Source organism: Pelodiscus sinensis, chromosome 6 (genome assembly GCF_049634645.1).
Source record: "Pelodiscus sinensis isolate JC-2024 chromosome 6, ASM4963464v1, whole genome shotgun sequence".
Lineage (NCBI taxonomy): Eukaryota > Metazoa > Chordata > Testudines > Trionychidae > Pelodiscus > Pelodiscus sinensis.
In genome coordinates this window covers 88,055,630-88,127,718 of record NC_134716.1, presented here as the reverse complement: position 1 = coordinate 88,127,718, position 72,089 = coordinate 88,055,630, and the positions used below count along the sequence as shown (strand labels likewise).

The 72,089-nt window shown below is 43.1% G+C and overlaps 1 protein-coding gene and 1 long non-coding RNA gene across 2 annotated transcripts; one reads left to right on the top strand and one right to left on the bottom strand.

The window, feature by feature from the left end:
* Positions 1–19,802: 19,802 nt before the first annotated feature.
* On the bottom strand, positions 19,803–32,700 carry LOC142829934 (uncharacterized). Its single transcript, XR_012904876.1, has 3 exons — positions 32,590–32,700; positions 32,000–32,084; positions 19,803–20,366 (listed from the first exon to the last, which is right to left on the bottom strand). It is a non-coding gene; the product is annotated as an uncharacterized LOC142829934 (long non-coding RNA).
* Positions 31,246–66,540, top strand: SLC30A5 (solute carrier family 30 member 5). The gene is made up of 16 exons (XM_006119161.4): positions 31,246–31,542; positions 31,787–31,909; positions 37,550–37,616; positions 40,956–41,041; positions 45,002–45,089; positions 45,955–46,042; positions 50,684–50,760; positions 52,402–52,572; positions 53,245–53,533; positions 54,946–55,154; positions 56,586–56,743; positions 57,656–57,785; positions 59,405–59,636; positions 61,161–61,387; positions 63,187–63,315; positions 64,833–66,540. Exons 1-16 carry the CDS (start codon positions 31,469–31,471, stop codon positions 65,001–65,003), a joined length of 2,319 nt encoding a protein of 772 aa, XP_006119223.2. The 5' UTR covers positions 31,246–31,468; the 3' UTR covers positions 65,004–66,540.
* The last annotated feature ends 5,549 nt before the right edge of the window (positions 66,541–72,089 follow it).

The following is a 72,089-nucleotide window of genomic DNA, read 5'->3' as shown; positions in this document are numbered from 1 at the left end:
GACAGGGAGGCTGGAGTTATTTCGAAATAAGGAGAGGAGAGAACTCTTTTGGAACACTTCACATGTATCTCAAGAGATTGATTTTTTTTTTTCATTCCCTGCATGCAAAATGTAATGGTTTGCTTTTCTCTCTTTCGCACAGAAGAAAGCATCTTGATTCAAAGCAGTACTGAAGTACAAGGCACTGCCAGATGTTACATAAACAGTGATGTAATGCTAAAGTATTTCATTACACATGCAGCTCTGCTCTTCAGCCCAGGAATGATTTATTACATTTTGTCAATTCCATTTTATGTGATTATGTCATTTTTTTTAATTCCTGACAATCTTTACATTTTCACAGGAGCACATAAGATAACATCATAAGAGCAGGCAAGGAAGTTAGCATTTTAAAATAACATTACTAATAAATAAGTATACCATTGAGGGGGGAGGGCTGGCCATTCTGAGCTAGTGAAAAGCAAATTTGCTTCTGATCAGACTTGGAGGGAGAAGCCCAGAGTCCCAATGATAAACCTGAGTTTGTAATCACTCAGAACTTATTTTCCTTCACATAGCAGGAGGAAAATGCAGTTCTTGGCTCAAGAGTGTTGTGTCCAGTTCTGGAAATACCATTTAACATACAGAGTAAAAGAAATTAATAAGCTGAAAAGAAAGGAAAGTCCTATAAAATAAACCTGTAGTAAATTGATAAAATGCATTCATTCAGAAAATCCAATAAAGTAAATGCCTGCTTCTAATGAATAGAATACCAAGAATCTTGTTAAACAAACCCAAGTAGAAAAATATTCTAAGGACAGGCAGGAAACTTTATTGTCTTTATTATAAAAGATGTTGCACTGAGTTGATGGCAAAATAAAATTTCCCTTTTCCAAGAAATATAGAGATAAATTCTGCTCTGATTGTGCTACTGTAAATTCAGAGTAACTTGCCTTTGGTGGATTCACTCCACTTTTATACAGCTGTAACTGGGAGTAGAATTCCTGCACCAGGAATCAGTTCTGGATCTGGTTCTGTTCAGGTCTTCATCAATAATTTCCATAATGTACTAAAGAGTTCGTATATAATGTTTGTGGTTGATACCAATACGGGGGGGGGGAGGGGTTTCGGGTTGCAAGTGCTTTGGAGGATCTGAAGTAAAGAGGATGACATTCAATAAAGACAACTACAGAGTACTCCGCTTAGGGAGAAATAAACAGTTGCACACATACAAAATGGGAAATGATTACCTAAGTAGTAGTATTGCAGAAAAGGAGATCTGGAGATAATGATGGATTGTAAACTAAATAGGAGTCTCATGGCACATAGAAGGGGTGGAACAGAGTCATGCCTCCACCCATTTGTCATCACTTGCTGTAGGGCTGGGGAAGTACCAGAGGAGCAGTACAGCCCTTGAACTCACACCTGAACTCAGGGCTGCAATGCAGGTAGTCATAAAGCAGCCCTTATTCCAAGACAAAGATGCATTAGGGCTAGCTACAGTCTATCACTTAAGAAGGAAAATGAAGTAAGTGCCCTGCCAACCTTACCTGCAGGAGGGGATGAGGAAACCTGAACTTAGTGAAAATAGAGATGAGCTCTTTTTAAGACACTGGTGCACATGGGGACCCAAACTTTCAGTCAGTGGGTATAGGCTGCTTTTCTTTTCTCTTTGGAGTCCCAAAAAAGCTATTATCTAGCCATTCATGGGATTTAAACTAAAGCAAATAGGAGTTTGATTTCTTTTCAGATAAAAGAAATGATGCAAATGAGAATTTTGTCCTGCACAGAGACATCACAAAGTGTGAGGCAGAATTCTGCTTGATTACAATCTTCCATCATTTTGATTTTATAATTACTGAATGGAATCAATCAGCTTTAAATTGTTACGTTGGTGAATGATTAAAACATAATTACTTGTCATACATAGTTTACACTTTAGCAAATTTTAATAAACCGAATGCATGAGAAATGGTTATATTTTCTTTCATGGCACTGGGATGCTAATGACATTCCTATTGATTTTAATTCATATTTGTTGGTCAAAATTACTCACATTCAGGCAAGGCATGAAGTCCCATAATCAACTCTAACAAATGAAGACTGCTCAACACTATAATGGGTAAAATAAAACCATTAATCAGAAATATCATAAAATAATTGCCAACAAGCTAGGGAGGTCTTATCTTCTCAATGATAATCTTTTATGGTATATTGATCTGTTTATAACTTGTACATGTTGATGACTCCTCTATCAGAATATTAAACAAGAGGGGAAAATACCATTACAAAATAGGCAAGACTGGAAGGTGCTAAGTGATTGAATTGTTCTGGCAGTTCCAGATTGTGCGCATAAGCGTATGAGAGACTGGCAGGTTTCAGAGCTACTTAGCCACATTACCTGCTTCCATCATGTTGGTAGTCAGATGATCAGGCGGAAAAAACTACCAGGGATAGTAGCCTTTAAAAAAACAACTTTTGTTTCTTTGATGATGCTAAATCCTTTCTCTCACAGTATTCATCCCACTGGCCACATCAAGTGGAATTTCATAGCCTGGGATCCAGCAAATGGCTGAGAGTAAACCACAAATGCTTGTGTTCTGCAACAAGCTTTAGTGGAGGCCCAGACTAATGTTGACAATCATGTTAGTTAACTTGAGTTAATTGGCACTCGATTGACTCGGTTAAAACAAGACCACAATAAAAAAGGGACCAGAACAGGGGAACATAATCTGGTCCACATACTTTTTTTAACAATATATAGTATATTTAAAACAAGTGTTAAGAGAATAGTAAGCTTGTGATGTCAAGCTCTAAAAAGATAGGAAGTGCCAGAATTAAGATTGCCTTTGCAACCTTCATTTGCCACTCTTATGAAATGAATTTTGATACAGTCTTACCCATTAGATCAGAAGTGTGTTTGTGAGCTATGACCTCTCTCCTGAGTCCTAAGGTAGTCCCTTAGCTGGGTGAGAACATGCACACTCTTTCTATTATGCTCCACTCAGTCACTGCAAATCAGGGGTGGGGAACCTTTTTTCTAAAAGGGCCACTAATCCACATTAAAAATCAACATGGGCCACACACAACTTTATGGCAGGGTGGAGGGGGAACCTCAGGGCTGCTCCCTGAAGCAGGGCAAACCAGCACTTGTGGCTCCAGCCCTGCAAGGAGGTTCAGAGGCTCAGGGTGGGGCCAGGAATTATGTTTTCAGGGTGCAGAAGGGGATTCTAGGCTGGGGCACAGGGTTGGGGTGCAGAAAGGGGTGAGGACTCTGGATGGGGGTATAACCCCTGAGGTGAGGTTGGGGATGAGGGGTCTGGGGTGTAGGAGGGGACTCTAGGCTGGAGCCAATGAGTGGGGAGTGCAGGAATGGGCTCAGGGTTGGGACAGGGTGTTGGGATGTGGGTGTGGTGTCAGGGGCCATGTCTAGACTACAGGGTTTTTCTGGGATACCGGAGGTATCTTGGAAAAACTCTGCCGCATCCAGGGAATGCATCTGCTCTTCCGCTTTTTTTTTTGCGGAAGAGCGGATGCGCTGTTTCGGAAGCTTTGGTTCTTCCAAAAGAGGAGGATTTTCCAAAATTTGGCCCAGTGTAGATGGGTCAAATTTCGGAAAAGCCTCTTCCAACAAAATTATCAGAAAAGGATATGCAAATTGTGAAGCACATTTTGTGTACCTTTTTCCAGTAGATCATTGTAGTCTAAACATAGCCTCGGAGAGAGGTAGGGTTGGGGAAGGGTTCAAACTTGGGGAAGAGAGTTTAGGATGGCAGTGCAGAGTTTGGGAGGGAGTTGAGGTGTGAGTGAGGAGAGAGTTCTGATCTGGAGGAAGGGGTTCAGATTGCAGGCTCTGGCCCAGAAGTGCTTACCTGTGAAGGCTCCTAATCAGCAGCACAATGGGGCTAAAACAAGTTCCCTACGTGCCCTGGCACCTCACAACTCCCAAAAGCAGTCATCATATCCCCCTCCTAGGCAAAGGGCCCAGGCACCTCTGCAATATGCAATCTGTCCACTCCCACAGGTGCTGACCCTGCAGCTCCCATTGGCCATGGTTCAAGACCAATGGGAGCTGTGGAGCTGGCCTTGGAAGTGTGGGAAGCATGAGTGCTTCTCTGATCTCCCCTGAATCTAAGGACCTGACAGACATGCTGGAGCTTCTGGACCACAGTGTGAAGAGTTTCCCCACCCCTGTTTCAAATCTTGGCATTTCTTAGCTATTGTATGCTTGACTTTGCAACTTTAATATTCTTTTAACATAGTTTTTTTCCTTGTTTTATGTCATTTCCTCATTTTTTGTGAAGAAGGCAGAAATTCCATGTGGAACATATTGCTACCCTCTGCAAGGGTCAGCACCAGGATATGAACCAAGGCCTTTTGTTGTCCTCTATCACTTGAGCTAGATTAAGTGTTAGACGTAGTAGGCTGTTATCCCTGTGTACCAACCACTAAAGGGGGTCACAAAAGACACTTCTTTAGAGGCTTGCACAACCAGAAGTGACCTTGTGTAACCTCTCAATTACCTAGCTAGGGCACATCTGCCATTCTTCTAAGGCAGAGGTATGAGGCTATGCTCAATAAGAAGCTCTGTAAATAACTCTACATTATTAACACCAGCCAGCAAGAAAGATGAGATTAGAACTCCTAATCTATGTCTAGACAGCAGAGCTATTTTGGGATGCCAGAAGTATCCCAAAATAGCTATTCCACATCTTTAAACATACCCGTTATTTTGAAATAGATTTTGAAATAATGGGTGCACTATTCTGGCATCCCTGTAAGCCTTGTTCCATGAAGGTTAAGGAATGATTTAGAATAGTACATTATTTCAAAATTTGGCACTGTGTAGACAATATCAAATTTTGAAATAAGCTATTTCGAAATTAGCTCAAAATAAGATATACAATTTGCCTTACATATCTTATTTTGACCTACAGTTGAAGTATAGATGCACCCCTAGTGGCATTCTACTTCAAAAATCTTCTCCTAATCTAAAGGGACTGCATGAGTGTCCTATCTGGAATTTTCAGTCTATGAGAATGGAGGAGCATTGTCAGTGCACATGGAAGATCGGCCAGGGTCATGGAACAGGCAGTCTTGTGGTTACAGCCCAGGTGTTGCCTGTTAAGTAGACCTGGGTTCTAGTCTGAAGTCTTCTATTGATTTCCTGGATGATGTGTCCAAGTAATTTGGGACTAAAATTTCAAAGTTGTCCACTCATTTTAGATGCCTCAGTTTTGGGGTACCCTGTTTGAGACACATAGAGCATGACTGAAGAGGCAATTAAAACCCCCTGATCCTTCTGATTTCAATAGATATTGTAGAAAGTGAGTCCCTCTGAAACTTTGGGACCAAGATTAGGCACCCAAAGTTACTAAATCTAAAAAAAAGTAGGCCTTAACTTCTCATGCTTCTGTTTTTCCATCTGTAAAATGGAAATAATAATATTTATTTCCAAATATGGAAATAACAAATAATAAGGATTCTAGGGCTGTACAGGCACTAGATTTTTTTTGCTCTGGAGCAGTTTCACAATTTCAAAATGTCTTCAATTCTGGAATGGAATGAAACAAAACAAATCAAAATTTCCCACAAACAAATTGCATTTCACCCCTTTATAACCTACTAGTTGCAAACTGTTTTGTGTCATTCTCTCTTACCATGCATAACAAGTTTTTGCAATTTCAGGTAGGCCACAGTAGATGTTGCTATATGTTCAAGTCACTGTCTCTTGTCTGGGCTTGTTCCAAATTCAGTGCTAAAAGGATTTTTTATTCTTTCAGTCACAACTTTTATCATACCTCCTGGAGCTATGCACTTGGCTGTAGCTTCTTTGTGGAGAGATGTTGCTGAAGGCAGAGTTCCACACATTTTGTCATAGCTGATACAGCTGCCTTAATGTGTGAAGGGAAGTAATACTTGCTCAGAGCCTTATCTTTTGTGCAAAGGTGCTGTTGCTTCTCATGGTCTTTGATGAGAGATTGCTTGATGACCATACTGAGGTATACACCATAGAAGGGCATGGTCCTCTGATTCACTGCTCCCTAACTACTTTCTAGGGCCTGAAATATATTTGGCTTCTCCTCTTGGAGAAGTCTGGCTTCTGCTACATTTACACAACCCCATCTAGCACAATTTACATGACCACCACCCAGAAGTCTAAGAAAATCATTGTTACAAATGTCTCAAGCTCCACAGACTTGTTATTGTCTCTCTTTGCCACTCTATGGCTATTTCTACACTGCAGAGCTTTTCCAAGATACTGGAGATATCCCGGAAAAGCTATGCCATGTCCAAGGAACACGTCCGCTTTTTTGGAACAATTTCCGATAAAGCAACCCATTCTTTCATCATCCCTGTAATCCTCATTGTATGAGGAAAAGGGATGTGTTGAAAGAGGTTTTTCCAAAATGTGGCCCTGTGTAGATGGTCCAAATTTCAAAAAAGCCTCTTCCAAAAGAAAAGCAGAAAAAGATATGCAAATTGCAGTCTAGACATAGCCTATGAGCCAGGAGTAGTTGGGAAAAAGCTATTCCATTTCTGTTCTGGGAAAACTATGTATCTGAAGCACTTTTTCTTTGGGAAACATAAATGACTATGAGCTAGTGAAATGATTGGGTGCTAAAGAGCACTTTTTTTTGTATAATTACTAGAAGATTTACCCATTGTTGTCCTTAACTCAATTAATATTTGTTTTTTGGAAAATAAAATGAAAATGTACATGCTTCATTGCTCTGGGGTGGGACTGTGGATGAAGGGTTCAGGATGCAGGCTGCCCCAGAAAGAGGACTACCCCAGGGCTCTCTCTCACCACAGCAGCTTGGGGCCAAGTAAGAAGTGTCTCTCATGATTTACTGTGTATCCACTTCCATATTTGCAATTAGGACACATTATCACTAATTATAATGCTTTAGTAATCTGAAATATGAGCAAGCCTTTATACCAAAAGTGAGCCAATAGAGGAATATTCATATTATCCCATTTTCCATTCACCATATGGGCTATGTCTAGACTGCAAGCCTCTTTCAAAAGAGGCTCTTTTGAAAGATACTTTCGAAAGAGCCTCTTTCGAAAGAGAGCGTCTAGCCTGCACGCGGAACTTTCGAAAGAGCAAGCCGCTTTTTCGAAAGAAAGCACCCAGTGAGTCTGGATGCTCTCTTTCGAAGAAGCCCTATTTACATTCAAGAACGCCTTCTTTCGAAAGAAGCACTTTCGAAAGAAGGCGTTCTTCCTCGTGAAATGAGGTTTACCGCCGTCGAAAGAAAAGCCGCGTTCTTTCGATTTAATTTCGAAAGAACGCGGCTGCAGTCTAGACGCAGGTGAAGTTTTTTCGGAAAAAGGCTACTTTTCCCGAAAAAATCCCTGAGTCTGGACACAGCCCATGGTGCTGAACATATATTAAGTTTCAGCAAGCTTTGTAACACTGCTTGCAGCATCACAGCCTAGACTGAAACACTGGTGTCTGATACACAAAATAAACAGAATATATAAAACTTTACTTTCTCTAGTTTTAGCCTTTAGTGGCCTTTAATGGTCCTACTGTTTAAAAAAACAATAATATTATGATGGTGACACAAAACCAATACATGCAAATAAATTCAGAGTTGAAAAATCACTGCCACAAAGCATCAACGCTGAATAGACTAAACTGTGTTGCTAAACTAAAGCCTCAGTAAGCTGACATGTACTTTTTCTGTTTTGTTTCCCAGACATTGATCATCAGGCTGTCTACTGTCTAATCAGCTCCTTCTCACTGTCTTTTTGTGCTGAGGGAGTTCTTGGCCATGTTGAAGTCAAAGGGAGTTTTGCCATTGACTTCAGGGGGGATAGGATTTCCCTGTCAGAGTTGCATTTTGCCTTGGAGACACAGCTCTCCATGAAGTGTGTTGCGCTGCCCACTCTGCATCGCCACAGAGTTATATTGTTAAAACCACAATGTGCTAACATCTTTGTACATATATGCAATATGATGCAAAAATGTCAACTCTGTCACTGCTGTATATTATTACAGAAGCTATAACTGCCTTATGACTCAAAGATCTCCAGGCAGAAGAGAAGAGCTTTTAAAAAATGCAACAAAATTGCCATCTATAATTTAAATGGGCAGCATTCCCATTGAAAAATGCATTTCAATTTAAACTCTATTAACAGGAAATTAGGAAATCTCCCATCACAGTGTTATTGTTTATTTTATAATGAAAACTAAGAACATAAAAATACTATCAACACAAATGTTTGGTAGACCCAGAAATAAATTAAACCATTCTTATTATGCTGTTTACCTCCACCCCCTTCCTCCTCCCACTCCTTCCCTCCTCTCCCCCATGCTTACCTTATGATCTCTGGTAATTTAAACGTCTGCAAGAGGCAAAACTATTAAAGATGCAGTACATAATGAGATTGAAAGCCAAATCCTTGTTGCCCTGAAGTAAATTACAGAACTAACTTTGACTTCCATGTAACAGCTTGAACCTGAATTTACAATATAGAGATCAGAAAAGAAGAGCCTGATCCTGCATTCTTTGCACACCCAAAACTTCCATTGACTTCACTAGGAAATTAAAAATGTATATATTGATTGTCATTTATAAAATAGAAATGCTGCATTTATCACGCTGTTCTATATGTAATAATGTTTAGCCCTTATATAAATGTAATTTACTCCCACTTTTAGGAACCTGCTTATGCTTCCAGAGGTATGTAAAGGGGGCATGTGTGTAAATGAGAAGCTGACCATAGGATTTTAGTCACTTCTGATTAGATACTCATGTAATATAGCAACATTCATTAAGCGTGTTAACACAATAGTCTAGTATAGAAGATTCACAGTTTGCATTCATAAAGCTGCCATTAACCTGGGAAAAATTTAAAACATTGCTGAACTTATCCAAACCTCTTTGGTCTAGAAATAATACTGAGACCCTTGCATGATCAAATTTTCTCAGTTTTCCAACACTCCTGTTTCAGCTATGCTGGAAATATAATCACAGTCTTTCTTAGAGGGTACGTCTACACCAGCCCCCTAGATCGATCTAGGGAGGCTAACGAGGGCAATCGAAATTGCAAATCAAGCCCACGATTTAAATATCCCGTGCTTGATTTGCATGTTCCCAGCCGGTCGCCATTTTAGAAATTGACTATCCCGAAGTAACTGCCCGCGTCTACATGCAGCAGTGAAACGGGATTCTGATTTAAAGCCCTAACTCGAATTAGCTGGTATTCTTCCTGCAATGAGGTTTACCTGCTAATTCAATTTAGGGGCTTTAAATCGGAATCCCGTTTCACTGCCGCGTGTAGACGCAGGCAGTTACTTCAGGCTAGTTAATTTCTAAAATGGTGACCGGCTGGGAAAATGCAAATCAAGTGTGGGATATTTAAATCCCGGGCTTGATTTGTAATTTCAGTTGCCCTCATTAGCTTCCCTAGATTGATCTAGGGGGTTAGTGTAGACGTACCCAGAGAGCTTTTTTTCCACTATGGTAATACCTGAAATCTGGCAGTGCAAACTCATACAAAAATGAAAAATATGCTAACTAATAATTTTTCACAGTTCTAGAAAATAGGAAAATATAATTGTCTTGCAATGTGCCTGATCCCTGCAATACAGCCAAGAAAGCTTGGGTGTGGTTGAGAGAGTATGGTTTGAAGATTCAGCATAACTATTCTTTTATCTGCAGTGGATCAGCCATCCTTGAGTCCTGGTTTTATCAAAGTTTGCTTTTACCATATTGTGTTGCTAGCAAAGAATTTTTGTGTTTACAGTAAAGAAACGTGACTTGCACTGCGATCCTGCTTGTTTTTCTAGCTCATATTCCTTCCCTATGCCCTGAAACCTTAGACTCTGTAACACAATAAAACTCTGAATAGTGTAAATAAAAAATGATATTATATAACAATGTCAACATAAATGGGACAGTGCCCTTCAGTGAACTGTGTTTTATAGGACAGTCCCTGAAGGATGAAGCCTGTCAATAGTATGATTCCATGTCTGGGGAGATCTTTTTTCAGAAAGCAAAACCTACTTCACCTTTAGAACATCTGACCTTTGTCCAGTGCATGGAAGAGAAGATGACTCTCATGGTTCTGTTTATATAGTTCTCTGGTTCTGCATTGGCCTAGTACCAGCATGATGTAAAGCCATCATGGATCTGCTCTGAGTTATATCAGTGAGGAATTAGCAGAGCTGAGCTCAACTATGATCCCTCTCTCCAGTCTCCAAATCTACCCACCCTTGTCCCTATGCAAAAAGGGAGATGAGACAGCAGGCATAGGAGGTCGTTGTGCGGGCTTTATGCCAACAAGGAATTCCTCTTTCTAGAGGAGTGTTCTGCTGCTTTTTACTGCCAGAATCCATCTCCTTTGTGATGTCTATGCTAACAGGGTCATAACAGAACAGAGACTCTGACCCTATGTTTTAGAGCAATGGTTGCCAAATATCAGTATCCAGGAGCCCAAGTCTCTAGTGATTCCTTGGCTGCTGAATCTGCTGCTTGCCACAGAATTATGCTCCGGAATCTGTGCTATAATTTAAAAAAATATATGGTCTCTAGTCAATGTTGTGGTTGAGCTAACCTTCCCAGCATTGCTGTCTTCCTGGTTCTGCAAATCTAATAATACTTGTAAGAGAGGTCTGACTTGCTTCAGATATAGCCCTGGGATTTTAACTTGGAAGCCTAACTATGTTCATTTAAAAGTAATCATTTCACTTCTGATCCTTTTAGCTGAAACATCTAGCTAAAGGGTTTATCTGTGAGAGTAAGATGCAGTAGCAAGCACTTGGCCAATGTGCCATCAAAGCTTTTGGGATGGGTATGAGAAGAACAAGACTTTCTCAATTTCCAGGGTGCTATTCACCTAGTCAGGTGCAACTGAATTTAAGAATAGCAGAACGCAGTCCATAGTACTCCCCTTTATTAAGCACACATGCCTTTCCATGCTCCTCCCTGCAATATAACACACCCGTCTTCGTGGAATGCCTAAGACTCTCTAATTGCCTTCATAGCTGAAATAGTCTCTGCCTTTGCAGTACAACCAGTTATGCTGACTTAGTGTGCTTCACTGTCTAACTTTGCCTATTTCATCCAGCGATTGGGTATGCCAAGCTTATGTTTGATTTGGACGGAGGCCAGCACAAAGCCCACTTAACAGACATGAAAATCAAACTTTTTATGGAATGTTAAAATGTGGCTTTGTGGATTTGGATGTGTATCCAAAAGTTAGAGATGTGAGAAAATAAGACTCATGATAGGCTCAACCAGAACTATTGAGACAAAATGGATAAAGGCTGGCTAATAGATAAATCTCAATGTATGAGTCAATGGCCAAAAGAGCCAGTGCAATCCTGGATGCAAAAACAGGGAAATCTCAGGAGGAGTAGAGAGATTATTTTGCTTCTTGTGACAGGGTAGACCCAGCCCTGAGGCCCCTGGCTGATGGCCTCATCCCACCCCAAAAATGTAATAGAGATCTTTCCACATCCCACCCCAAAATGTAATAGAGAAGTCCTCCAACCAGTGGCTCAAGAGAAGTGGCCAAACAGGGGCCAGGAAGATCTATAAAAGGAACTGCAGGACCTGACTGCAGTCAGTGCCTCTGGAGATCTCAAGTTGGCTGAGGAAGCAGCAGCACTGTGGACAACGCCATGTGGTGTGCTTAGTGAGCCTGATGGACTCTGATGGGACTCTGAGGCCATGTTTTCACTAAGTGGAAGAGTGATACTGCTGCGATTGATCTTCCAGAGTTTGATTTAGCGGGTCTAGATAAGACCCACTAAACTGAATGCAGAGAGCACCCTCATCAGCAGTTAGTACTCTTGTGAGGAGTAAGGGAAGCCAACAGAAGAATTTGCTCCTGGGGATCTCCCACTGTAGGTATGGCGGGGAAACTCAAATCAAGGCGTGCCAACTCCAGCTATGTAATTAACATGCCTGGAGTTGTGTACCTTGATTTAACCTTCCCCTTTAGAGTAGACCTAGCCTGAAATAAAGCCCTGAGAAGAGGGCGAGGAAGCTGTCTCCAGCTGGGGAAGTCCTGGGGGCACCACTCTTTTCTGAAGTGCAGAACAGACTGAGGGAGTGGACTCAGAGACACTATACAGAGGGCACTGAGATCGGGCCCCTGATAGATGTGTACCACAGAAGGGGTTTGTGTTGATTCCCACCCAGTGTGTGTGACTCAGCCAGAGGACTGAGTTGCTGAAAAGGCTTTTGGAACTAAGGCTTTTGGAACTAAGAGAGTGCAGATCTGGCTGAGTGCAGAGCACTCAGCCAGAAGAGGGTGCTTGTGAAAGGGGAGTGTCACTCCATTACACCTCTATATTTATATTTACCTCTATATACACTGGTACAACTGCTGTTAGAATACTGTGTTCAGTTCTGGTACCCACAGTTCAAGAAGGTTCTTAATAAATTGGAGAGGGTTCAGAGAAGAATGATTTCAAAAGAATGATTAAAGGATTAGGAAGTATGCCTTAGAGTGATAGGCACAAAAAACGCATTCTATTTAGCTTCACACAGAGAAGATTAAGGGTTGACTTAATTACAGCCTATAAATATCTATATGGGGAACAAATGGGCTCTTCAATATATCAGACTAAGGTATAACATGATGCAATGGCTAAAAGTGGAAGCTAAACAAATTGAGACTGGAAATAAGATGTAATTTTTAACAGTGAGAATAATTAGCCATTGGAACAATTTAACAAGGGTTTTAGTGGATTTTTCATCACTGACAGTTTCTAAATCAAGATTGGATTTTTCTTCTAAAAGATCTGCTCCAGGTGTTATATTGGAGAAGTCCTATGGCCTGTGTTATACACAGGGTCAGACTAAAGAATCAACAATGGTCCCTTCTGGCCTGAGACTCTGACACACAACACATCTCTCTATAAAAATAACTCTGAAACCAGCAGGGGTGGCTGCTGAAAAGGGACACAGGGCAGGGGAGAAGCACCAGCCACTTGATCACACACCTCCTATGTGACTCCCCCTTGCACCACCCCTACCCTGGAGGAGGACTAGGACAACTCCCTCTCCCTGCCCCACCTCTTCCCCCAAATGCCCTTCCCTAAGCAATACGGTCCCAGGGACTAGCAGGGATCTGGTACCCGCAATAGGGGCACTCATCAGCAGTTGGCAGGAGGAAGAAGAGCAACCCAACCCCAACCCAGTCCGCTTCCAGCCACATAGCTCTGCTTCCACCAGTGAGTGTGGGGGTGGTCTCACTCCTTCTCCCAGACAATGAAACTGGGAGCTTCAGGAGCAGAGCAGGCTAGAGCTGCATCACCCTGCTTCTCCCTGTTATGCTTATCATAAGCACAAGGGATCTTTTTAGGGGAAAAGGCAATACGCAGTATTTATTGAGAATACTAAGTAAAAAACATATGCATTCACTGAAACAAATACACACAGGTTGGCTGTGTGTTAGGTGAATAAGTACTTCCTGAGTTTGTTTTAAACTTCCTGACTATTAATATAATTGAGTGACTCCTGGTTTCGTATTATGCATTTTCTCCATATTATTCATGATTTTATAGACCTCTATCCTATTTGTCTCTTTTCTAAGATGAACAGTCTGTCTTTTTAATCTCTCCTAATATGAGTGCTGTTCCATATCACAATTCAGTTTTGTTGCCCTTCCCTATACTTTTTCATTTTACAACATATCTTTTTGAAATGGGATGACCAGAATTGCATGTAATATCGAGGTGTGACTTTGCTTTTTCCTGATTTATCTCTTTCTTACTGGTTCCTATCATTTGGGTATGTCTAGACTGCATTCCTCTGTCAGCAGAGGGATTCAGATTAGGCAGGTCGACACTGCAAATGAGGCAGGGATTTAAATACCCCACACCTAATTTGCATAAAAATGGCCACCGCATTTTGCCAACTCAGCACTTTGTAGGCAAAAAGCGGCAGTCTAGAGGGGGATCTGTCGAGAAAGAAAGCCTTTTTCAACAGATCCCTTATGCCTCCTGCAAGGAGGTTTACAGGCTCTGTCGAAAAAGGCTTTCTTTCTCGACCGATCCCCCTCTAGACTGCTGCTTTTTGCCTACAAAGTGCTGAGTTGGCAAAATGCAGTGGCCATTTTTATGCAAATTAGGTGCGGGATTTTAAATCCCTGCCTCATTTGCAATGTCAACCTGCCTAATCTGCATCCCTCTGACGACAGAGGGATGCAGTCTAGGCATACTCATTCTGTTGGCTTTTTGCTACTGCACATTCAGAAAATGGTTTCAGAGAACAATACATAATGATGCTAAGATCTCTTTCTTGAATGTTAATAGCTCATTTAGCCCCCATTCTTTTGTATGTATATAGTTGGGACTAATACAATGTTTTCTAATGTGCATTATTTTGCACTTATCTACATTGAATTTTGTCTTCCATTTTGTTGCCCACACACCTACTTTGGTGAGCTCCCTTTGCAATTCTTAAGTCTGTTTTGTGCTTAACTAATCTGAGTAATTTTGAAGAGTCTGCAGATTTGCCATCTCATTGTTTATCCCTTTTTCCAAATCATTTATGTTTATGTTCTAGTACAGCTCCTTGGAGGACCCAGCTACTTACTTCATTATTCCTACCTTTTGTTTCCTATCTTTTAACCGGTTAGGGTACATCTATACAGCAGGGCTAAAATCGAATTAAGCTATGTAACTTCAGCAACATCAATTGCATAGCTTAAGTCAAAATAGCTTAACTCGACTTTTGGTGCTATCTACACTGCAGGAAATTGAAGTAAGAACACTCTTCCTTTGACTTCCCTTACTCCTTGTGAAATGAGAGTTACCATGAGTTGGAGTAAGAAGTCCTCCAGCTCCACATTATTTCAAAATAAAGACTTGTAGTATGCATACTATGTTATTTCAGAATAACATCAGTTATTCCGAAATAATGCTGCTGTGTAGATGTACCCGTACTGATCCATGAAAGGACCTTCCTTTTTATTCCATGACTTCTAATTTTCCTTAAAAGTCTTTGGCATGGTGTCTTGTCCAAGGCTTTCTGAAAGTTCAATTATTCTATATCAATTGGATCACGCTTGTCCACTTATCAGAGGGGTGGCCATGTTAGTCTGGATCTGCAAAAGCGACAAGGAGTCCTGTGGCACCTTATAAACTAACAGATGTATTGGAGCATAAGCTTCGTGGGCAAAGACCACATGCCAGACATGCATCTAACAAAGGGGGTCTTTGCCCACAAAAGGTTATGCTCCAATATACCTGTTAGTCTATAAGGTGCCACAGGACTCCTTGTCACTTATCCACTTGTTTGTCAAAACCCTCAAAGAATTTCAATAGATTCAGGAGACATGATCTCCCTTTACAGGAGCATTGTTGACTCTTCCCAACAAATTTATTTTATTTACATATTAAATTAATGTATTCATTTGTTCTCTTCTCTACTATAGTTTCAGCCAATTTTCCTGATACTGAAATTAGGCTTACTTGTTTGCAGTTGCCAGAATCACCTCTAGTCTAGAGCCCTTTTTTCAAAATGGCATTACATTTTCTATCCTCCAGCCATCTGATACAAAGGCTAATTTAAGTTGTAGGTTGCATACCACAGTTAGTAGTTCTGCAATTTTGTATCTGAATTCCTACAGAACTCTAGTGAATAGCACTTGGTCTTATTGTTTAATTTATCAGTTTGTTCCAAAATCTCTTGTATTGACATCTCAGTCTAGGATAGTTCCTCAGATTTGCCAGCTCAGATATGGGAATCTCCCACTCATCCATTGCAGTGAAGACTGATGCAAAGGATTCATTCAGCTTCTCTGCAATGACCTTGTTTGTATTCCTTGGATACTTCTTTAGAACCTTGATCATCTAGTGGCCACACTGATTGTTTGGCAGGCTTCCTGCTTCTGATGTATAGTACTTTAAAAATGTGCAGTTAGTTTTTGTCTTTTGCTACTTTCTCTTCAAATTTTTTTTTATTATTTTTAGTCTGCCTGATTATACTTGTTTACCTGACAGCCAGAGTTTATGTGTCTTTCTGTTTTCCCCAGAAAGATTTGAGTACCAATATTTAAAGGCTTCTGTTTTGTCTCTAATTGCCTCTTTTGCTCTGTTAACCACCAAGTCATCTAACCATGCTCAGAACAGGTCTAAAGAAGGAGGTGTATACAATGCCAGTGGCTGTCTGACACCAGTGTTCCCATCATTGCTATAGCCAGTGATACTGGAAGCATGAGATAGTTGAAATAAAAGGCTAATGTAGTGCAGACAGGCCCATGATGCTCAATTCCTAGACAGCATGTTTTCTCCATTATTTCAGAATTATAAATATCAGAATGGAGAAATGGTATAAGATACATCTAAATCAAAGCAACAGTCTTAATACTCAGAGTTAATGCCATTCATTTTTATTTGACACTGACGTTGCTTCATCAGTTTCTTATAGCAGAACTCAGCTCTCTCAGCAAAAAAGGGTATGTGACAGTGTGTGTCTACCACACAGTGGACAAGAGAGGGTTAACCCCATTCTATGAATGGTGAAAATCCTACCCCTCAAACAGGGAATGCTCCAGCTGCTGCCTCAATATAGAAAGAAGCAGCCAATCTTATTCTAGGTTGTGACTACTGGAGAGGAAAGATCTTTGGAGGAGGCTCAAGTTAAAAAGTCATCACAGACCTAGTCTGTGGAAGCTGGAGATTTTGAGAGTTGAATTGGAGGTCTGTAGCTAATGGAGCCACAGGGAATCATCTGCACTAAGGAGCCCAGACTCTGAGACCCCAATATCCCAGGAATTGGAATTGTGGTAGGAAATGACTCAGGGAGGGTCAGCATATTTTGGTGAGATTCCCAGAGCTGACCCAGTGGTGACCACTGCCACTGGTAGGGACTTGGGTGGGGGCTGGGTGGAGTCGGGTGGTCCTGGGCCCCATAGACACATCATTGCCTCCTGGTGGCAACCCCTCTGCCTGGGTATTGGCTGTTAGGCCATAGTTCCAGTGTTAGGGAGGGGGACTGATAGACTTGCTGGGCCCCTGGGCAAGATGGGGGAGGGACCTGACCCTTTACTCTCAGAAGGGTTGGGCCCTCAGATAGAAGAGGTAAGGCTGGAGTTTCGCATGCTGCCCCCTCCCCCTAATCAGCCCTCAGAGCCTCCCTGTGCATGCCATCCAGAGGCTCTGGCAGTGATTTAAAGTGCCCCAGCCGCTGCTGCTTCTGTGGTAGTGGTGGCTGGGAGCCCCAAGCTCTTTTGAATTGCTGGGTCCCAAGGCAACTGCCCCCTTCCACATCTCTTGTTGGCAGGACTGGTGGGCTCTCATATTGACCTATGGGCCAAAGTAATTGACTTTAACCTCTGGGCCTTGCAGCTTTTAGCCTAAAGGCTATCAGGAAGACTCTAAACATAGGGGTATCATAACCATGCCATGCCCCAAATGAGGATGGGATGTATATACCATGTGATATGATGTAATAAAACATGTATATTTTAAATTTTAAGGGGAGAAGCAACTGATTTCTAATGGCCCGGGTGTACTGAGAGAAAAGGTGTAGGAGTTTTGGTCTCAGAACCCAGTTTACAATGCAAAGTTATAAAAAAAAGCAGGTGGTGATTTCAATTATTTCAGTTTATGCACCAAATCATAGACTGGTACCTAGTTGAAAATTGGTCTCCTGGTTAAGGGTCTGGCACTAGACTAGGACGCAGGGCAGGGATTCAATTGTCAACTCAGCCATAGATTCTCTGTGTGACCTCTTGTAAGTCAATTAATTGCTCTGTCTTATTAGCAGATCATGAGTTCCTACCTTGGCTAAAGACAGTTATTGTTTTCTTAGTAAACTGAGCACCTGATCCTGAGAGGTGCAGAACTCTTACATTTCACATTGACATCAATGGTCAAATCCAGCATGGCCCCTTTAAAAAATGCTTTTGAGGCTTTTTGGTCCTAACAGGCTGCCAGTGGCCATCCGCCATCTTGTCTTCCTGCTCTGGGCCAGACAGCTCCCCTGCGGAACCAGATAAGCACCCGGGATTTTCACCTCTTGGACGGGAAAAAAATCAGAAAATACTGGACATTTTAGATGTTGAATTTTTTTACTGGACAGGAGGCGAAAGTACTGGACTGTCCAGGTCAATACCGGACACCTGGCAACCCTAGGAACAGGGGACCATTGAAACTAAGGCCCCACTTCCACAGGATACTACAACTAGAAGGAAGAACAGCAGTTTTTAGAGCCCACCAAACCAGACACCAGTTTGGTGGGGACGCTATGTCTGAGCCATCCTTAGCTCTCTGTCTTCCCTATACAGGCTGTGCTGCAAGGGTTCATGGAACCCTAGGAATCTCTGGACTCCTTTGTAACAGAGAGCATTAGGACCCTCAAAAGGCAGGTGTAGGGGGCAGAGGGAATCTGTCCACCATTTGGGATGCAGCAGATCCAGACTCCAGAGTAGCTGGGGAATTTTTCTGTGTCTTCTAGTAGACCCACTCAGTATCAGAGCTCCCCTAGGCAAGGAAGGCAGGATTTGGGCCAAAAACTTAATACCTCTGACCATCATGCTGTATATGAGCAGGCAGGATTGAAAATTGATTATCTTATTCTTAAACAATTTTTCTGATAATAGGATATCAGACTAACAGGAAATGACACACATGTTAAAAAGTGGGCTGACCAATGCTGCAAGATTTGCTTATGTAAATTTAATCTGGCTGTGACAGCCTGTCACTGGTCGGGGGGCGGGGCGACCGGAGCCCCGATCCCCCGGAGACTGACGCCGGGGAACCGGCCCTCCGGCGTTCCCCCAGCGCGGGCGGGAGGCGGCGGCGGGCGGGGGTACTTCCCCCGCGCCTGCGCCGGTTGCGCCGCTTTAGCTCCTTCCCCGCGTCCCCGGACGGCGGGGGCGGGGGGGAGCAGATCAGCTGGGCGGCGGGGCGCTGCGCGGCGGCGTGCCCGGAAGGGGCAGGGCCCCAGGGAGCGGCTGCCGCGGCGGGCCGGCTCAAAAGGGCCGGCCGCCGGCGGAGAAGGGGGCAGGCTCCTGGCAGGAGCACCGGATCGGATCCAGAGGCAGGACGGAGCCCGGGCGGCATACCCCGCGGCTGCCGGCCCGGCGCTGGTCCCGAGGCCTTCGGGACAGCCACTGCCCCTGGCGGTCCCTCAGCCCAACGGCAGACGGGGGGCGCACCCCACCACGTCGCACACAGTGGGAGCGGGACGGCCGGAGACAGAACGGCACCCCAGAACACTCCCCAGAGACTGCTTCCGGAGATGAGCCACCGCAGGACCCCGAACCAGGGTAGGTGCGAAGCAGGCGGGCGCGATTGGTGGGCACCGCCCGGAGGGAGGAAGGAGTCCGGGGCGGGGCGCTTTTGGCGACCTTGGGTGGACAAGTTGAGGAGGGATTAACCCCCCTCGTCCACCGCGTCGGGGCGCAAGCGAGCCCCGTCGCTTAGGGCCCCGGACTGGGACCCGGAGAGAGGGTGGGGCCGGGTCCCCCTCCCTCCACGAAGGAAACATCCCCCTACCCACGACCTTAGTGGAAGAACGCCGTCAGGCGGACCTCCAGCGAGTGAAAACTCTAAACCTGGGGCCTGCCGCCCCGTCCCGCAGAGGCGGATAACTATTACCGGGTTCGCTGATCCCCCCTTCCTACTGGGAGGAGGTGATCGCACCCATTGTCGGGGGTCCCCCCCTTGGGGCCCCAGGGACTGAACGAGCCCTAGGAGGGGGGCATGAGGGTTCGCTGACCCCCCCTCGGACCAAGAGGGGGTGATCGCACCCCGAAACCCCCACACTGGCACTACAGTCTGCTACTGATTTTATAAGGAACAGGCTCACACACCATCTCAGCAAGTCTGTGCATTATTTCTCTACTGTTTTATTTTCTGCTATGTTGACTTCAACTGGTAACTTTCAGTAAAACAATGAATGGGTTATGTCACATTACAGGAAATCACAAAAAACTCTCAAATGACTGATTTTCAGGAGCTTTTCTGATTTTGCATCAAATCTTTTGCCTCCTCAATCTGCTATTGCTTCTTAGTCAATACTGGAACTTTATAAAACAAAAGTCGGATGTTACAGTACAGATTTCTTATTAAATGGTTTCCTTTTCCTAAATAAATTATAAGTGAGAGAAAAATCAGGCCCTATATAGCAGTAGAACTCCACCAGGTTCAACAGTTATGCCTGATTTACAAGTGATTTGTAAGTGAGAAGAGAATCAGATGCACTGTCAACCAAGCCATTATAATCCTTTTTTAGAGACAGCCCCCTCTCTTCCCTCCACCCTAAACAGATGCCAGTCTTGGAATTCTCCTCCGCTTGCTGTAGATCTCATTACTGAATGCAGGCATTAAGAGCTGAAGTCTCTGGAATGTAGTCCTCTGCATCCTTCTCAGAAGTGATTTATTCTGCTAAATTGTGCTTTCATACCTGAAAAGGGCAAGTGTGGGTAGCTGCATTACAATGGGAAGAAAAATAAGAAGTGAAGTCATAGCAAACTGTGTTCCCTCAAACTGAATCAGAGGAAAGAGAGACAAATCCTCTGTTATTTTAGTTATTCAGTTAGTCCCAGCAAATTTTCCCGAAATGGATGTCCAAGTTGCCATTATACAAACACAAAACTATAAAATTCATTTCAGAACACAATACATAATGATAGCATTGCTTGAACAATTTAGACCTGGAATACATACCCATCCATTAGAATCTTTTAGAATGCTGTGAATTAACTAATGTATTCCAGCGTCTTTATAATTTTGTTTCATTGTTTTAAACTTATTTTTGATGTTTCTGGTTTTTATTGTTTATGTGGATTTTCTCCTATTTTTGGTCCTTTTAAAATATTCCCTTTACCTATCTACTTCCTTTCAATTTGCTTTCCCCATTTTAACTTCCTTGAAACAGCAAGTTTTTTAATCTCTTCTCCCTTTCCACATTGCCTCTCCCTCCTCCCCCGCCCGCCCATCTCTCTCAACACCCTGGTCATTCACCAACTTTTTCAACTTTCATGTTGCTGCCTTCAGTCTAGTTTACAGTTCTCTACCTAAACTTTATGCCATTTGGCAACATCTCCCCCTTCTGGACATAGGACTCACAACATGTTAATTGAACCTTGCATAAGTAAATATGTTCATGTCCTTGTTTATTAATGCAACCAGATGCTCAAGTTCTATTGCCATTGTTTCTGTAAAGTGAAACCCTAAATCTTTCACTTTCCAGCAGCCATTTTGCTATGTACTCTTGAATGATACCTTCATCATACTTCGCAAGCTAAACATTGGCGTACTGCTTGGATAGAAAGCTTCCAAGAAACAACTGGACACTGCTGAGTCATTTACTAACTGGTAACCACAGGAATAGATTTAATGGTGGGTAAAATAAACAAATGTAGACTGAATTCTCTTTCTGCCCTTTTCATGCTCTTTACCTGTTGAAGGGCCCTAGAGAGCCCTTCTATGGTCCCTCCCCCAGTCCATTCATCAATTGATCTTAAATTTATAGCTGGATGCTCTTTCTGTAATCAGTACTGACCCAGTGCCTCAAAATGATGATGGAAGTTTCCACAGTGCTGGAGATACCATATGGATGAGCTAAAACCAAAATCCTGGCCTCTTTTGATCATTAATCCCACATTACTTTTTTCAAGAGGTAGCATTGTTAGCCCAACCTTGACTGACTAAATTCCCCCTAAAGTTTCATTTGGTAATGGTAATCTTCTCTTGTCCTAAACTCTTCAGTAGTCTTCATGTAAACTAAAATATTTCGTCTCTTTTCCAATACAGAGTTATTTATCATTAGTGGATAAAGTACGCCTTGTGCATAGATTTTATTAGGTTGGGAGTAATATCTTATTGAGGCTGATAACTGTAAATAACAAACTCCTTTAAGTAATAAGATAATTGAAATAATAGATATCACCATGCAAGTAATGTGAACTGTGAGAGAGTTGACTGGTGTCGGAATGTAAACCTGTGACCCAGCTATTGTTTAGAGATATGTGTGTGAAAGCAAAGCAAAAGAGACACCACAGAAAATCTTTCAAATTTCATAGGGTACATAAATGTCTAGTCTTGTTTAGTACATCAAATTCTAAAGCCAGCTGAGCACTGGGGACTTCTAATTTGGATCACATCATATAATGCAGTGGTCTCCAACCTTTTTACATCCAAGATCACTTTTTAAATGACAGAACAAGCCAAGATCTACCACCCTGCCCCTTTCTTGAAGCCCCGCCCCTTCCTCTCTATTCTCCTCTCCATCACTTGCTATCCCCAACCCTTATACTGCTGCTTTTTTCCCCAATTCTTCTGTAGGAAGAGGTTTTTCCAATATATGGCCTGTCTAGACTGGACAAAATGTCAGAAAAAACCCTTATATTGGAAGCCCCCTTATTCCTTGTGGAAAGAGGAATATAGGGTTTACCGAAAGAGCACGTTTGCTTTGACACTAAAAAAAGCAGAAGAACAAATGCATTCCTGGATGCAGAAGAGTTTTTCTGGGATATCTCCGGAATCCTGAAAAACTCCTGCAGTCTAGCCTTATCCTCGCTGGGTTGAGGCAGGATGTGCAGGCTCTGGGGTGGGAATGAGGGATTTGGGTGTGGGAAGGGGTGAGAGATGCAAGCTCTGGGAGGAAATCTGGATGCAAGAAGAGGTAGAGAAGGGGACGGTGGGTCAGGGAGGGGGCTTCAGGCCAGGCAGCGTTGGGGTCAGATGTAGGGTTAGGGTACTAAGCAAGCCACTGGCTTGTGGATATGAGGGTACAGGAATTTGGGTTGGGGTATGTGAGGGGCTCAGGGCAGGGGGTTCCAGGGTATAATAGGTTCAGATCGAGGGTCTGGGGAAGGGGGAGTGCAGGAATGTTATGATGCTGTGGCCAGAGGGTTTGTTGGCCAGGCTTCATTTTCAAATAAAATACTATGTCAAACACAAAGTTTCTGCATTGTCTTTATTTCTGAGAAGGGCAGGGAACCTGTTTTGAGACAGGGGTCACTGACCCACAGAAAAGTCAGTTGGGGCCACACAAGTGAGATGCAAAATAAAAACTCCTCCAAAACCCTCACAAGCCTCACTAATGTGGCCCCAACTGTGCTGGTGGGAGCAGGGGACATGGTATTGGGGAAGGGTGCCAGGGGATAACGGGATAGGGTGCTGGATAGGGTGCCAATGGGTCCTGGGGCAGGGGATAGGGTGCTTGTAGGTGCTGGGGCAGGAGACTGGGTGCCAGGGCAGGGGACAGGGTGCTTGGGCAGGGTGCCAATTGGTGCTGGGGCAAGGGACAGGGGGCTGGGGCAAGAGACAGAGGACCAGTGGGTTCCGGGGCAAGGGCCTGGGCAGAGGTCAGGGTGCCAGTAGAGGCAAGGGACAGAGTGCTGGGATAGGGACAGGGTGTCAGCAGGGGCAGGGGCCAGGATGCCAGTGGGAGCAGAGTGCCAGTGGGAACAAGGGGCAAGGTGTTGGCTGGGGCAGGGAATCCTCGGCATGTGCCTTCCTGCCCCTTCCCCTCCGCCTCCGGAGGAGGGAAGCTCCGGCAAGAGCCTCTTCCCGGGACTCCTCCCCCCTCCCCTGCAAAGGAGGAAAGCTCCAGGGTGCATTTCCCCCCAGAACTCCTCCCCCCTCCCCGGCGCGTGCTTCCCCCTGGGACTCCTATGTCCTCCCTGGCAGAGGAGGGGAGCCCTGGAGCGTGCCTCCCTTCCGCTTCCCCTCTCCCCCCCTCCCCCACATCCAGGAGGGAAGCCCTAGTGCGTGCTTCCCCCCGGGATTCCTCACCTCTCCTCCACAGAGGAGGGAAGCCCTGGCGCGTGCTTCCCCCCGGGACTCCTACCCCCTCCCCAGTGTGTGCTTTCCCCTGGGACTCCTCCCCTCTACCCAGCGCGCGCTTCCCCCTGGGACTCCTACCTCCTCCCCCGCAGAGGAGGGGAGCTCCGGTGCGTGTCTCCTCTCCCCTCTCTTTCCCTCCTCCCCCTGAAGCCCCAGCATGTGCCTTCCTCCAGGACTCCTACCTCCTCCCAGCATGCACAGACCTGGAGAAGGGGAGCAGGAAGCGCACTTCCGGAAACCCCGGAAATGGCGCACAGCTGCCGGACTTCCCTCCACCCCATGGGAAGCTGGCACTACCTCCATTTTCGGAAGTAGGCAGTAGGGCTTCTTGGAGGTGGGGAGAATTGGGGGGAGCCCCAAACGCCTCGCAATTGACTGGTCAAGCCCTCCCAATCGAGCAGTTGATCGCGATAGACGGGTTGGTGACCACGGATATAATACATTAGAACTTGATAAGGAAATCTCTGAAGCTTCAGGGGGTAGCCGAGTTAGTCTGTACAGGATAAAATTAAAAAACAACAAATGGTCTGGTAGCACTTTATCTACATGTTTTGTTAGTCTATAAAGTGCTACCAGACCATTTATTGCAATTTCTGTAAGTGTCCCATAGCTGGCACTGTGGTACAACTTGTCATGAACCAAACAAGATAATCTGGTGCTGCATTAATCAGACCCTATCAGAGGCGGGTCAGGAGGGCCATTTTGCCTGGGCCTCAGGAGACAAAGGTGCCTCAAATTTTGACATTTTTCTACCAAGTCATTTCTATTTGTTATACACCTTGCAATTATAACAGAGACAACAAAAGAAGCTATATATACCTGCAAAAAATTATTTAAATCATTGTGGGACCTCGGGTCTTTGCCAATTTTTCGGTCACATCCAAGTTTTCATCTGCATGACTGGAGACTGGAGTAGCTTCTGTGATTAGTGATGCTACGTTAGGAAATGCTGTTTACAGTCTTTGCATAGTTTACAGGTTTTGAAGTGATTTTGCTTGGTCTGTGGGTGAGCTTAACCTTTAAATTAGATGTTTATCTCTGCATAGGATATTTTCATATTCCTGTATTTTTTTATGTGTCTTCGGATACAATAACCATACCAGGCTCAGATGTAAGTGACCTCTTCATCCTGTTTTAGATTAATCTTTAAAGGCTTTTTATGTGATAATAAATATTTACTTCTAGTTGTTTAATAAACTTTATAGCCAAGCTGGCAAATCACCCCATGTTCATATTGATAATAATGCACCAGTTATTAGAGGAATTTAATAATGGGTACATGTTAGCAGACAAAATTTCAAGACTTTGAAATAAGGCTATAAGGGCCATAATAAATAACACCCCAAACTGTTATTATATAATATTCATTGTGAAGTATATACAATTAAAGTATTGTATAACCAATAGCCTTTAACTAATTAATTTGTGTGTTACTGTATTTTAAAAGAACCCCTTTATAAAAATAAAGCAAAGATTTAAAAGTGGTGCAAGTAAAAAGGCAAAAGCAACATAGTGAAGCAGCAGTTAAAAGTTTAAAGCCAATAACATCATTTCTCGTAGAAAAAATGCCTCAGCCATTAAACGGTGACCATACTGACAGTGACACTTCCAGTTCTGACGATGAAAACTTTGTACCTTCAAATGGCATTTCAATGTCACTACCTCAAAATGAGGAGGTCATTAATCAAGACACAGAAATGCCAACAGTAGTGATAGATGTAGAATCTATGCTCGATTTAGAGGCTGTGCAGGCAGAAAATGAGGACCTCAGAGATGCTGCACAGCAAGAGCAAGAACTTGCACAGGACACAGTGAAACAACAGCAGCATCAGAAACTGATATTGGACTTCTTAATAAGAACAATGTTGCTCAAATTCAGTTCTTTCTCAAAATTAGTTGTTTTCAGATTCCAAGTAATATACCAAAAGATGCTGAAAATCAATCTGTTCTCACTCGTCTGCTGACAAAAACTCTTCCAAATGGAAGCTGGCTTTGTGGAGCATGGAAAAGCAGGCTCTGTACTGTATACCCTGTTTCATTTTTAACAGTAATACTTCAAATGCATCAGTACTGTCTGCTCTGTCCAGATGGAGCATCAGGAAAGGGTAGAGGCAGTTGAAAAACTGAATACCTGCACATGAAACTTCAGTATTTCATAAAGATAACTATGTTCCATGGAAATCAGCTAGTAGAGCAGCACTAGCTGACAGTTCAATTGAAAACTTACTCGCGAGTGAAATGAACACAGAAACTGATAACCTTGAATGCATATTGAATGTAATTCTTTTTCTTTCTGAACGGAGATTGGCTTTGTTTGGTTCCAATCAACATACTGGTGACCCGACAAATGGAAACTTTCTTGGCATACTTGAGCTTCTTATTAAGCTATGTTCAGTGTGTTTATGAATCACAAGAGAGTGGAAAATGCATGCAAGTTCATTGTCTGTCTACCAGAATACAAAATGAGTTTGAGCTGTTTGGGATATTTGAGCACACAATAATTCTTGGGGTGCATCTACACTGCACCCAGAGCTCAAAATACACTACACAATTTGAGCTATGCAAATTGCATATCTTATTTTGAGTTAATTTCAAAATAATTTATTTTTAAATTTGGCACTGTCTACATTGCGCCAAATTTCAAAATAGAACGCTATTCCAAAACATCCCTTTCTCCTCATGGAATGAGTGGGACATCGGAATAATGAGCCCATTATATTTCAGAATAACAGGTTTGCTCAAAAGACGTGGAATAGCTATTTCAGGATACCGGAAGTATCCCAAAATAGCTCTGCAGTGTAGACATAACTTGAAGAGATATGAGATATGCGATGTACTTTTCAATTATTGTTGATGCAACTCCAGAGTGTTCTCATAAAGAACAGAGGACCTTGGTTGTTCGATATGTTAAAATTGCAGGAAGTTCAAAGGTTTCAATTGAAGAATGATTTGTTTGATAATTTAATGAAAAAAACTGGAAAAGAAATTGCTGCTCGTGTATTAGAAATTCTGGAAAGCTTCAAATTAAATTTTCAAATCAGCATTGGCCAAGCTTATGACAATGGGTCCTATATGGCTGGGAAGTACAACAGAGTACAAGCTGTCCTTCTTGAGCAAAATCCAAACTGTATTTTCTCCAGTTGTGGCAACCACACACTAAATCGTGTTGATTGCTCTGAATCATGCAAGGAAGCAATCACATACTTTAGAATAATCCAGCAATTGTACAATCCCTTCAGTAGCAGTCCTCAAAAGCTGGAAATTCTGAAGCAGCATCTGCCCATTTCACTTCACGGCATGTCAACAACCAGATGGTCAGCATGAATTGATGGCATTAAGCCAATTGCACAGCATTGTTTAAAAGCTTTAAGTGAGCTTGAATCTCTTACTCTCACAGCACAGGCTCGCACTAAGCTTAAGTCAATTAAGAAGTAGACATTCAAATTTGAATGCATTTTAATGTCATCCTTGTGGAGGAAGCTGCTAAAAATGATCCACAAAACTAATCATATCACTGAAGCACACAATGCTACATTAGATGTTGAGAGGGATAACATTGAACGACTTCTTAAAGATATTCAAAAGATTCTAGATCAATGGGAGACAATGCTTTCTGAGTCAAAATCAGTAGCACAGGGTATTGACTCACCAATCTGAGGCTGCAATTGGTGCAAAACTAACATCTCAATCTGATGCAGAAAGGCACTATCGAGTCAATGGGGTTTTTTGTTATTATTGACTCCATCAAATCTGGTCTTTCATGTTCATTTGAGTTCCTTCAACAAATTTGTACTCTTTTTGGATTCCTTTGGAAGTTTAGAGAATTAAATGACGAAGATCTATATTCAGCAGCTGAACTGTTTCAACAAAGGTACAACAATGAAATTTCAAGAGATCTCCGCGACAAGATCGTCTTCCTGAAATGTATGCATTCTACCAACTTTAAATTGGACTGCAAGCCAAAAGAACTGCTTCAAGAAATATTCAATCTCGGCCTGTCGACTGTATTTCCTAATATCACAATTGCATTGCATATTTTTGTCGGTCTCCCTGCATCAGTGGCTTCAGGTGAATGCACATTCAGTGTGTTAAAACAAGTAAATAACTATCATCATTCTGCAATGGGACAAGAGCATATGAATGGGCACGCAATACTTAAAAATCCTCAAAAAATGAGGAGTAACGTTAGTTTGAACCAAGGGGCTTGATTCGAACTAACCTGGCCTGGAGCACACTTTCACTTTCAAATCCGCTGGCGTTCGGAATAGCGTGCGGCCAAGATTATGCTAATGAAGCACGGGATATTTAAATCCCAGCCTCATTGACTATTTCGAATGCCTACATTTGCATCCCTAGTTTGAACTAGGATGCAAATATAGACATACCCTGAGAGAGCCTGGCAATAATGCAATATTCTTAATTATCATTGCAGTAACACTTGGGAAGTCACAATCAAGGGGTAGGCACTAAACTCAAATACAATGAAAAAAAAAGTCCCTTTCCCCGAAAAAGCTTTCAGTCTTACTGATCTAAGATATCTGTAAGTATTCTCCATTAGGCTTGTAAATGTGACAATTCCATATTGTCTACTATTTTACACTGAGTCTCCTCCTACCTAGGTATTTGTATTATAATGCTGGCAATAGATGGTATTTCTATCAGCTCTTTTAGGATCCTCATGAAAATGAGATCTCTATATTATGAGCAGGCATGGAAGATTTCTATTTTTATCACTAAATGTCGATGTCAAAATTTAGATAGGCAAAGGAAGAAAAATGCTGCCTGCATACTTACTAGAGTCCAAAATCTCTTCTAATGGTACCTGAATCTGGGACAATTCCTCAGGTTTGTCACCTAAAAAGAATGGCTCAGGTTTGGGAATCTTCCCAATATCCTCAGCTGTGAAGATTGAAGCAAAGAATTCTTTTAGCTTCAGTCAGTATTCGCTCCCGATCACTGGCTGTGATTTGGAGAAGACTGATATCTCCCCTGACAACTTGCAGGAAGGAGGAGAGAAACCTATTAGCACTCTCTCTGGGAGACCACATATGCTGCACACACATCACCCTCTCCTCCTCTCCCCGTAGGCAGGAAAGGAACCAGTATCCCTGGGAGGCTGTATGTGCCAGAACCGTCATGTGCCGGACACAGCAACAAGCCAACCTACCCCTCTCCACCTGCAGGCTCCTGCCCTGGCTGGGAAAGTAGCACTGTCCCAGGAAGCCGCATATACTGGACACAGCGGGAAGCCACACTCTGATGATACCCTCCCCCTCTTGCCTGTAGGCTCCTGGACTGGCAGACCCCTTATCGTGCCTGCCTGCCTCTGGACCTAGTGTGTACCAATGCTCCCCCGAGACATCTAGGCACCTGCTGTAAAGTACCCACTTTAAAGCAAACATTTGGCCTTGCACGGAACACATCTTCACTGTCTTTAGAGATCTCTGGTGAACTCTAAGAGATATAGATTAGGCTTCACACAATATATCTCCTGTCACATCTTCCCTTGGAACCTTTTCTTTACAGCTGGGACAATAGCTATCTTGCGGCGTCCTACTTATCCTCCTACATCTGTTTGCCTGCCTCTGATCTGCAGGCACAAATGCATGAGGGAGATGTCCAGAGAGCAGATGGACAGCATGCACACCCTTGTGGCGGAGATCCAAGCAGAATGGCAGGAGCAGATCTTCACTGCGTTGGTGAAACCTAATTATAAATCATACCACCAGTTTGGGAGGTCTGACCTGCATCTTGGTTCAGACAGCATGAGAACACCTAGGCTGAGAATAGGCATGTAGTAGTGTAGCTGATTAACCGATAAGCAAAAGCGTATAGGTTAATGCTGTAGACCAGAGGTCCCCAACCTTTTGGGGCTGCCGGGCGCCTGGGAGCTGGGCTGCGCGTGCGCCGCGCACCCAGAGCCTGGGGCGCAAGAATGTCTTGGGCCGGCCCAGATCACTCGGCGGGCACATATAAGTGCCCCGGTGGACACCATGGTGCCCGCGGGCACCGCGTTGGGGACACTGCTGTAGACTTCACACTTTCCCCTCCCCCCATCAATAAAATTTTTAGCAGGCTGACCAACAGCCTGGCTCGGTCCTGGCTCACGCTAAGTCTGCGACCTACCCCCACTGTGGCTCTGCATTTAAAGTGTATTAGGAGCCAGGAGGGCAGGCAAACTGGCTCAGTTCTGGCTCGTGCTGGATCTGGGAGCTCAGTTCCCTTCTCCCCGGACAGGGGCTCCTGCCATCCCATGCTGCTGCCTCTGTATCAGAGACAGCAGAACAGGGCGACAGGCAACAGGACTGCGAGGGGAGCTTAAACTATAGAACAGTCAAGTAACCAATAAGAATTCATGAATTAATCAACTATTCAATTAACTGATATTTAACATCCCTAGATGGGAAGAAGCATAAGCAGCCACTTCCCCACCAGGCAGGAGGTGCTCGACCCCCCACGCACACATTGTCTTGAGTCCCACCCCAACTCTACCTCTTACCCCAAAGCCCTGCTTTTTACCCCATTCTACCCCACTCCTCCATTCTGACTCCTTCCCCCAAGTCTCTGCCCCGTCCTGCCTCCAATCCATCCTTTCCTCCAAGCCACTTCTGCCCTATCTCTTTCCACAAGCCCCCTCCCCACTGCTCCCCTTTCCTCCTGGAAAATCCTGAACCCATGCGAACAGCAGCAGGGTTGCTGTGGGGAGGGAGGAAGCTTGGCTGCAGGTAGGCATTTAGTACCTGCTAATTTTTTTCCACAGGTGCTCTAGCCCTAGAGTACCAACCAGTGACATAGCCAAAAGGGCCCACTTGGGTGGGGCCCAACTTTGGGTAGGTGAGCAATGATGGGGGCCCCAGCTGGAGCACTGGTGGTGGTGCAGGGTCAGCCCCATGAAGTGCTGGCAGTGAGGGGTGAGCCCTGGCTCTGCTACCTGGCCACTCTCCAGTCCAGAGCACTGGTGGCGCAGGATCAGCCCCCCACACCCAGCCTGCGGGGATGGGTGGCAGGGATGAAAAGTGGGTGGGACATATTGCATCAGGCCCACCCGTGGCTGTGGCCCCTGATTCCCAAGGATTTGGTGCCTGTAGGAGGAGGGACACAGGGAGGAGGCTGAGCTAGCTGCACAGTTTAAGAGGTACGGGGGGGGGGCCGCAGGCTCCCACCCAGAGCATAAGGTGGAAAGTACAGGGCAGGGGGCTCCCCCCAGATTCCAAGTGTGGGTGGGGGAAAGGGAGAGGCTCAGGACGAGAGCAAGGGCCCCAAGCTGAAGGAGGGGGCGGAGCAGGGCCGGGGGGGGTGTCAGTGCGGGGGGGGGGGGGGAGACACAGGACGGGATTGCCCAGCTGCCTGCGCTGCATGAGGCACCAGTGACCCGCCCCCTGCTCCTCAGCGGGAGGGAGACTCGCAGCGTTGCGCGCCCGCCCCAGACCAACAGGTGGCGCTGCGGCGCGCCGGGCGCTGTCCCTGGCCGGGCGGATGCATTGGGCCGGGGAGGGGGGGGCGCTCCCCCGCCCTGCAGCGAGTAGTTCCGGCCTCTGAGGACGTGGCTGCCCCGGCTCCGCTTTCGCAAGTTCCGCTGCGGGCCGCGGCCTGCGGGCCTTGCCTCCCCCCCGAGCTCGGCGCGGGAGCGCGCCCAACCCACGCTCGCAGCGGGCGGAGGATGAGGAGGCGCCGCGGCGGGGGAGGCGGCCTCCGCGGCTCCTGAGACCCGGCATGGAGGAGACCTACAGCGGCGAGGCCCTGGCCGGAGGCGGGGGGCTGGGGCCCGTGGATGTGCCCAGCGCCCGGTAATTGCTGCTCCGAGCGCGAGGCAGGGTCAGAGATGGGGGGCGGGTCCCTGCCCTAGAGCGGGTGCTGCCTGGGCCTCTCCTCAGGCCGTCAGCCGGGGGGCGAGGGGAGCAGCTTTGCTGGGGGGCGCTGCCCGCTACATTTCACCCAGAGCCTGGGCGGGCTGAGGGGCGTCTCCTGACGGGTCTCGGTCCCTGTTGCCCCCTGCTTAGGAAAGGCCAGTGATCATTGCTTCTTTTGCAGGCTGACCAGATACGTCGTGCTGCTGTGTTTCACCAAGGTTTTAAAGGCGCTGGGACTTTTTGAATCCTACGATCTCCTGAAAGTGGTCCACCTTGTCCAATTTATCTTCATAGTGCAGCTGGGGTAAGTGAGCCCTGGGGGCAGGGGACTGGGCTCGATGACCTCTCGAGGTCCCTTACAGTCCTAGTATTCTATGATAACCCTTTTATTAACCGTCCTGCAGCGTCTTTCCCTTGAGAGAGTGTTGTGACCCTGAATACTTGGGTTTCTGCTCATTTGGTTTGATAAAGTATTCATTCTGAAAGGGAAAAAAAGCTTAATTCATAGTAAGTCAAGGGAGCTTGTGCCTTTTATGTGCTGCCTAATAAGTTGTTAAAAAGAAAAACCTTCCTTGTTTCTGATATGTAAATTTAGACAAATATTAACAGCTCCTGACATGGTTGTGCAAGAAAAAAGTTGAGATGCTTTGCTGCCTTATCCAGCTACTGGGCCTGCTTTTCCTTTACCCCTTTTTGGGTTTTCACTTTCAGTGCCCAAACTACAGGTACTGATGGATGGTGTGTTGCTTTTGTGGTTTGACTGTCTTAGATAAAGGGGAGTCTAAGCATGTTCTCGTCATGTATGGTAAAAAGGATTTGTATTGGGATGCACAGCCGTATGAAACTACAAAACTACCATTTAATTAATAGAAATACAATGGTAGATGCATTGATCATCCCCAGTTTTGGTAATCTTGTTAAGTACAGGGACTGTCTCATTGGAATCAATAATATCTAAAACCTTATTCCTTTAAACATACTTACTGACATTTGAAGAACTATAGGGAAGGAGAATTTTTTAATTCATTGATTAAAGTGCTTGCAGTTGCTTCTTTCAGACAGATGATATAACAAGAAATACCGAGTAAAGCAAGTAAATCTGTATCTGGAATATTTCATTAAGTAAAACTAAGTAAGATCTTTGTGCTATCCTTTTCTTTGGAAGGTGCCCTCCGTTCTTGAATCTTACTTCATATATCCATTGTCATCATTAATAGCTTTGCTAGTAGCAAGACCAATACTGACTTAACTCATAATGAATCATAGAATACTAGAACTGGAATGAACCTCTTGATAAGTTATCAAGTCCAGTCCTCTGCACTCATGACAAGATCAAGCACCATCTACCATCCCTGACAGGTGTTTGTCTAACTTGCTCTTAAATATCTCCAGTGATGGGAATTCCACAACCTCCTGAGGCATTTATTCTAGTGATTTAACCACCCTGAAAGCTAAGAAGTTTTTCCTAATGTACAACTTAAACTTTCCTTGTTGCAATTTAAGTTCACTGCTTTTTGTCCTATCTTCAGAGGTTAAGGAGAATAATTTATCTCCCTCCTCTCTCTAACAACCATTTAGGGACTTGAAAGTTACTATGTCTCTTCTCTGTCTTCTCTTTTCTAGACTAAACAACCCAGTTTGTTCAGTCTTCTCTTATACATTGTTTCTAGACCTTTAATAATTTTTGTTGCTCTTCTCTGAACATTCTCCAATTTTTCCACATTTTCCTGAAATGTGACGCCAGGACTAGACATTATAATTCTCGTGTCTTGCTTGCTAATGCATCCGAAAATGATGTTTGGTGCGCTTTTTTTTTTTCTTTTTGGCAATGGTGTCACATTGTTGACTCATATTTAGCTTGTGGTCCACTGTGACCCTTGATCAGTGGTCTCCAACCTTTTTATACCCAAGATCACTTTTTAAATGTCAGGACAAGCCAAGATCTACCCTGCTGCTTCCCCAAGACCCCACCCCTTCCTTGAGGCCCCGCCCTCTCTGTTCCTCTTCTCTCCATCACTTGATATTCCCGGCCCTTATACACTCTCAGGGTACGGCTACACTGCCACTTTTTTTTATTCTTCTGTTGGAAGAAATTTTTACGACATTTGGCCCATCTAGACTGGGCCAAATATCGGAAAACCCCCTTCTTTTGGAAGCCCCCTCATTCCTCGTTGAACGAGGAATACAGGGGCTGCCAAAAGAGCATATATGCAGGAAAATCTCCTGCAGTCTAGCCGTACCCTCACTGGGTTGAGACAGGATGTGTGGGCTCTGGGGTGGGAATGAGGGATTTAGATGTAGGAAAGGGTGAGAGGTGCAAGCTCTGGGAGGGAATTTGGATGCAGGAGGAGGTGGAGAAGGGGATGCTGGCTCAGGGAGGGGGCTCTATGCTGGGGAGTGTTGGGCTCAGGTGGAGGGTTGGGGTGCTGAGCAAGCCACAGGCTTGTGGATATGAGGGTGCAGGATTTTGGGTTAGGGTGTGTGAGGGACTCAGGGCAGGGAGGTTGGCTGTATGATGGGCTCAGGATACAGATTTGCAGAGTGTGAGTGGTATAAGAGTGTTGTGGCAATAGACTGAGGATGTGGAGGTGCAGGAGTTTGGGGATGAGAGAGGTTCAGGACAGGGGGTACCAGTCTATGATAGGCTCAGATTTGGGGTCGAGGTGGGGGGCACAGGAGTATTATGATGCTGTGGCCAGATGAGGGCTTGGCCCCAACTTGGGACTTGTTGGCCGGGCTTCATTTTTAAATAAAGTATTATGTCAAACACAAAAGATTTCAGCATTGTCTTTATTTATGAGAGGGGCGGGGAACCTGTTTTGAATCAGGGGTCACTGACCCACAGAAAAGTCAGTCGGGGCCACACAAGTGAGATATAAAAACACAACCCCTCCAAACCTCACTAATGTGGCCCCAACTGTGTTGGTGGGAGCAGGGGACAGGGTGGTTGGGCAGGGGGCCAATGGATGCTGTGGCAGGGGACAGAGTGCCGGTGGGTGCTGGGACAGGTTACTGGGGTGGGGGGGGGGACAGGGACCGGTACCTGGGGATCCTGCAGATTCACGCCAAGGCCCTGGAAGTATGTGGACTGCTCCTCCTGATGCCTTCCTGTGCTGGGAAGAGGGGGAGTCCTGGACCACGCCAGCCCCAACTGCTGGGTCAGCGTGCGCTGCCTGAGTAGCTGGAGCCAGCACACTGGAGACTTTATTCCCCCGCTGCCTTCCCGCACGGGGGAAGGGTGGAAGGGGAGTCCTGGACCGCGCCAGCCCCAACCGCTTGGGCAGCACACGCCTTGCTCCTCTGCTCCCCATGGCAGCGCGTGCCACCCAAGCAGCTGAAGCTGGTGCAGTCCCGAATCCCCAGCCCCTCCCCCGCATGCAGGAAGGCAGCAAGGGAACAAAGTCCCCAGCACATGAGGGACCGGCGTTTTAGGTACCGCGCCACTGTTGAGGGGAGGAGGTAGAGCAGCCCGATCACTTCCGGGACCTGGCACACACCTGCAGAACTCCCCCAACCCTGCAGGAAGCCCGCGTTACTTCCGTAGTCCCTGGAGGTAGCATCAGCGCGGCGTTAATCTTGGGGGGTGAAGGGCAGCAAGCAGGGGATGGGGGGCCAAAGCCTCGCGATCGACTGGTCGAGCCTCCAGGATCGACCCGTCAATCGCGATCGACAGGTTGGAGACCACGGCCCTAGGACATTTTCTGCAGTACCCCTTCCTAGACAGTCATTTCCCATTCTGTATGTATGAAACTGAGTGTTCCTTCCTAAGTGGTGTACTTTGCATTTGTCCTTATTGAATTTCATCCTGTTTACCTCAGACCATTTCTCTATGTCCAGGCCATTTTGAGTGTTAATCCTATCCTCTAAAGCACTTACAATCCCCTCCAGCTTTGTATTATCTGCAAACTTTGTGTACTTCCTATGCCATTATCTAAATCCTTGTTGAAAATATTGAACAAAACGAGTCCCAAAACTGACCCTTGCAGAACTCATTATACCTTTCCAGAGTGACTTTGAACCACTGATAACTACTCTCTGGGAATGGTTATCTAACCAGTTATGCACCCATCTTATAGTAGCCCTATATCTACTGTATTTCCCTAGCTTATTTATAAGGTCATGTGACACTATATCAAATGTTTTACTAAAGTCTAGGTATACAACATCTGCAGCTTCTCTCTTATGCACAAGGCTTGTTTTCCTATCAAAGAAAGCTATCAGGTTGGTTTGATGTGATTTGTTCTTTACAAGTTCATGCTCGCCATTACTTTTCACCTTATTATCTCCCAGATGTTTGCAAATAGATTCCTTAATTTGCTCCCTTATTTTTCCTGGCACAGAAGTTAAGCTGACTGGTCTGTAGTTTCCTGTGTTGTCTTTATTTCCCTTTTTTATTGATGAGCAGTGTATTTGTCCTTTTCCAGTCTTCTGGAATCTATGACCTTTCAAAGATGATAGAGGACATATGTGAGCCATTAGCTATCAGCTCCCTAAGTATTCTAGGATGCATTTGATCAGACCTTGGTGACTTGAAGAAACCTACATTTTTCTAAGCAATTTTTAACTTGTTCTTTTCCTATTTTAACTTCTGAAGCTACCTCATTTTCTCCATTTCTACATTTGCCATGCTAGGCATCCAATCACCGCCAGCCTTCTTGGTTAGAACTGAAGCCAGTATTGAGCACCTCTGGCATTTCCACGTTTTCATTATTTTTCCCCTCTTAATTGAGTAACGGGCCTACCTTGTGCTTGGTCTTCCTCCTCTTGCTCCTACATGCTGAACCTCTAAAATCTGGGACCCTCTTGTCTAGCAACATCTGTGGTCTGGCAAGCTGGCCAGGTTCGGAAGTGCAGCCCCGGCCGCACTGGTGGTAGGGCGTGCAGCCCTGATTGGGGCTGGAGTCAGTAGGGCCGGCGGGGGGCACAGCCCTGGTAGAGGCTGGAGTCAATGGGAGTGGTGCGGGGCCCTAGTTTGGGCAGGAGTCAATGGTGCCAGCACGTGGGTGTGCAGCCTGGCCCGGTGCTGGAGGTAGTGGGGTGGCCTCTGTCCAGGACTGGTGCAGTATGGGGGAAAAGGTGGCTAGATGCAGCAGGGCAGGCGGTACAGAGCACAGCCCCAAGTGGGAGCAGAACCCTACACCTGGGTAGGGAGCCTTGACCTGTCCTCCTTGTCTGGGAAATTCTGTGGTTTGAGACTATTCAGGTCCTGAGGGTGCTGGACAAGGGAGGTTCGACCTATAATATAGTTGTAGAATTATTTCTTGTTCTTCTTTGTTTCTAGATAGCTGTAAAAACTGTTCTGTAACTTGACAACTTTTACTAATATCAGTTAGTTTGTTTCAGGGATTTTTTTTTACTTGCCTATTCCCAAACAACATAATCCCTTTTTCTTTTAGTTCATTTTTTAATGTTTGTTGGGAATATAGGAGATTGAATTTAATGTTTCCAGTTTTAGTAGGGGTGAGTGGCTAGATTTAGTTCTTATGCACTCAGAACCCTTCAGATGGTGCACCTTATAAATGAAAATGTAAAAGTATTATATAATTATGCTCCCCTTCAAAACTATTCTTATCTACATGTTTTCTTATTTTCATCCCAGCTGAGTATGCATTAATAACCATTTGGCTATCCTCTACCAGACTTTTACGGCAAAGTGGGCTAGGATTAAAATTCATTTGCTACAAAATAGCTTACTGAAGTTTATGGCTATTTGAATAGCTGAAATAGGCTTTGGTGAACAGAAATAGAAAATCACTGTTTTTCTCCTCTGGAAAAAGTCTTGCGGCGGAGGGGGCATTAATTTAAAATATAAGTGGAGTTGTATAATTTACATTGGGAGAAACAATTGCCTAAAACTAGTTTGAATAGTAAAGTATCTACATTTGAACTGTGACCGAAAGTGTCCTTGAATTAGTACACTAATGGAGAATATTCCCCCTAATAGGTCTGCATTTTTTATGGTTTTGTTTCAAAAGCCATTTTCTTCTGGAAAAACTGTGACCAAGCGCCAGGTGAGTTGATTTATATTTAATGCTTAACCACACACTTTTAGATATTCTGGGACAATATGAATAAATTACTCTAGTAAAACATTTAGTTGCTGGGTGGAATCACAGGATGTTTCTTGTTTCATCTGGAAAATGTGGCTGGGATTTTCAGAATGACACTAGTGACTTAGTGCAAGTCCCTCCTATATTCCACAGGGGCCTATATTGTGTGGGAGGGTTTGAGCCATTAGCTTTTCAGCCCCTGTGTGCAGTTCCCACAGTGCAGAGAAAGTGAGAGCAGTTATCAGAATGGAGGTTTAAATATGGAGAGAGAGAACTTTTGTCATCAATCCTTCCTCTTCCCCACATTCATCTTTTTATAAAACTAGTAGATTTGCCAGCATTGGCTTGGGCCAGTAGCTCAATTAATTTTTTTTTCAATAAAAGGAAAATGTATATCCTTTATTTTAATTATATCTTTCAAAAGTAATATTATTTTTATGAAATGTGTTTTTATTTTGAATTTCTTAAAGGGATTATTAAACATTTTCCATTAAACTTTTGGTGATTTTTTTTAAATGGGAATTGCACCAAAAAAGAGCTATCATCAATTTGGTTTCCAATAGCACTGGCTTATAGTTCAAACCTTAAGCATTGATTTAGCTGTAGCAAAACAGAGCACTATTCCACATTTCTTCATTTATTTCTTTTCTGTAAGGTTTATTGAGAAGCAATCCTAATTCTAAATTCATCCTATTTCTCTGGCTTATCTTGATTCAGCCTCTTTCAACATTAACTTTCAGGACTATATTTGATTTGATTATTCTATTTCTGTTTGATTTTATAAGTAATCCCATTCCAAGCACATCCCATTTTCCTGGCACAACCGAAACTCTTACCTTGCTTAAAGTTATGTTCCGAGGAAGCTGTACACCAAATTTGGTGGTCCTAATTAATATTTAGGAGGTGTTCTTGATCAAACAGACAAACATATCTACTATCAGGACCACAAAATTCAGTATATGGCTTACTCTGATCATATCTTTAAGCAAAGTAAGGGTTTGAATGTGCCTGGAATATGGGATGACTTATAAAACCATACAGAAAGAGACAGAATCACCAGGCAAGTGAAAGGGGTTGGCTGGGGCTGTGCCCCTTCCTCCCCCTTCACTGGGGACAGACTCATCACTAAGCCTCCCACCCCCATTAGGGGAAAATGTATCCTAAAAGTAAATTTGGCTTGAAGAAGCTCATGGCAGACTTTAAGGAGAGTTACAGGGGGACCACATTTCTTGGTTTTGTCATACATGGGGGAAAAAAAATCTGTCTGCTTAAAGGTTTAATTTGGTCTTAACAAAAATATTGGATTTTTAAGATTTTTGGCATAAGAATAATTTGACTATATTATCTAAAAATAAAAATTGCATCTAATATTCTCTCATATAATATCCTGGAATAAACATAGCTTCATCAATACTGCAAGCAACAGATTTATTTTCTTAATTTAGACACACCTGTTGGGGGTGGTATCTTTTATTGAACCAAAAGTACTTCTCACTCACCTTATCTCTCTAAAATACATCCTAAATAGTCTTATTTTAATAAAATTGAGCTGCATCACTGTTGTGCTTAAAAGAAGCACTCGGGATCTTTTTCGGGGGGATAAGGCAACACACCACATGTATTGAACATCCATAGATTAATCAATACTTTATCATATGCATATGATACATTACACTCATGCACTCATACACACACAGACACAAGCACACTCCATCTTGTTGTTACCAATAGTTACTCCCCCTAACTACACTGGCCAGGTGAGTTGGATGGGAGAGCGGTGGAGGCGGGCTTCTGCCGATCTGGATCCATGCTCCAGTGTTGACAAGACGAAAACCGGGGGTCTCTCTGCAAGAAGCCTCATATTTATCCCTCTCTTGCAGCCAGTTAGTCATCACCTCCCCTTTTTTAATGCTGCTTCAAGGAGAGTTCTTTCAAGGGCAGGTACTTGCTGCTTTGACTCCCAAGGCAGTCTGTATGTCCAATCTTTTTTTCAATGAGCTCACTTCACAGGTATTGTCTTGGAACTGCTGCTGGAGGTGCTCACTTTTCATTCTCCATTCACACCTCATTCATTTCAACAGGACAATCAATGAAAGGAGAGAGATCTATTCTACTCCTAGTAAAAGACATTTTTCTGTACCTTAACTATTCCTAAGACCTATAACATAAAGAGCTTGATACAAAGTTTCTATGGAAAAGACTGGATACAAGGTTTCTCTTAATACAAGGGATTCTGTAAGAAGGCTTAACATAAAGATACATCTAAAAGGACAAGATCTATATATATATATATATATATAGACTTACAAAGTTTATGTTAATACAAAGTTATATGAGAATGTTACAGAGATTTATCCACATCACCTGATAAAGACTTCTAAATCATAATCCTTCACCTCAGGTGTATACTTAATTTATAAGCATATAAGTAGTCACAGTTGACTTCAGTAGAACTATTCCTTGGGATAAAATTAAGCAGATGTAAGTATTTCTAGGGTCAAGGCCTTTAGTCTTATAACTTTGAATAGCTTTATTTATCGCTACACGTGTTTGTCAGATGTATTTTATTATATAATGCACCACATTTAGGGACTACTAAGAAAATTTGATATCAGCCTAACTACTGTATTTTAGCAAATATAACCCACAGGTTATATGTGTTTTTACAAACCACAAACAAACCACACACACACACCGTGTGGTATACTCGTGCGCGGGGTATACAAAACTTTTTTTACTTACCTGGGGGTGAGTGCGGCTGCGTGGGAACCAGAGGGGTGAGTGCTCCCCTGCCTGGAGGCTGGCTAAGTCTCCCCCCCCCCCTCCCCCCCGGCACCATAAATTAGTGAATATACCCCCGACACAGTTTGAAATACAAGTCTTGTATACCCCATGGGCTATACTTGTGTGCGGGGTATACAGGGTTTTTTTTTTTTTTTACTCAGATAGCAAAAACCGCGGGGTATATTCAGGTGCAGGGTATATTTGCTAAAATACAGTACTGCAAACCATAGGGTTGTTTTTGGTTTTTTTAAGGGCAGTAAAACTACATTAAAAGTACTTGCTGTTGTGATAGAAAATGATAAAAGTAAAGAATTTCAGCCATAAAATGTCCATCCAAAGGTAAATATAATGGGGCACTGTGAAATAGTCAGGATCGGTCAGTTTGTTTTAATTTCTGAAGATACTCTGTCCCATGTATTTTAATGTTCCTTTAATATAGTGATCAGTATGTGAAATGAATGTAAGATGTTTGTTTGGAAAGCATACAGAAAATGTTAAAATATTTTTCTTTTATAGTGGATCAAAATAGTTAAACATGCTGTTGTTGGCTGTATCATTTCACTTCTGTGGTTTTTTGGCCTCACTCTTTGTGGACCCCTCAGGTAACGTACATGCTTGAAAGCATGTTTTATTTATATGAACTAGCCTAATTGGTTTTATAGTTATTTGAAATGGCAACTTTGCATGTGTAATTTCCTTTTAAATGAAGTATGTTTGAGAGGAATGTATTTGTTTATAAAAATAAATGCTCAGACGGGCACCATTATTCAGTTGCTGGGTTGCTGCAGGACATCCTAGTTTATTCTTAGTGTGAAGAGGCTGAGCATATGTGGTGATAATAGTCTTAGGGTCTGTGTAAAGCCGTGGTCACCAACCGGTCAATCGCGATCGACTAGTCTCGACCAGTCGATTGCGAGGCGTTTAGTCCCCCCCCATTTTCCTCCCACCCCCAAGAAGCCCCACTATCTACCTCCAACGTAGTGCTGGCTTCCCGCGGGGTGGACAGAACTTCCAGGGGTTCCGGAAGTGCGCTGGCTGCTTCCCTCCCACAGCTCTGTGGCATGCTGCGGGAGGGGGCATCGGCACTGGAGGAGGAGTGCGGCGGCTTCCCTGCACCGCAGGAGGGGTGAGTCGAGCACAGGGGTTTGGCTGCACTGCGAGAGGGGGGTTTGGCCCTGGGACAGGTGCCCGCGGGGGTTTGGCTGCACCGCGGGAGGCATGCGCTGGCCCCGGCGGAGGCACGCGCCCGTTTCCCAGGGGCAGGGGGAGGAGAATCCTGGGAGGAGGCGGGTGCAAGGGAGTGTCTGACCCCACTGTCCCCCACTCCCCAGCCTCAGAAACCTGTCCCCACTGGCACCCTTTCCCATCACCAGAACTCTGTCCCCACTGGCACCCTGTCCCCTGCTGAAGCACCCACTAGCACCCTTCCCTAGTACTATGTCCCCTGCTCCCACCAACACAATTGGGGCCACATTAATGGAGCTTGGGAGGGGTGGAGGAGACAATGCAGAAACTTTTTGTGTTTGACATAGTATTTTATTAGAAAATGAAGCCTGGCCAACAAACCCCCAGTTGGGGCCAAGCCCCCATCTGTCCACAGCATCATAACACTCCTGCACTCCCCTTTCCTCCAGACCCTACATCTGAACCTGTCATACACTGGAACCCTCTGCCCTGAGCTCCTCACATACCCCAACCCAAATTCCTGAACCCTCACATCCAGAAGTCTGTGGCTTGCTTAGTACCGCAACCCTCCATCTGACCAACACTGCCCGGCCTAGAGTGCCCTTCCCGAGCCAGTGTCCCCTTATCCACCTCCTCCTGCATCCAGATTTCCTCCCAGAGCTTGCACCTCTCACCCCTTCCCACATCCAAATCCCTCATTCTCACCACGGAGTCACACATCCTCTCTCAACCCAGCGAGGGTACGGCTAGACTGCAGGAGTTTTTCAGGATTCCGGAGATATCCCAGGAAAAACTCTTCTGCATCCAGGGATATGTTTGTTCCTCCACTTCTTTTAGTGGAAGAGCAAACATGATCTTTTGGTCAGCCCTATATTCCTCGTTCCATGTGGAATAAGGAGGCTTCCAAAAGAAGGGTTTTTTCTGACATTTGGTCCAGTCTAGACAGGCCAAATGTTGGAAAAACTTCTACTTACAGAAGAATTAGGGGAAAAAAGCAGCAGTATAAGGATTGGAGATAGCAAATGATGGAGAGGAGAAGAATAGAGAGGGTGGGGGGGGCTTCAAGGAAGGGGTGGGGTGGTAGATCTTGGCTTGTTCTGTCATTTAAAAAGTGATCTTGGGTGTAAAAAGGTTGGAGACCACTGGTGTAAAGAAAAAGTCCCTTGCATCATTCAATGATGATTAGGGACCTATCAAATTTACAGTTCATTGTGGTCAATTTCATGGTCATACAATTTTTAAAACTGTGAATATCATGATTTCAGATACCTAAATCTTTCTTATATTTTACTGTTGTGTACAGGCAGTCCCCGGGTTACGTACAAGATAGGGACTGTAGGTTTGTTCTTAAGTTGAATCTGTATGTAAGTCGGAACTGGCGTCCAGATTCAGCCGCTGCTGAAACTGACCGCCAGTTCTGACTTACATACAGATTCAACTTAAGAACCCCAAGCTTCCCCAAGTCAGCTGCTGCTGAAACTGATCAGCGGCTGATTCCAGGAAGCCTGGGGCAGAGCAACTGTGCCTCGGGCTTCCTGTAGTCAGCGCTGGTCAGTTTCAGCAGCGGCTGACTTGGGGACGCCTGGGGCAGAGCAGCTGGGGTGCTGCTGGGTTGCTCCAGTAGCACCGCTCCTCGGCGCTACTGGACCAACCCAGCAGCACCCCAGCTGCTCTGCCCCAGGCGTCCTGATTCAGCCACTACTGAAACTGACCAGCAGCGGCTGAATCAGGACCTGGGGCAGAGCAGCTGGGGTGCTGCCAGGTTGGTCCAGTAGTGCCCAGAGCGGCACTGCAGGACCAATCGGCAGCGCCCCAGCTGCTCTGCCCCAGGGTCCAAAACAAAAGCCTGGTCTGCTGGGGGGGGAGCACACTAGCTGCGCCCCCCCCCCATTCCGCCCCCAGCAGACCAGGGACACGGGAGCAGAGCCGCAGCGGCAGCGGGGTGCCGCGCCTCTGAGTCTTTGCTCTAGCAAAGTCTCAGAGGCGCGGGACCCCGCCGCGGCTGCGGCTTCAGTCCCGGTGCCTGTGGTCTGCTGGGGACGGTCCCCAGCAGACCACAGGCACCGGGACTGAAGCGGCAGCAGCGGCGGTTCCCCGCGCCTCTGAAGCCGCAGCCGCGGCGGGTTCCCGCGCTTCTGAGGCTTTGCTCTGGCAAAGCCTCAGAAGCGCGGGAACCCGCCCGGTGCCCCTGGTCTGCTGGAGATGGTCTCCAGCAGACCAGGGGCACCGGAGCAGCTTACGAACGGGGCTTTCTCGCCCTGGAGCTCGCAGGTAGCAATCCGCCACCTCGACCTCCGGGGCGAGAAAGCCCCGTTCGTAAGTGCGGATCCGACATAAGTCGGATCCGCGTAAGTCGGGGACTGCCTGTAATTGTAGGAGTCCTGACAAAAACAAAAAAAAGGAGTAGTGGAGGGACTCAAAAGATTATTGTAGAGCAGGGGTGAGGAATAATTTTTTCAGAGGGGCCACTTCATAAACTTTAGTATGTGGTCAAGTGCCAGGCACTCATAAGGGGCAGGGACTTGGGTGAAAAGTGGATTCCCTCTAGGTGCCACGTGCCCCTTGCGGGGGGAGGAAACTTCACACACTCCCGCAGCCTCCATGCCAATCAGGATCTGCAGATGGGAGAGTACATATACTTATTTGCTGTTCAAAATGGCTGGCGGTTTCCTCTATGGAGCTGCAAGCCGTTTTGAATAGCGAATTACTTTGTACATTCCTCTGCCCCCAAGTCTCAATTGGCCTGGTAGTGGCGGAGAAGGCCGTATCAAACAGCTTGGTGGGCCAGATGTTGCCCACCCCGTTGTAGAAAAAGTTGCGGTATGGCTACCCGTACTTCCAAATCCAAAAGTGAGAACTATATGTTGTCAGCATTGAAGAGCTTGTTTGAGAAAGGAGAGTAGTGGAAATCAACTAGTCAATAATCAGACATTAACAAAAAGAAAAGGTCCTCTTCCCAGCCGGAGAACAGGGTAAATACTTATTCAGATTTATCAGACCTTTTTTTATGTTAACATTAATTCCATCTTGCGCAGTTTGATTCTTGATGCTCTCATAAAATATGATATTGTTTAAAAAAGGTTTAGGTCATTGTTACTACTCAGTTACTGTACATGATGTATGTTTGAGCTAGAAAACAGGGTGTTTTTATGTGATTTGTCAGTGTGGTAGAGTTTCACAACAAGTGGATTGCTGGACTAGATATCAGTTTCCCTTCCATCTTTTGAATTGCACAATGTTATTTATGAAGCCATAGAACAAATCCTTGTGGTCCTTTCCATTTAATGTTAGTTGAAGGTATGTCAGATAGGTATTTCAAGCTCATGCACCATATTTAAATGCACATGATAAAAATTAGCATCTTTCTTGTTTTGTAGGACATTGTTGCTGTTTGAACACAGTGATGTTGTTGTTGTCTCACTGCTTAGTGTATTGTTCACAAGTTCTGGAGGAGGACCAGCAAAGGTATTTAAATATTTTTTGTTGAAAATAGTTACATATTATAAAATTAGAGTTCTAAATATAACAGGTATTTAAAAATACAGTAGAGGTAACCTAATTATTTCAGACACAAATTTATAAGATAAATTAAGTATATTTTAAGCTTAAATGTAGATGAACTACAATTTGTACTTTCTTTTTTAAATTAAATATGTAATGGTTGCACATACTGGGAGTAACAATATAGAAAGCTGTTTGAGATGTATGGTGATAAAGACATGCAAGGACTTATCATTTGTATGCAGAAGAAACTTAAAATGCAGTATTTGTCACTCTGATAGTACTTTCCACCCAAGGACTTCAAAGTGATTTACAAACTATAGTAAATTAAGCTTCATATCTCTGTGAGCAGAGAGACAAGGAAATATTATTCCCATCTTAAGGATGTTTCAGCTGAAGTACAGACAGATTAGGTGACATTCCTACGATCATACAGCAGCCATAGCCATATTCTCAAGACAAATTATATATACCTTTCATCTGTAACTCTCATGTACTTTGTAAGGGAAACAAAAAATATCCCCATTTTACAGATGGGGGCAGAGGAAATGAGGTACAGAATTGCTGTGACTTGCTCAAAGTCACCTAACAAGTCAGATAAAACCTGAATATAGGTTTTGTTTTTTAACCAAGATCAGTTTCTCCAAATGTAACTTTTAATTGAAGGATTTTGTTTTTCTCATGTTTATACTTATATGCTCATACGTGGGGAGGGGAAATACCTTTGCCTGGCTTGTAGAGCTTTTTGTTTGTTTTGGGGTTTTTTGCAATTTTTAGTGTTTATCCAAATAAGCCGTTTTATATTGATTGCCTTTTGTTGTCTTTTCAGACAAGGGGTGCTGCCTTTTTCATCGTAGCTGTGATCTGCTTATTGCTTTTTGATAATGATGATCTCATGGCTAAAATTGCAGAACATCGTATCCTTTTTTATGTGTTAGGAGTAAAAGTGTAGTTAGCCTTGTTTCAGCTGCGTTTTCCTATCCAGAGCATTGTACTCATGACTGGAAAGAAAATAGGAAATAATCATTCTGAACAACTAATCTAGTCAAATGCATGTCATTAGTCACCGTATATACTCGAGTATAAGCCGACCCGAATATAAGCCGAGGCACCTAATTTTACCACAAAGAACTGGGAAAAAATATTGACTCGAGTATAAGCCTAGGGTAGGAAATGAGGCAGCTACTGGTAAATGTAAAAAATGAAGATAGATACCAATAAAATTACATGAATATTTATTTCAAAGAAAAACAATAACCTAGCTCTGTAAGTGGAAAAGGGGGTCAACAAAAACAATATGGTATCAAAAATACCGTAACTCCCGCTCAAAGTCCTCCCGCCAATCCAATGAGCCCCTGAAGGGCCGCCTGCAAGAAAGCGCCCAGCACCAGTCACACACGGGAACAGACGCATGCTATCAGCCCCACATCATGCTTTATATGGCCACCCACCACCAGAGTATCCAGGGGCCAGATTTTCAAAGGTATTTTAGGCATGTAAAAGTTGCAAATAGGCATCTAGTGGGATTTTCACTAAGCAGGGGAGGTGTTAACTCCCACTGAGAATGCTTTGTCCCCAGCTTCCATCCTGGTCTTATGATGTGCATTTTCCCAGAACAGCACAGCCCTTGTGGGGCTTTATATGCCACCGTTTGGTCTTTGAAGTAGCTGGGGCTTGATCCATCCATGGCATTGACGAGTAGGATCAAAGCCTTAAACTGGCATTGGTAGCTGACATACAGCCAGGGTCTCCAGCACGGAGAAGGCAAGCAGCTACAGTCTTTATCATCTGCAGGCTCTGAATCAGCTCTGCCATGACATCTCATGATGAACCAGAGGAGAAGACTTCAGACACTCACCGGGTCTGCCTCTGTGTTCTTAACAAGGAACCCCCGAGCAGCCGCAACCCAAGCGGCCGGCAGAGGCTCCGAGCGCCCCGCGCAGAGACGGCCCCCAACACACGGAGCCCAGCCCGCTCCCGGCAGCGCCCCCCGCCCCGAGCGCCTCGGTTACCGGGGCCAGAGCTCCGGGCTCACGCGGCTAGACCCGGCCGGTGGCAGAGACGCGCTGAGCCCGCCCGCCTCAGTTCTCGAGACGCTGACTCGAGTATAAGCCGAGGGGGGCATTTTTCAGCACAAAAAAATGTGCTGAAAAACTCGGCTTATACTCGAGTATATACGGTAACTTTAGTCTTTATAATATTGCTATAAATAATTACCAACTAAATGAATAATGACAGAAAAATCCCAATTTAGTTGATTATCAAGTCCCTTCAAATAACTAGAATCTTCTCTGTTCAGTTTCCTTCTTAGAGAAAGCTTGAAGCATATGTCCCAGAAGTTGTGGATTCTCAGAATCTCATAGTATATCTTTGTGGATTGGTAGCTGGTGTAAATCTCCCCACTTCAAAGCTGAACCTCACTGTTTCGCTAGTCAATTTTGTGTCTGGGATATATGCCATGGTTTTTTGTTCTGAGGTGCTCAAAGAATTTTTTTCAGGCAATTGATTTAGATGCAGGAGAGTTTGTCCTTTGGGAGGAATTGTGGGAAGGGCATTAGAAGACTGTCGGCACTTGAGTGCTTCCTCACTGCAAATTTATTAGCTTTCAGCGTAAATTAGAGGATCCTGAGTTCTACAAATGCAACGAGGTAAGACAGGCCATCCTTAAAGCAACTCCAAACCTGAATCAAAGTATTTTCTATGTGGACAATGAGGTTAAAGCCAAGATAATAGCATTAGCTAAATGTGCAGCATAAACATGACAACAGAAAACCACACTGCTTTGACATCTATATCATAGAATTCTAGAATACTAGGACTGGAAGGGACCTCGAGAAGTCATCGAGTCCAGTCCCCTGCCCTCATGGCAGGACCCAGTACTGTCTTGACCATCCCTGATAGACATTTATCTAACCTACTCTTAAATATCTCCAGAGATGGAGATTCCACAGTCTCCCTAGGCAATTTATTCCAGTGTCTAACCATCCTGACAGTTAGGAACTTTTCCCTAATGTTCAACCTAAACATCCGTTGCTGCAATTTAAGTCCATTGCTTCTTGTTCTATCCTCAGGGGCCAGGAAGAACAAGTTTTCTCCCTCCTGCTTGTGACACCCTTTTACATACCTGAAAACCACTGTCATGTCCCCCTCAATCTTCTCTTTTCCAAACTAAACAAGCGCAGTTCTTTCAGTCTTCCTTCATAGGTTATGTTCTCTAGACCTTTAATCATTTTTGTTGCTCTTCTCTGTACTTTCTCCAGTTTCTCCCATGTCTTTCTTGAAATGTGGTGCCCAGAACTGGACACAATACTCCAACTGAGGCATAATCAGCGCAGAGTAGAACGGAAGAATGACGACTTGTGTCTTGCTCACAACACACCTGTTAATACATCCTAGAATCATGTTTGCTTTTTTTGCAACAGCATTACACTGTTGACTCATATTTAGCTTGTGGTCCACTATAACCCCTAGATCCCTTTCTGCCGTTCTCCTTCCTAGACAGTCGCTTCCCATTCTGTATGTGTGAAACTGATTGTTCCTTTCTAAGTGGAGCACTTTGCATTTGTCCTTATTAAACTTCATCCTGTTTACCTCAGACTATTTCTCCAATTTGTCCAGATCATTTTGAATTATGATCTAAGTTTAGTCACCCTCTATTAACATTTTTGGCCTGAGTATCTAGTATCTTTTGGCTTGAGCATCTTGCAGCATGCTCAGAAGATCAACCATCTTTGGCCCTTTCAGATGTGGGAGAAGAAAGTTTGCTTGAATGCCTCAGGTGATAACTCCCAATTTGAATTGATGGCCTCTAAGATGCTCAGGAAACCTGCACTTTGAATTATAGTTGGAAGTTAATTTAATCTGCTTTCTATGTGAAATACCTCTTAGTGGGATGTTCTGTACAAACTAAAGTTTCCTAAGAGTCTTCAAATATGGCCCAGTTTGGAGCATATTTCATTCATTGTTGGTGACACAGGTAACAGACAAGACTCCTGGAAAATGAACCAAAGTAACACAGTGGATAAACATCGCTGTCACCATTTCTTCTAATTAACTTGTCTAAAACCTTCATCATTTCAGTCTGATCTGCATTGAACTTCATTTGGCTGGTCTATTAGAATTATTAGTTATATTGTAAAGTATTAATGTAGAAGATCAGATACTAATTTAACCACAAATTCCTTTACCTCCAAAGGCGGAATGGTATTTCATGTAATTGCTCTAAACATACTTATCAGTCTAAAAGTAAGCAATTACTACACCCAATACAACAACAAAAGTATTTGTAAGCATGCAATCAGTACACAGTACTTACAAGTTAGGTCACATGTAGGGAAAACTGTCTCATGGTGATTGCTCCAGCATGGATAGACGACCCTCAGATTCTTAACTCTTGGTGTACCCTTTAATAAACAAATGATGCCATAGCCAATTGCCACTTCAGCTAACAATCTGAAACTGACACACTAATTTTCAGTTTTAATCCAGATAAGATTTATAACTTCTTTTCTTCTTATTTCTTCCCCTCTTTCCTGCTGACCAACAGCTTTTTCGTTGCATGTGGGTTTACGTAGACTTTGTTTTTAAGATAGCACTGGGATGTGGGTTAGGAGGGTCCATATTGGCTCCTTTTAGGATAGCTTCTTTTTTCTTTTTTTTTTCTTTTTTAAAACCATCTGCAATCACTCCTATTGTGCAAAGGACAACATTTTAGAAGCTTTCCCTTGTGTCATTAATTCTTTTTTTCAGCCAAACAGTCTGTCTGCTCCATTCCTTCTGGCATTAAGTTATTTTCAAGTCCTTCCTCCTATTTTCTGGTAAGGGTTTTTATTTAAAATACTTAATTTCTTAACCAAACTCAAGATAAACTTGAAATTAAAGAATTAGAGTTATTTTGCATGGTCTCTCATCCACACCCAGTATGAGTGAAATTAGTCTAAGTTAAAATAATTCTTTTGCTAGTTAAAGGAATAATTTTTTAAATCTTTTCTTGATTGCACCTCTATCAATTTCATTAATTTTCTTAAGTTTAAATTTTTGTTTGGAAACTCTTCAAAAGTAGTCTATGAATAGAATTGTTCATAGTTTAGATATTTCACTGATTAAAAAAATTGTAATCTTCCAGTGTAAGTCATAAAAGTTTATTTCTGGTATCCTGTTCATCCTCTTAAGTCCATACAATTGCCAGATTGAACACCAATATTAAGACGGTCTTATGTGAAATATTTACAGTTCTGTCATTGGATAACATTTTGAGTATTTCCCTAGTGAAACAGACTCTGTAGTTTTAAAATATTTAAAATTATTTAAACTTCAGAGCTTAATTTGATTCAAATTGTACTTTCTTTAAAGGTACATTGATTCTATTACTGATCTATAGTATTTACAGTTTCTGGATCTCTTGTGTACCGGTAGCTGTGTATTCTATATTTTTTTAAAATAACAGTAAATCACTAGTGATCCTTATGAGGATGAGATGTTTTTAATTCTGCTGAGATGTGGTTGGGCAATAGAAAGAGGGTTCACTGGGAAAATCTTCCTTAACTGAATTTGTTTAGCTGAGGGACATCATGATAGTGCTCTTACCCATGTTCTTCATACAATCATTGCTTTCCTAGGAGTTGCAGATCACAAGGTAAATTGCTTTCTTCTGTAATCTGTATACAGGCAGTCCCCGGGTTACGTACAAGATAGGGACTGTAGGTTTGTTCTTAAGTTGAATCTGTATGTAAGTCGGAACTGGCATCCAGATTCAGCCGCTGAAACTGATCAGCAGCGGCTGAATCAGGACTCCTGGGGCAGAGCAGCTGGGGTGCTGCCTGGTTGGTCCAGTAGCGCCAAGGAGCGGTGCTGCGGGACCAACCGACAGCGCCCCACCTGCTCTACCACAGGCCCCAGGCTTTGCTCCACGTCTCCCTGGTCTGCTGGGGGGGGGCACTAGCTGCGTCCCCCCCCCCCCAGCAGACCAGGGAGACGCTGAGCAAAGCGGCGGAGGACCCGAGGCCGGACCCGCGGCCGCTTCCAGATCAGCTGGAAGCGCCCCGGGTCCGGCCGGGTCCTCCGCCGCTTTGCTCCCCGTCTCCCTGGTCTGCTGGCTCCCCCAGCAGACCAGGGAGACGGGGAGCAGCTTTTCTCGCCCCGGAGGAGGCGGGCGGCGGGACCAGGCATCCCGCCGCTTCAGTCCTCCAGGGCGAGAAAATCCCCATTCGTAACTGCGGATCTGACATAAGTCGGATCCGCATAACTCGGGGACTGCCTGTAGTGAATTATTGACTGATGTATTCATAAAAGGATCTGAGGAGAGCTGCATCAATTCAAAATGTCCTCTCCATTATTTATTAGTATTTTGTTATAGTATAAAATCTGAGAGTATCTATTAAATTTACTCCTTTTTTACTTGAAATAGAACTATTTCAGGGGTGACTTTTGTCTACTAAGGATTATGCATAGCTAACCAGTCATCATCTTGTGTCTCCATTTCTTTCCCACTTGGAGCCCATGAGCCATATTCTTCTACCTTTTCTTGAGTTGTGTGGTACCTAACTTTCCCCGTAGCCTTATTTTAATTAGTGGAATTTTAACTGAGTAAAGTATCAGAATCATGCTTATTGCTGTGTTTTTTGGAACTGCTTGTCACACTCTTGTTAGTTCTGTTGCTGGAACTTCTGTACTGGCAAATAAAAAACCAAAAAGAAACTTCTAAATTTATGGCACAGCTAGAAAATATCAGCATTACTTCAAAACAAATCAGACCGATTGAATTAAGTGCAATTGGTTAGCCTAGTACAGGGTAGATTAGACTTAAGAAATGAGAAGCTAATTTTGTATATGCAAATACATTTTACAAAGATTAGGAAACAATTGCCAAAGAAAAGGTAGGGAAGAAATGACACAAGGCTTTAGTGAAGGTAGATAAATTCAAAGAGTATGGAAGACATAAGATGGAGACTAGAGTAACTTTGATTCCAATTTATTTCCACATGTTTCCCATGTGCTACTTTGGGCAATGTCCCTTCTTCCACACACAAAGAGAAATTAAAGATGGGGTTCACATTAGAAATACCAGGAGCTGCAAACTAAAAGTCATAAAACATTACTGTTAGAAAATAAATCTTATCTTTAACTGGAGTGTGAAGGAGAATTTCCCTTTCTGTCTTTTTCCTTAATATATGAGGAGATAAGGGAAAGAAAATTAGTACTCTTTAATAAATACTAGTTATATTGGAGTGAGAGAGTTGACTGTAAATGCCTTTAATAATATCTATCTGTATTCCAGGGTGGAGTGCTGTTGCTGGTACTGGCATTGTGTTGCAAAGTTGGTTTTCATATGGCTTCACGCAAGCTCTCTGTAGATGTAGGTGGAGCCAAGCGTCTTCAAGCTTTGTCTCATCTTGTTTCTGTTCTTCTGTTGTGCCCATGGGTCATCGTCCTATCTCTGACAACTGAGGTAACTGCACAAGAATGTTCTTTAGCAAAAGTGAATGATATTCTAACTGCATTTGTGAACTTCAAAATATACCTTTTTGTTATAAGAATTTTACATTATCAAAACTTTACTTTCCTTAAGATTTTTGATTAAATAGTTTTCATATGCATAGTATTTCTGATACCTACTTGTGTGGGAAGTCGTAAGAAGAGGCTATATTGGACTGCGCACAGTAGTTTGTTTTCTCTACTAACCAGTCAGTGATGATATTATTGTTTCTCTCGGGAAAGAAATTGTTTCTCTTGGGGAATACATGTTTGTTCTAGCTTTCAGGCTTTTCACCATTATCTCTGTACAGATAGATTAATAGAAAACATTTGTATAGCAAATCAGCTTCATTAATTTCCTAACTAGGTGCTTTTCTAGATTTGTCCACAGCTGTTGGACTTGAAGCAGTAATTCAGGCAATTTCTGTGGTCTGTGTTGTACAGGAGGTCAGACTAGATGATCATGATGGTCCCCTGTGGTCTTAAAAAAATCTATGAATCTGTGGACAACTGTTTATTTAAAGTGTGTAATGTATAGCGAAAGTGAAGTAGACTAAATACTAGATACATAAACTGGTACTTTATGTAGGTGACACTCTGCCAACTTGTGATGAGTGCTACTAAGAATTTGTTCTTTTTATCACAGAGTAAAGTAGAATCCTGGTCCTCTCTCATCATGCCTTTCATAACAGTTATCTTTTTCGTCATGATCTTGGATTTTTATGTGGAGTCCATATGTTCTGTCAAGATGGAAGCCTCAAAGTGTGCCCGTTATGGATCGCTGCTCATTTTCATTAGTGCGCTGCTCTTTGGCAGCTTCTGGACGCATCCAATAACAGATCAGCTTCGAGCTATGAACAAGCCAGCACACCATGAGATCACAGAGCATGTGCTTTCTGGAGGAGTGGTAGTGAGTGCCATTTTTTTCATTTTGTGTACGTATTCTTTTTTCCTTTCAATTATAAACCAGATAAAAATAATTGTATATTAATGGAAGGTCACAAAAAATATTTCCCTATAGAATTCCACATCTGTTGCTTCTGTGGATTCATGGGGTGAGGGAAAACAGCATGGTATTGTAGACTTGCAGGTACACTCATAATTCATTGCCTACAAAAAAGGATACAATAAAACTGCTTGCTTGTGGAACTGATCCAATCTAGTACAGGCAGTCCCCGACTTACGCGGATCCGACTTATGTCGGATCCGCACTTACGAACGGGGCTTTCTCGCCCCGGAGGTCGAGGTGGCGGATTGCTACCTGCGAGCTCCGGGGCGAGAAAGCCCCGTTCGTAAGCTGCTCCGGTGCCCCTTGTCTGCCATCTCCAGCAGACCACGGGCACCGGGCGGGTTCCCGCGCTTCTGAGGCTTTGCCAGAGCAAAACCTCAGAAGCGCGGGAACCCGCCGCTGCTGCCGCTTCAGTCCCGGTGCCTGTGGTCTGCTGGGGACCGTCCCCAGCAGACCACAGGCACCGGGACTGAAGCCGCAGCCGCAGCGGGTCCCGCGCCTCTGAGACTTTGCCAGAGCAAAGCCTCAGAGGCGCGGCACCCCGCTGCCGCTGCGGCTCTGCTCCCCGTGTCCCTGGTCTGCTGGGGGGAGGGCGCAGCTAGTGTCCCTCCCCCCCCCCCCCCCCCCCCCCAGCAGACCAGGCTTTTGTTTTGGACCCTGGGGCAGAGCAGCTGGGGCGCTGCCGATTGGTCCTGCAGCGCCGCTCTGGGCACTACTGGACCAACCCGGCAGCACCCCAGCTGCTCTGCCCCAGGTCCTGATTCAGCCGCTGCTGGTCAGTTTCAGCAGCGGCTGAATCAGGACGCCTGGGGCAGAGCAGATGGGGTGCTGCTGGGTTGGTCCAGTAGCACCGAGGAGCGGCGCTACTGGAGCAACCCAGCAGCACCCAAGCTGCTCTGCCCCAGGTGTCCCCAAGTCAGCTTCTGCTGAAACTGACCAGCGCTGACTACAGGAAGCCCGAGGCAGAGTTGCTCTGCCCCGGGCTTCCTGGAATCAGCTGCTGATCAGTTTCAGCAGCAGCTGACTTGGGGACGCCTGGGGTTCTTAAGTTGATTCTGTATGTAAGTCAGAACTGGCGGTCAGTTTCAGCAGCCGCTGAATCTGGACGCCAGTTCCGACTTACATACAGATTCAACTTAAGAACAAACCTACAGTCCCTATCTTGTACGTAACCCGGGGACTGCCTGTATAACAAAATGTAGTGGTAGCCTTGAAAATAAAGCTGGTAGCTTTCACCACAATGATATGCTTGTTGAAGCTTTAATCATTGATAAAACACTTGCATCATCAAGCTGCTACAAAAGGTTAACCAACAAAAACATCTACCTCTCTTTGCAGCTGCCAATATTCTGTCCTCCCCCTCCAGGAAAGGGCAGAAAGGCACTCTTATTGGCTACTCTCCTGATGGCATTCCTCTCTATAATTTTATGGGTGATGCTTTGCAGCATAGTTCTCAGTCATTACCCCGGTTTATTAAAGAGTCACTGAAACAAATCCTTGAGGAGTATGACTCTAGACAGATTTTCTACTTCCTGTGCCTAAATCTGGTAAGTGTACTTTTTTTAACCCTAATGACAAGCGGTAGTTCTCTCCCTTGTTGACTGCTTTGATAGACACGTTCCAGGCTAAATGGGTTTGCTGATTATGATCCTTGAACTGAAAGGATAATATAGAATACTAGGACTGGAAGGGACCTCGAGAGGTCATCGAGTCCAGTCCCCTGCCCTCATGGCAGGACCAAATACTGTCTAGACCATCCCTGATAGACATTTATCTAACCTACTCTTAAATGTCTCCAGAGATGGGGATTCCACAACCTCCCTGGGCAATTTATTCCAGTGTTTGACTACCCTGACAGTTAGGAACATTTTCCCAATGTCCAACCTAAACCTCCCTTGCTGCAGTTTAAGCCCATTGCTTCTTGTTCTATCCTCAGAGGCCAAGGTGAACAAGTTTTCTCCCTCCTCCTTATGACACTCTTTTAGATACCTGAAAACTGCTATCATTTCCCCCCTCAATCTTCTCTTTTCTAAACTAAACAAACCCAATTCTTTCAGCCTTCCTTCATAGGTCATGGTCTCTAGACCTTTTAGATCAGATCAAAATTGTTACCTTGGCATGGCAATGGGCTTGAAACTCCCTGCTCAGTACTGTTTTTATCAGTCTGTTTGTAAATAAAGATTCTAGTTCCCCATACACATGGCCCTTTTATAGAAAGTTTGTGCAGAAGAGAGGGGGGATGTAAAATGTCTGCATTTACATTAACTATTGCATTAAAATGTATCATGATTGTAATGGGGTCCTGACTCACCATCGCAGCACCTTCTGCTGGTCGTTCTGGGAATAAGTTCAGTCCAGCACCCATCTGCTCTCTTTGGGTGGTGTCTGTTCCACTGCCTCCACCTTCTTCAAGATCTTGGACCCACATCTCTCCCAGACCACAGCAGTCTCTTCAGGGCACAGCCCTCTGGCTGTGCTCCAACCCTGTTTTCTCTTAGTCTGGGGCAACTGGTAGTCCTCAGTCCTTGCACATGCCTCAGTGTTAAACTGCAGCCCAAAGTCCAAACCCCTCGCCTCAGGGACAAACTATAGTCTGGATAGGCCATGCTCCTCAGCAGCAATTGCAGGGGTGGGGGTAGGGAAATACCAGGCCCATCCACTACTCTGGGTCTCAACTAGGGGACCTTTCTTGATTGGCTCTTAGTGAGCTCTTTCCCCATTGGCTGGGCTCTGTACAACCTCTCCAAGGCTGCTTTTGCCTTTTCCATGCCAGTGTGGGGCAATCACCCCACTACAATGATCCTTTGTTTTGTTTTATGGGAGAATAGAGTAAAACTGGCACAAAGATATTTAAGCTTTCTAAAATTAATAATGCTCTTAAGGCAGAGCTTCATGAAACTGCATATGCTAAATAAAAGTGCAGTTTAATCTCAAAACATGATACCAAAAAAAGGTTAAGATTTTTCTTTCTTTTTTAGGCCTTCACTTTTGTGGAACTCTTCTATGGAGTGTGGACCAATAGCCTTGGTCTAATCTCAGATGGATTTCATATGCTTTTTGATTGTTCTGCTTTAGTTATGGGACTTTTCGCATCTCTGATGACTAGATGGAAAGCAACACGCATATTTTCATATGGGTACGTACACTGATTTTTAGATAATTATTTTGAAGAGATGCTGTTAATTAGTTGTAAGCCCTCATTTTTTCTCTTAAATGCAAGGGACTGGGGATGTGTTCCTAATATGGAATGTTTCCATTGCACTTAATTTTTCAACACTTTATTTTGTCCCCTCTTTCTCTCCCCCCCCAAAATGTCTGTTGGTGCCATAAGCCATTGTGTTAATCTAGATAAGTCAATTTTTCAAAAACAAAATGTGGTTACATGTGAAAAATAGTAACTATTATTAGGTATGTAATCAACTATCTGACTATCTGATAAGCATATACTTATTTGGGTAGTCAAGTAGTGACTCGACTTGTCTCTTCCCCCACCTTTGCTGCAGAGAGGCAACAAGGGAGGGGCAGGAGCCAGTGCCGGGTGAGCTGGCTTAAAAGTACCGTCTCAGTGGGGGACAGGGAAGGCAGAGGAGTAGTGGGAGTGACCGGATGCAAGTCTATAATCAGCTGTCCCAGCTTGCGCCCGGTACCATACACTGTACCTCTGCTTTTCAAATGTATTAAGAGTTGTCAGGGGCCAGGAGCTAACCCTGTTGCAGCTGTGCAGTTTCTGCCCTTATCGACTACTCCAGTAGTCAATGGAAATTCCTACCATCTGTTTATTTTGGTATTGATTGTAAGCTCTTTGGGGTAGATTGTGCTGTACAGGGAAAGCACATGCCACATTGTGAGTACTATCACAGAACAGAGCAAAAAATAATTGTGTAACCCATCTATTTATGGAACTGTATTCTAATAGTGAAAAAATCAAACTACCTTGAAAAGAAAAGACTGTATTGAAAGCATGAATGTCAAATAATATTTTCAAATATGCTAAATTTATTTATTCCTTAGTCTGACTTAAATCTACGTAGCTCTTGTTCACTTTCAGGTATGGTCGTGTAGAAATTCTCTCTGGATTTATTAATGGCCTTTTTCTAATGGTGATAGCTTTCTTCGTCTTCATGGAGTCTGTGGCCAGACTGGTTGATCCTCCAGACATAGATACAAACATGTTAACCGTAAGTTTTGTCATTTTCTTATATATTAAAACCAATTTTAGTTACTCCTGTTGAATATTTATTCCATTACTAAAATTTAGGTCCACTCATCTGAATAGTGAGGACTCGAAATATATAATGTCAAGCATTTGTTTTCAGTATGACTTCAGAATGTTTGTTTTCTTTCAGTCACTATATAAAAGAAACCAGTTAGTCCATGTGTCTAAAGCAGTGTTTTCCAAATGGTGTTTTGTGGAATCCCAGGGTTCCGCAAAGTGAAAATAAGGGTTCCACGTGAAAATTCCTTTACAATAACACTTTATGACTTAAAAAAAGATTAAGCATTTCTTTTATTGAAAACAATTTTCATATGTGTTTGCCATGATAAGTGTCCCTGTGTAATGCCAGCTTAGCCAGAGAATGAGGATGATAATGTCACTACTGAGCACTGCGTGGTGCGATTCCCTGTTGTATACAACCATAAATCCCCGTACTCGCTCTCGGGGAGCGGGGATCACGTGGGTTGCTGAATACAAATATACTAGAGATGCATCAAACAAGGTAGAAGCTTTAGCTATCAAACCAGTTGCTTGCATGGGAATGTTTTATTTGTGGTCTTATTTGTACTTATTTTTCAGCTCCAAATATAAGACTGTTGTTAGGGATTTCGCAAAATTCTTTCAAGTTTAAAAGGGTTCTGTGGCCAAATAAAATTGGGAAACACTAGTCTAAAGATAAAAACTTATTATTGCCTGCTTCCAAATACTTTTTTCCAGATGTAAAAAAATTTATTTCAAAACCTATTCAAAAGGTAAATTACAAAAGTAACTCCTTTTTCTTATCATAGTTTTTTAGTGAATGGTATTTGTGGGTTGTAAAGGGAAATAGGGTGGTTAGCCTTGTGAATGAGGTAGAAATGGTAAATGTAGTTCTTCGAGTGCTTGCTTATGTCCAATCCACTTAAGTGTGTGCGCACCACATGCATAGGTTCCGGAAGCATTTTATCCTTAGCAGTTCCCGTTGGGCCAGCCAGGGAGCCCCCTGGAGTGGTGCTGATATAACCCCAAATATATTCCCCTGCTGGGCCCCCCATCCTCTCAGTTCCTTCTTACCATCAGAACTCTTGGCTTACAATTGCAAGTGTGCCAATAGCACTCTTATCTCATGTAAATAATTCTTTAGTGTTGTTGTTGAGTTTTTTGTTGTTAGTTTTCTAGTCCCTTCATGAAAGATCAGTGGAGAAATATTTGTATTCTGGTAACACCCACAGTGTACTGCACAAAACCATAAGGAGAGAGTCCCTACTCCAAAACATTTACAATTTAAGGTGAAGTGTGTTTTACCTGACGAGTGATCCTGGAGGGTTATGATTTTTTTGCTTTGTTTCTTATGGGAGAAACTGTCTCACTTTGTTGAAAGCAAAAGTTGTTTTTATGTCTATACCTGTGAATACTAAAATTTTAAGAAAAGAGAAGTCCTTGTGATTGTCATTGTTAACTGCTGCTAATTGGACATGCTTTGGAAGTATATTAGACGCAGTTAACAGAAAAACTATATAGTTTTCTATCAAGCAAATGAATCTAATTAGGAAGAAATATTGGATTTAAAGGTTTCTTTTTTTTTTTTCCTTCCTCTCATAGCCAGTCTCAGTTGGAGGACTGATAGTAAACCTTGTTGGTATCTGTGCCTTTAGCCATGCCCACTCCCATGGAGGTTCTCGTGGAGGCTGTCATTCACATGATCACAGCCATTCACACCATAGTCACGGACATGGACACAGTCATGGCCATTCCCACAGTGACCATGGGCACAGTCACAGTCATGGACATTCTCATGGGTTTTCTGGAGGAGGCATGAATACTAACATGAGAGGTAAGTACAAATTGTTTAATTTTAAAAGTAACCTAATCTTTGAAAAAACCTTTTAAATCAAATCCTCTTGTCTATTTAATCTCACTAAACCTTGTTGTCTGGCAGTCTTTTTATATCGCACAGAGAACTTTTTGGAAACACTTTCTAGCTAAAATGTTTTAAAGAATAAAACATAATTTGGGATCATAGAATCATAGGGTTGGAAGAGACCTCAGGAGGTCGAGTCCAGTCCCCTGGCCAAAGCGGGACCAACCCTAACTATAAATCATTCCAGCCAGAGCTTTGTCAAGCTGGGGCTTAAAAACCTCTGGGGATAGAGATTCTACCACCTCCTTAGGTAACCCATTCCAGTGCTTTACCACCCTACTAGTGAAATAATGCACTACCTTCTTATTTCATGCTTAATGTTCTCAGAGTTGCAGTGCTACTGGTTCTAGAGGCACTTAATGTTTTGTTTTCATTATTGTTTAATCCATAACTCTTTTACAGTACCTAAAATGTACTACTTGGTCTTTAAGACATACAGTACTCCAAGATTCCTTCATCTAATTTTAGATGACACATGTCAGCTGGTTAGTTGCAATAACTAGGAAAAGGGATAGAGAGTGGAAGAGCCAAGGTTAACCGTAATACACTTAAATAGGTACTCTATTTAGATACATTCACCTATTTAAATTTTTGTACTTGGGATAGTGTCTATAGGCTTGAACTTTTGGTTCAGTTAGTGTTGAGGTTTTTAAAACTTAACTTGCTGCTTATGATGTGACATCCCAAAGGATACAGTCTGGACTATGGAGCCTCTGTATCTCAAACTCTCTAGTCTGAGGTGCTTTTAGACTGCTGTGCTGTCAGAACAGCCACTTTGGCCTGCTTATAGAGCCTTCAACATACAAAATCAAACCCAGCTGAAAATACGAATGCTCTCCCAGCATGAACTATGCAAAACCCACAAACTATGCAAAACCCTGGCAATTGCATCCCAGAAATGTGTTCTTGCACTGGTTAGGACTCAGTGCTCCTTCACCCCCAATAAGTCATTTCATCAGAGGGAATTATTATACACCAGTCTTTATTAAACTTAGGCCATGTCTATACTTACTGCATTGGAGATCGATCTTCTGGCATTCAATTCAGTGGGTCTAATAAGGACCTGTGAAATCAAACATTGAGGGTGCCCCAGTCAGTACTGGTACTCCTTGAAAATCAAGGAGTAAGAAAAGTCAATGGGAATATTTGCTACCATCAACCTCCCACTGTGGACACAGTGCTAAGCTCAGTTTTAGGGACATTTGTTGTGTGCCTTAAGACGACCTTCCAGCTCTAGTATAGACCTGGCCTGAATAGAGATTCCCCAAGCACTTTAGTCAAAACACATTGTTTTAGATAAGACTACAACAAATTTATTCTCTGAGAAAATTATCCCTGTACTGAGAGATTTTATTTTAATACTCATGCTATATAGGCCATGTGCTGATGGCATTTAAATGCAGGTACTCAATCATTCAAAGTCTTATTTTGTTTCAGGTGTGTTTTTACATGTGTTGGCAGACACCCTTGGTAGTGTTGGTGTGATCATATCTACGATATTTATTCAACAGTTTGGATGGCTGATAGCTGATCCTCTGTGCTCTCTCTTTATTGCTACATTAATTTTTCTCAGTGTTATCCCACTGATAAAAGATGCCTGTCAAGTACTTTTGCTGAGGATACCACTGGAATGTGAGAGAGATCTGCACATTGCTCTGGAAAAGGTTGGAAGTTAAACTTGTATTTTATTTTACTTTGTTTGTTTATATAAAATATAGATTTATAATGAATTTCTGAGAACGATTCATTTTATATGGAATCATTCTTCATTCTGCCAGTGTCCTTTGACTAGGACTCTTGGGCATCCTAAATGGTTTTTCTATGTTCATCAGCTTCATAAAGGTACATAAGGTTTTTTATTTATTAGTTCAGCACTTACAGCTTTTAAAATCTGACTTTAGCAGAATAAAGTGTTTAAATAACAGTGGCAGCGGTATGTTGTTTTTGCTTTTATGGACAGCTCTTAATTCTAGACTGATTTGGTAACTCTGTACCTAGGTAGCAGAATAAGGGAGGACTTTTTACTACTTAATTGTAATTATTAAACCCAATAAATCCTTTTTTAAACCAGATATAATTTGACTGCAATATTTTTTTTTCCTGGGCATGTAGTTTCAGATGGACCAGTTTTCCACTTCTCCTGTAGGACAGGTGGCTTGTAGTGAATGGTACTTCAACACTTAAGCTGGTTCTTTTCTTCCCATTTGCAGTCTCTATTGATGTTTTTTCTTTCCCCTTCAATCCAGACTTTCTGCTACTAAATCAGTCCCAGCTTATAGCCTGTGGCAGCACTCCTCTCTCACTGTTCACTTTTATCTACTAATTGTCACTCCCAGTGTTAGCTCTTCTGAATTCCATGCCCAGAACCCCCATAGGCATAGTCCAGAAGTGAATCCTGAAGTACATTGAGTGCTTGCTAGATGGTTCTAAATTGGGAAACTGGCCTGGGATGTTCTAGAATTCCATCAGCAAGAGTAAGAGAGAGACTCCAGCAAATATTTAACACTGCCTGTCACCAGGGAATGGTGGTGATGGATTCCAGTGAACAGGGTATGAGATGACGAAATTAAATTTAGGTGAAGAAGATCCATAGAGAGCAAGAGGAGGAAGAAGATGAGGATTGTGGATTTAGTGAGGAGATAGAAGAAGGAATTGAGGTTTGGGTGACCTAGAGGCAGGATAAATAAAAATAAACAAAATCAGAAAATAATCAGAATGCTAGGAGTGGGGAGGGAAAAATTAACTCATATGAAACGTAGTAAAGAAATCTTACAAAAAATATCCTAATGAAGTTCACTTTGGAAAAAAACTCAGGTGAACAATGAGGGAGAGGAAATGTGTACATATTGAGTACAACAAGGATACTGAAGTGCCTATTTTTCTTGCAAAATCCACAAGGAGTCCTGTGGCACTACACAGACAAACAGATTTATTTGGGCATAAGCTTGTGTGGGTAAAACCCACTTCACCAGGTGCTTAAAAGTATTTTACCCACAAAAACTTATGCCTAAATAAATCTGTTAGTCTTTAAAGTGCCACAAGGATCTTAGTCTACATCTGCAGAAACAACAAACATGGCTAACCCTCTGAAACTTGTTTTTCTTGGTTATCTTGGAGATAGATCCTTAGAAATGGTTGGGTGCCCAAAGCCAATCTCTCCTAGTTTCTCCTTTGATGTTACTATAGTCTATCAGTTGGAGATTCCACTTCAGTGTCTTTGTCCCTCCTTTTTAGCCACTCCCTACTAATTTTTCATTTTATCTTCTATTTTTGGTCAGGATGGAACACTGTCCCAAATCCACAATTTCTCTCTCATTATGTAAAATGATGGTAGATTATTACTGTATAATAGTATTTTGTCTGCAGCATGAAATAATTTCCACCAATAATTAAGTGTGCAGGAAGGCATAAAGTGGAAAACTGCAAAAGTAATTCTTGTTGTTAATGCAATTTTTTTTTACAGATCCAGAAAATAGATGGTTTAATATCCTACAGAGATCCTCATTTCTGGTGTCACTCTGCTACTGTTGTGGCAGGCACTATACATGTACAGGTGATGTCAGATGTGATGGAACAGAGAATTATTCAGCAGGTAACCGTACAATTTCAGAAATCTTTGGCTCTTCATATTTTACCACCTCTTGATTAACCTTAGTTTGAAGCTGCTGCTGTAACTATTTCTATAGCAAGTACATAATGTTCCAGGATAGGCCTTGTCAATATTGCTCTGATCCTTTTTCTGCTGCTATCCTGTAAAACGTACGTTTGGCGGTAGTCTTTCAACATTTGAAAACTGATCAGCAAGTTTATTTTGCCTTGCTTGAAAGGTGACATGCCTAAAGGAAGGGAGGTTAGGGGAATACTGGTTTTGTGCCATTTTTTCATGATATAACAAAAGCCTGAACAAATTACTCAAAAAAATGGGTGGTGGGATGGGGCTCTTTTCTGCTTGTTTTTAATCTTTAAAATATCAGTGTGTTAAACCTATTTTTCCTTTTGATTTGTTTTGTTTTGTTGGAGGAGTTCCTGGGGGTCTGAGAGATGTTTTACATCCTCTCATTTAAATGAAGGGGCAAGAGTAATGAGTTTTTACAACATTCTCTCCAAAGTGTTCATTAATCAGTATAGTTAAATAGGTACCGAAAATAAGAAACAGTTTTAAATATCTGAATAAAAATTCCTAACCTTTTCAACAGCTCATTTTTATTCTTATAAATACAATTTCACTGGTTCTCTTCATGCTGTAAACTGTTCCAGATTAGATGAGACCAGAATTATAATGGTTTTTAAAGCAACTTTTTTTTCCAGGCCATCTTTTTTATGTTATAGTGATAGAGATGCAGCCATGTTAGTCTGGTCTAGCTGAAACAAAAGACAGGACTATGCAGCACTTTAAAGACTAACAAGATGGTTTATTAGGTGATGAGCTTTCATGGGCCAGACCCACTTCCTCAGATCAATTTGTGGAAGAAAATTGGCATGACCATATATACCAAAGTGATACAATTAAAAAAAAAAGTGAACACACATAAAATTGACGAATCAGATTTAAGAACAGAGGAGGGGTGAAGGTTAGTGTCTGTGAGGTAATGACATTAGGGGTGATAATTGGGGAAGCTATCTTTGTAATGGGTGAGATATTTAGCATCTTTGTGAAGACCCATATGTAAAGTGTCAAATTTAAGCATGAATGACAGTTCTGAGGCTTCTCTTTGAAGTCTGGAGTTAAAATCTCTTTGAAGCAATATGCATGTTTTAAGGTCATTGAGAGAATGGTCAGTCTGCTTAAAATGGCAAATAAGTTTTCCCTCTGTGAGAGCCTGATGTCTATTTTATGTGCATTGATTCTTTAGCGAAGTGTCTGAGAAGTTTGTCCAATATACATAGCAGATGGACACATTAAGCACACGATGGCATAAATGATTATATTTTCCTTGAGAAATTCTAGCTAAAAATTGAGTCAATTAAAAAATTTCTTGGGTCATAATAAATGTAGTATTTAGAAACTGATGTGACTTCTTTCTCAAGTCTAACTACTGTTCTAGTGTCTGAGTATAACCACAAGTTACAATTACAAGAGCTTTAATATTGAATTTCTGTTATGCTCAGGTAACAGCAGTTCTGAAAGATGCTGGAGTGAACAATTTAACTGTCCAGGTGGAAAAAGAAGCCTATTTTCAGCATATGTCTGGCCTCAGTACAGGATTCCATGAAGTCATTGCTATGACACAACAAATGGAATCCATGAAATACTACAAAGATGGCACTTACATCATGTAATGTGAAGTTATATTCACTGCTGGGATAAAGCTGTAGTATTCAATATTTGTATTATTTTGTCAGGAGAACTTGCACATAAATGTACAGAAAAAAATATACTATATATTTGATTTTTAAAAAAAACTTAATATCTTAAGACTGGATCAGGGTGCTTTTATAAAGGAAATAAGATGGATTAGAACATTTGCTGTATATATGGAAATAATGTAAATCTGAATACTGTAATTGGTGTTTATTAAACAGAAAACTTTCTACGTGTGTGTGGATGGGCACAAATGTATTCCCTAGCTTCCCTAAAGAATGGAACATCAAATCAAGAATCATATTCATGTCAAAACTAATGGGAAAAGAAAATGCTTTGCAACAAAAACAAAATTGCCTCCAAAAATATTTTTTCCTTCAAAATTCTTTTGAAGAATGTGTGTGTTTACACATTTATAATGAAGATAAAACTTAAGCAGTATATGAAGTCAAGTTTTTTGCATTTTAGGTACAAAAACGAATATACAGTTTGTTTTTATTTATTCACTCTGTATATAATATTGATTTCTAACCAAAATTTTACTACATCAAGGCAAATAGATGCTATCATTTTAAATTTATATCAAAATAACACATTTTTGTAAGGAAAAAAAATCAAGTGGTACTCATGCTAGCAGTGTGGATGTAGGGAAGAACAGAATTGCAAGTTTTGCCCTTGCATTATTTTGTGTTCTTATTTTCTGGAGAGGCTGCAGATCAAATTGAACCACTATGTAAAATAAATATTTTATACATTTTTATAATTGCAAGTGACATATTATTGTTTGAAGTGTAAAAAGTACTTCATCACTAAACATCCTAATCCTCTTTCTCTCTCTCTCTCTCCTCTGGCTGTGTTTTTTCTTGAAATTAGTATAATCCACTTATTTTTAGATTAGTAGATTAATTCCTCTTTTTCAGGAAAACTAATTGCGGAATGTCATGTAATTGAGATATGTAAGTTTTTGTGGCATTGAACAGAAATTTGTGGAATATCTTTCTATTGTGCCAAGAGCTATTTCATAGTCAACTGAAGTTGATTCATAAGGAAGGAGGATAATTCATGTCTGAGAGGAGCAGATGAATGAGCTGGTAGTGAATTCTTCACTGTCTTGTTTATAATTGAAGACTCTGGATTAGGTGTGAAGAAGCTCACAGTGTTGTTCAGGCACTCAACAGTACTTTTCCATCAACTGAGAACGTATCACATATAGATGAAAAAACAAGGCTTTCTGTTGTGGCTAGATAATGAAGCCTATCCTAAAGCTGTTACCTAGTTCAAAAAAACTTAAATCCAGTCTGTGGGTGTCTCTTGTTATAACATTTTATGTACAGTACTAAGGAAGATGTCCCTTAATCCATATTAACAATCTAGGGCTTTGCAATAGAAGGCAAAATGTGTAAATATAGGTGAAATATTTATTTTAGCAAATATATACATAAGAGGAAAAACTTTAGTTCACCATTCTGTTTAGCAGGAGCCTGGCCATGGTAATAAAATGTATATTGTTGGAGACAGACTTTCTTAAACCTGTTATTTCCGAGTGCTATACTCATACTTGCTGCCTTTCTAAACTAAAATCTCATAAATATGTCCTTTAAACCTCAGCAATCACTGAATGCAATTGTTAACTTAATGTAGTTCTTTCATCATTTAGTTTACATTTACCCATTATTCCTATTGTGGGACAAAGCTTGTCCTGTTTCTACATTTTGGGGAAAATACCAGAATTCTTACTACTTTCATTTAAAAAAAATTGTTTTTAATTAGTTCTGGTGGAATTTAGCATACAATGACATAGTAACTATTATATATCAAATTTAACAATATAATTTAAAATATCATTTAGCAAACCAGCTTCTCATGCGATGAGAATTTTTCTTGCCTTTTTCATTAACTTCCAGCATGTGTGTGTTTAAACAAGGAAGTTCCATATTAGGGATGTTAGCTAGCAGGTAAATGAATAGTGATGTAACTGCATCAAATGTTAGCAATTACATGACTATTTGATAGCCGTGAGGGCAGGGCAACAGCCAGTGTGCTCCCAGGAAGCCCCCTGCCACCCCACACTGCTGCCTCTGATGCAAAACCAGCTTCCCATGCAGATCAGCTCCAACCTGCTGCCCCGTGCTGCTACCTCTGATATAGAGGCAGCATCGCAGGGTGGCATCAGCCCCTGTCCACAGGGGACCCAAGCGCGGTGTGAACCAAGGCGGCTGCTCAGCAGCAGCGCAGTGGGAGCAGTCAGCTCTCCCCGCATGCTGGTTCCATAGATCTACCTGCCCCAACTTTGCTGCCTCCTACAGAGGCAGCTGGGATGGTGTGTGGGGAGGAAGGGCATGTTAAAATCTGGCTCCCGCTTTCCCTCTCACCCTCTGCACTGTTGCCTCTCTTATCAGAGGCAGCAGTGGTGGAGGGCAGGTGGATCCAGTGCTTAAAGCTGGCTCCCCACAGGCACCAGCTCCTACCTTATCCCCCACCCTTGTTGTCCCTGATACAGAAGCAGCAAGGAAGGAGAGAATGAATGTAGTCAACAAGATGAATGGATAAGACTAGGTTTATCGGTTAATCCTGTAGTCATCTACATGTTGATATTCCTATTCTGTACCATTTCCTTCATTTCCAATAGTGCTGAATTAGAATAATTTCTGCAGTTACTGGACTGATCGTTCAAAAAGTAGCTGTGGCCGAAAGAATGTAAAAATGGCATTTCCTTATTCCGGTAATCTTACACGTGTATATGTTGTATTTATATGTATATATATCTGAGTGGATTTTGGTAAACTCAGAGAGCTGATAGGTAAGGTCCCATGGGAATCAAGACTGAGGGGAAAAACAACTGAGGAGAGTTGGCAGTTTTTCAAAGGGACATTATTACAGGCCCAAAAGCAAGCTATTCTGCTACGTCAGAAAGATTGAAAATACGGCAAAAGACCGCCTTGGCTTAACCAAAAATGGAAAGTAGGACAAATTACAAAGGATGAATATAGGCAAACAACACAGGAATACAGGGGCAAGATTAGAAAGACAAAGGCACAAAATAAGCTCAAACTAGCTACGGGAATAAAGGGAAACAAGAAGACTTTTTATAAATACATTAGAAGCAAGAGGAAGGCCAAGGACAGGGTAGGCCCACTGGTCAGTGAGGAGGGAGAAACAATAACAGGAAACTTGGAAATGGCAGAGATGCTTAATGACTTCTTTGTTTCGGTCTTCACCGAGAAGTCTGAAGGAATGCCTAACATAGTGAATGCTAGTGGGACGGGGGTAGGTTTAGAAGATAAAATTAAAAAAAAAACAAGTTAAAAATCACCTAGAAAAGTTAGATGCCGGCAAGTCACCAGGACCTGATGTAATGCATCCTAGAATACTCAAGGAGCTGATAGAGGAGGTATCTGAGCCTCTAGCTATCATCTTTGGAAAATCATGGGAGACAAGAGAGATTCCAGAAGACTGGAAAAGGGCAAATATAGTGCCCATGTATAAAAAGTGAATTAAGAACAACCCAGGAAACTACAGATCAGTTAGTTTAACTTCTGTGCCAGGGAAGATAATGGAGCAAGTAATTAAGGAAGTCATCTGTAAACGCTTGGAAGGTGGCAAGGTGATGGGTAACAGCCAGCATGGATTTGTAAAGAAAAAATGTCAAACCAATCTGATAGCTTTCTTTGATAGCATAACAAGTCTTGTAGATGAGAAGCGATGGATGTGGTATACCTAGACTTTAATAAGGCATTTGATATGGTCTTGCATGATATTCTTATCAATGAACTGGGCAAATACAACTTAGATGGGGCTACTATAAGGTGGGTGAATAACTGGCTGGATAACCGTACTCGGAGAGTAGTCATTAATGGTTCACCATCCTGCTGGAAAGGTATAACAAGTGGGGTTCCGCAGGGGTCTGTTTTGGGACCAGCTCTGTTCAATATCTTCAACGATTTAGATATTGGCATAAAAAGGACGCTTATTAAGTTGCAGATGATACGAGGCTGGGAGAGGTTGCAACTGCTCTGGAGGATAGGGTCATAATTCAAAATGATCTGGACAAATTGGAGAAATGGTCTGAGGTAAACAGGCTGAAGTTTAATAAAGACAAATGCAAAGCGCTCCACTTAGGAAGGAACAATCAGTTTCACACCTACAGAATGGGAAGCGACTGTGTAGGAAGGAGTACGGCAGAAAGGGATCTAGGGGTTATAGTGGACCACAAGCTGAATATGAGTCAGCAGCGTGATGCTGTTGCAAAAAACGCAAACATGATTCTGGGATGCATTAACAGGTGTGTTGTAAGCAAGACACGAGAAGTCATTCTTCCGCTCTACTTTGCGCTGGTTAGGCCTCAGTTGGAGTATTGTGTCCAGTTCTGGGCACCACATTTCAAGAAAGATGTGGAGAAATTGGAGAGGGTCCAGAGAAGAGCAACAAGAATGATTAAAGGTCTAGAGAACACGATCTATGAAGGAAGGCTGAAATAAACGTGTTTGTTTAGTTTAGAAAAGAGAAGACTGAGGGGAGGGGGACAGGATAGCCGTTTTCAAGTATCAAAGGGTGTCATAAGGAGGAGGGAGAAAATTTGTTCATCTTGGCCTCTGAGGATAGAACAAGAAGCAATGGGCTTAAACTGCAGCAAGGGAGGTTTAGGTTGGACATTAGGAAAAAGTTCCTAACTGTCAGGGTAGTCAAACACTGGAATAAATTGCCCAGGGAGGTTGTGGAATCTCCATCTCTGGAGATATTTAAGAGTAGGTTAGATAAATGTCTATCAGGGATGGTCTAGACAGTATTTGGTCCTGCCATGAGGGCAGGGGACTGGACTCGGTGACTTCTCGAGGTCCCTGCCAGTCCTAGTATTCTATGACTCTATGATGTGTTTGCAACTTTAATCAGAACCAAGATAACCCTTGAAGTGCAATCAGGATTATCTCCTGACAGTATGTGAACCAAATTGATAATATTGTATTTGAATTAGAAAGAAAACTAGAAACGTGTAGATCCTAACCAAAGAGGAATTTTTCCTGGTTGGTTGGTTGGTTTGTGTTGTCTACTGGGTTTTCTGGAAGGCTCTGACCAGCTAGGAAACTAGTAGCCTTATGTGATCACAGCTATCATGCAGTTTAACATTTGAACAAGTCTCTCAAACAAAGTGCTCGGGGCCATCTTCACATACTGTGATCAAGTTTGAATTCTAGTATTGGCAATTGAGGTAACTGTAAACTGACCAAATCTTAGCAGCAAGCCATTGGACATGTAAGTTACTCCATACATGAATGTTATGGCCAACTATTCATGAAGAGCAACACCAGGAAATTCCACCACCAAACTTTCAGAAGTGTATGTCTTGAATTGCCAAACCCTCCCCTGGACAGTATAAACTCACATAAAAACCGCCATTTTATTACTAGTACATGATATGCACAAATCTTCCTACGTCAAAGGATTTTCCCGACACTTCAATCTAAATATACTTTGAAGTGACCACAGGTAATGATGCATAAAAGTCATAGTTGGTTATGATAAAAGTAAAATGCAATTACAGTAATGTCTAACTGAACAAGATAAAGAGTGAAGTCCAAGCAAAATGCTCTCACCACACTATTACTTGTGCAATCTCAGGATCACCCTCTTGCCCCAATGCTGCTTTTGTTAATCACGTTACCAATGCCCTGCATAGAGATGACTTGAAAGACATTTCTCTCCTTTCTTATAGTTCAGGGATTCTCGAACTTCATTGCACTGCAGCCCCCCTCTGACATCAAAAATTACTATACAGCAAATGGAGGAGGGGCTGTAGCCTTAGTCTACCCAAAGCCTACTGCTCCAGATGGGGTGGGCCAAAGCCTGAGCCTCACAGGATTCAGCCTCAAGCAGGGAGCCTGAAATTGAGCTCTGCTGTCCAGAGCTGACACACTCAACTTCAGCTTTACCCGAGTCCCAGCAAGTCTCAGTCAGCCCTGGTGACCCCATTAAAATGGGTTCATTACCCACTGTTACAGTTCCTTCTCTTCTATATGAATCATCCCCAGCTAACGTCCAGGAGACAAAGTCTGTATGGTCAATTCTCAATATGTAGATTTTTTGTCTACACCCTTTTCTTTCCATAGAATGGCCACTTATGCAGGTAATGATCCATTTGATCTTGTGGACACGTGGCTGAGGCATTAGCTAGACTTTTTTCTAGGGCTTTAATTCTCAGAGTTTATTTCCCAGAACCCTCACATCCCATTCAGGGGTGTGCTTCAGCAGTGGGAAGTGCCGGGGCTTAGGGCTTTAGCCCTGTGTGAGTCTTTAGTCTCAGGGCTTCAGCCCTGGGGTGAAATGTCAGGGCTTTGGTCTTGCAGAGGTCATCAGTCTGGAGTGCACTGGGGCTCATGGCTTCTGTACTACTGGAGGCACCAGACTCATGTTTCAGCCCAGCAGGGTATGCTAGGGCTCAGGACATTTGCCTCCTGAGATACTGAGGATCAAGTGGGCTTGAAAATATTTACCAGAGCTCTTCTCCGCATGACTCTGGGTACAAAGAAGTCATGATTTTGTCTCTGGAGAACGGGTGTGTGACAAAATTGGAATATGTCTTAGTAACATCATAAAAGAACATCTTATAACTTTACATACAATGTTTGCATGCACATTTTACCAGAACAATATAGATAAGCAAATTATATGTTTTCAAATGATACCTCACAAGGCATACTTTGTACAAGGCATACTTTACCACAGCCCTATGAAAAAGAGTGGACTGGCCTGCTCCCTATCCCACTTGCAGTCCACATAACCATCTCCCCCTTCAGTCCTGGATTTCTGCTCCAGCAGACATAAATACCCCAGGCTCTCCCCTATACATCTTTTCCCCAGTTTACCTGTTTCACCCAACATATCAATAAGGCTGAGATTCCATCTTATTAAAAACATTAATTCAGGCACAGAGAGTTAAATATTTAATGCCTTATCTAGACTGAGGGTGACTACTGAACCGTAAAGTATAGTGAAGTTCCAGTGGTAGTGACTAACCCCTAGAGAACCAGCACTATCAAGAAACAAAGCTGGATAGACCCCATGCAGAA

Coding starts and splice junctions, on each gene's coding strand:
- SLC30A5 (XM_006119161.4), top strand. CDS start 31,469: ATGGAGGAGACCTACAGCGGCGAGGCCCTGGCCGGAGGCGGGGGGCTG. Junction 55,155..56,585: donor ACTTCCTGTGCCTAAATCTG/GTAAGTGTACTT, acceptor TTTCTTTTTTAG/GCCTTCACTTTTGTGGAACT. Junction 59,637..61,160: donor CATGAATACTAACATGAGAG/GTAAGTACAAAT, acceptor ATTTTGTTTCAG/GTGTGTTTTTACATGTGTTG.